The sequence below is a fragment of the Barbus barbus genome, assembly GCF_936440315.1.
Source record: "Barbus barbus genome assembly, chromosome: 20".
In the NCBI taxonomy this organism is placed as follows: Eukaryota; Metazoa; Chordata; class Actinopteri; order Cypriniformes; family Cyprinidae; genus Barbus; species Barbus barbus.
In genome coordinates, this window is record NC_136748.1 from 1,710,779 (window position 1) to 1,782,867 (window position 72,089).

Consider the following 72,089-nt stretch of genomic DNA (forward strand, 5'->3'; position numbering starts at 1 on the left):
CGACCAAAAAGTAGTATACAATTCGATCGAAATGCCATCTATGCCTGGGGATTTCCCTTTGTTCATAGATCGAATTGCTGACTCCAGCTCCTGAAGAGAGATCGGTTCAGCCAGGTATTCTGAATCTGAATCTGACAGCCGAGGTAAATCAAGGTTGGACAGAAAAGATGCAAAAGAGTCAGGGTCACCATCAGCAGAAGTATAGAGGTTACAGGAAAAAGAGTGAAAGGCAATATTAATGTATTTTGGGTCTGTTTTAATGAGCCCAGATTGGGATTTCACTGCTGAAATATTGAGGAGCGTCTCGCTGCAGCCCACAAGATCCAGGGGGCGTGGTTGGATCTAGATCCAACTCCTCCCACCTTACATAGACCTAAACCTACCCATCTCCACCCCCTGATCCCTGAACCCACCCCATCTCCACCCCTAAACCTACCAATATCCACCCCCTAGATGTGGATCCAACCACACCCCCTGGATCTTGTGAACTGCAGCGAGCCCTACTTGGAAATATTAGCAAACTTTTCACTGTTGCGTAATCTTAGGGCTAAACGGTGGCTTGGTCTACTCCGTTGAAAATAGTAATTCTGCCTGGATCTTTGGATCAGGAATTCTGCCCTGGACCTCAGTAATGAACTGAGTTCGGACCTAACTACCATGATTTTACCGAGTGTATTGTCTGACAAACAATGCTGGTTATCTCTAGTCAGATTCTGGAGCTGTGATTCCAGTTCAACTATCTTTTTGTGTCGGTTTTCCTGAAGGAAAGAGGCATATGAAATTGAGTTATTCCTTATAAAACCTTTAACTACATTCCAAAGTATTCGAGGATCATCCACTGAACCTTGGTTAATTTTAATAAACTCAGCAAATTTATTTCTGAATTGACTGTAAAATTTTTCATCCTGTAACAATTTAGGGTTAAATCGCCTTCTAGTGGCACGAGATGGCCGAGGGATCAAAGATAATCTGCACAAATTTCCATCATGATCCGACAAAGATAAGGAACAGATATCGGCATGACGGACAGCTGAAGATAAAGAAGTAGAAATTAAAATATAGTCAATTTGCGAATAGGATTTATGAGTAGCAGAAAAGAAAGTGAAAGACTTAGCAGAAGGGTTTAATAAACGCCAACTATCCACCAACGAGGATGAGGTTACACATTACTGAAGTTTGTAAGAACACAAAGCTTGAGAGTGGGACTCCTTTGGTCCAGATCTATCTAGGATATGAGACATTACAGAATTCGTATCTGCATCCAATACAATTTCAAAATCTGAAAACTTCAAGAGATAGATTGACAAAACAGAGAAAAAAGTAGGGTCAGGAGTACAAGGGGCATAAACTGAGAGAAATACAATATTCCTATTCTCCACTATTGTTAGTATATGTGTTATTCTACCATTTGTATCACAACCTTTATCTAAAATAGTAATATTTAAAGTCCTCCGGAACAATATTAGGACACCCTTGGTTTTAGTGTCCGAAGATGAGTGAGATACCACTTCATAAAACGTATTATTACACCTGTGAATATCCTCCTCTTTCAAATGGGATTCTTGAACTAACGCTATATCAATATTTCTTCTTCGTAAAAAATCCAGAAAACCTGTACGTTTGTGAGGGCCATTTAGCCCATTAATATTACAGCTCAGAATATAGCACCAACATTTAGCCCCATAGTGACATATTGACTAGGTAGTATTTCGATTAAAAAAAAATTAAAAAAAAGATAGAAAGAAAGAAAAGATAGATAAAGAATACAACTAAAACAAATGAAATATACTAACAGTAAGCGATACTGTATGCACAATGAACTATGAATTAAGAAGTGAACATTAAAGTGAACAGTGAAAGACACAGTCACCTAACCATTTAGAGCATCTCTTCTCTGATTAGACAGCAAATGTCCAGCTGGAGATCACTGAGAGTTGGTGGATGAAAGGGATCTGAGAAAATATCTTGCTTCTTCTGGGGAGTGTAGCATTTTAGGTTCACCTTGATTGAGAATGACCTTCAGCGTTGCAGGATAAAGGAGAAAATTCTGGATGCCAGCGTCTCTCATCTACGTCCTAATCGGCGCAAAAGCACTCCTTTTTGCGGTGCCCGGAGAAAAATCCACCTTCGTCGGAAGTTTTCACCGAGGCATGAAGTCTGGTGGCCCTCAGAATCAGCTCCCTGTCCGTGTACCGCAGCAATTTAAAGATGAAAACCCGTGGTTTAGCGTGATCTGAGGAGAGCCTTGTGTACACACGATGCGCTCGCTCCACTTCAATCTCTTTGCCCACCAGAGACGGGAGCCACGTCAGTAGCGATCTTTTCAAAAAGCCCATAGGGTCGTCCTTTTCGGAACCTTCAGGCAATCCAACCTCGAGCGCAGCTACTCGCCTATCGTGATCTGCAACAACTTTCTTTTGTTCTCTCATCTCCCCTGTAAGAAGATCCAGTTTAGAGCATAGCGACTGAACAACTGACATGTGAGAAGCGAACTCGTTCTGCATCGCCGTCAACTCGGTTCTCAGAATGTCCTCAAAGTGAAGTGAAGTGAAGTGAAGTGACATACTGCCAAGTATGGTGACCCATACTCTGAATTCGTGCTCTGCATTTAACCCATCCAACGTGCACACACACAGCAGTGAACACACACACACAGCAGTGAACACACACACACATACACACCGTGAACACACACACCCGGAGCAGTGGGCAGCATTTATGCTGCGGCGCCCGGGGAGCAGTTGGGGGTTCGGTGTCTTGCTCAAGGGCACCTCAGTCGTGGTATTGAGGGTGGAGAGAGCGCTGGACATTCACTCCCCCCACCTACAATCCCTGCCGGCCCGAGACTCGAACCCACAACCTTTGGATTACGAGACCGACTCTCTAACCATTAGGCCACGACTTTCCCTGTCGTGTGTAACAGTGTTCGCCATCTTGTCCATCATATCGCTTGAGTTTGGTGACTTGGATTTCTTCTTAATCGAAGAAGCCGACGGAGACAACTCCTGCTGTTTACAACTGCATGCCATCAGGTAAAGCACCGCCAATGAATAAAACTTAAAACAAAACCAAAAAAGTCAGCAAAAAGAGGCCAAACGTACAGAGCTCTACTCAAGTGCGACTAGGTTCATGAGCACGTCACGTGACTCTGTCTTAATTATGGCTTTTTTATCTCATTTTCAACTTTTAATTTCATAATTATGAATATGATAAAGATCAAAAGACAAATAACAAAACAGACGGTCCTGGAAGCTGACTGGTGATTTTCATTTAGTTATTTTAATTTGATTTGATCTCTGTTTATTACCCGTTTCATTTCTCAGTTCATTGTACAAAGTGATTGTATTGCTTCAGAGGACTATGAGTTGTTTGAATTTGTTATTTCTGGAGGTGGAAACTTTTGGAACCTGTTGATTATTATTATTATTTCATGAAAAAAAAAAACAACTGAATATTTTTCGACCATCTTTTGTGTTTTGCATGAGAAAGAAAACCATGCAAGGACATGAAGAGAAGTAAACGATGACAGAATTTTCAATCTTAGGTGATCAATCACTTTAAACTTGAGCTGCTGAGTTCTAGCATACAAGAAAAGCTAAAGCTTTCACACACTTTACCACATTCAACTACAGGAATAAGAGTACAGTATCTACTCACTGTGACTGGACGGCACAAGTTTGCATTGATGTGTAAATGTTCATCTGTGTGACAAAGTTGGAGCAGTTCAGAATGAGCAGTTTTTACAGGTTAGTTTCTATGAATGCTCTTTTTTTTTAGTTCTGAAAGGTACATTATGTTTCCATAATGAATGTCTGTATTATCTCTAAAGATCAAGGACAGTTGGATTCTTCATGATACGAGTCTCAGTGCATTAATGCCCCTGATGTATCTACACACATATGAAGTCATGTGCTTTCTTGTAGCCAAAGCCAGTGAGGAATCAAACAATACGGCCCCTGATAAGAGGTCGGGACCCAGGGCCCGGCACGCGGTCCGGCAGGTATAAGCGTGTGCTCATAACATCCCGTGACTTCCACGCTTGGTCACATCTGTCCGCACCCCTCACTCTCCCATATCTCTCAATCTGCACATTTTCTTACACTTTAATTACACGGCCGTATATTGCCCTGAGCCGTATGGTGGGCGATACTGAGAGCAGATAAGATGGAGGAGCTTCTGTCACCACCCAAACATATTAGATCGCCATCAAAGCCAATTATCTCCATTCTGAATGACAATTAAGCATCCGACTCTATCCAAATACATGAATCCAGACCCGTGGAGCTCCGGCAGCTTCACTTTTAGGGCCAGAGGGCATTTTTAATAAAAATGTATGACTTCCCCTGCTTTGTTTTACTAGCTATGAGAATGAGAGACAGAAGAAAAGACCTTCTTCCGATTAATAGGTCAAGAGTTTTCTTTTCTTCATCAAGTATGCATTAAATTAATCAGAAGTGACAGTAAAGACATGTATAATGTTACAAAAGATTTCTATTGCAAATAAATGCTGTTCTTTTGAACTTTCTATTCATCTGTGAATCCTGAAAAATAAAATGCATCACTGTATCCACAAAAATATTGTGCAGCAGAACTGTGTTCAACATTGATAATAATCAGAAATGTTTGTTGATCAGTAAATCAGTATATTAGAATGATTTCTGAAGATCATGTGACTCTGAAGACTGGAGTAATGATGCTGGAGTAATGATCACAGTACTAAATTACATTTTACAATATATTCACATAGAGAACAGCTGTTTGAAATAGTATTTTTGTTTTGGCATGAGTAGAAGTGTGAGTAGAAGAGACTTAAAATATTTTGACTACAAACCTTTGAACAGTGCTTGAAACAATCACTTTTTGACAAATTCTATCATCATATCATCACAATATTTCATAGAGCTTTTTGGGAGAAACAGACTAAAATGTATGTTTATCCTCACAGTCTGGCATTGCTCTCAAATCTCAATCATGTGTTTTTATAAAGTTGCAAGTTTGCATACATGTTTTTGTTGAGTATCATATTTGATCTATCAAGCTTTTATGGCTCATATAGTGAGAATATGGAGGAAAAAACAGCTCAATTTTATTCAGAGACTCAAACTGAGCAAACATGCAATTTGTTGCAGCTGCTGATAATTATATGATGAAAATGGGGAGGGGAAGTCGTGGCCTAATGGTTAGAGAGTCGGTCTCATAATCCAAAGGTTGTGGGTTCGAGTCTCGGGCCGGCAGGGATTGTAGGTGGGGGGAGTGAATGTCCAGCTCTCTCTCCACCCTCAATACCACGACTGAGGTGCCCTTGAGCAAGACACCGAACCCCCAACTGCTCCCCGGGCGCCGCAGCATAAATGCCCACTGCTCCGGGTGTGTGTTCACGGTGTGTGTGTTCACTGCTGTGTGTGTGCACGTTGGATAGGTTAAATGCAGAGCATGAATTCTGAGTATGGGTCACTATACTTGGCTGAATTACTTGTCACTTCACTTAGTGTTAAAATCTGATGTTTGTAAATCACTGAGATCTTTATAACAGTAGAGCAGATACTGACATAAAATGATCTAAATATCAGTCATCGCTCTATATCTTCAATAATATGTCTCAGTAAGATGAGATGTAAATGATCCAAACATATAATGCAATGCAGTCCGATGCTGATTGAGAGATGAAGAAATAAACGCTCCTCAGAAGATGTGAGATGAAGATCATTCCTCCGCTGAGGAACAGAGAAAGTAAAGCTTCTGGAAACAAACGCTCCTCAAAAGATCCTGATGATCAGATTTGAGACGCACTGATTTTTCTAGAAAATGATTGATGGAGAATCAAGTAAAGCTGAGCTGCTTCAGTCCAGTAAGAGTTCATCTGGAAATATGACTGCAGTTATTCTGACCTTTACTTGATCAAAATCAGTCAAGATTTGACAGAAAAAGACACTGAAGCAGCAGCTGAAGCTGGACGTCTGTACAATTACACTAAACGAGCTTTTACTGGATAAAACACTCTAAACTATCTATCAGAAGACATGGAGGAGATTGAGAGTGAAACAGGTTTAACAACAAAGTTTTGATCACGTTGAGGCCTTAGAAATTTGAGTATTAAATACGATACAGTAGCTTTCATAGGGTTAAAAGTCACACAGGTTTTGAACAACATGAGGGTAGTAACTGATGACAGAATGATCATATTTTGGTGCTGTATCTCTATAATAAGCCATAATCTTGAGGAGCGATACAGTGGAGCTGCACAGAAAGCAAGATGGAGAGAGATAAAACGACAGAGAGAGAGAGAGAGAGAGAGAGAGGTGACTTTGAGGAGCTGGACTCAGTCTCATGCCAAGCATCTCTCTCGCTGTCACCTAATCCTCAGTCCGACGGGTCGGTTATGGGAGCGTTTGGTTGAGGCGGGTCAGTTACCCGCTATCACAGGGCTTTAATCTGAGCGGCCGCCTCCTAAACTGGCTGTGAGAGCGGTGCCAGGCGCTGGCATCCCTGAGAGAGACAGCTAGAGGTTGTCTGTACATGGATGGGCACTTCACAGCTCGGCGGGGGGGGGAGGAAGGGGCATCGCGGCAGCTGCTCGGGGCATATGGGCAGAATTCATTAAAAGAGCCCAAAAAAGCTCATGTGAGGAGAGAGAGAGAGAGACAGAGAAACAAAGTACAGCAAGAGTGTGTTTCTGTATTCATGTACATCACAGGTTCTTGAGAAACGTCTTACATCACGCTTGAAAGTTGTGCTAGACCTTGAGCCAGTGTTAGTTTAGTATCGCTGATAGGTTACACTATTTTTATTTTACACTTTATTTGCAACTACATGTCTACTAACTCAGAGTAGACTGTTATAGGGTATAGGTTTAGGGTTAGTAGAATAAGTTGACATATACTTGTAAAGTTTCTCATAGTCAGTATATTGTATGTTGCGGACCCATCAAAATAAAGTGTTAATGTGTCTAATGACTGCTAGCTGACATGTAGTTGCAGAGTTACTTACTGTTAGTAGAGTGTCTAAAGTGGACTATCACAATAAAGTGTTACCCTTTGATATATTATTATAGCATATTTGGAAAAAGAGTTGAATTTTATACTTTGTTTACATTTTAATTAAAGTTTTAGCAATTTTGTAGTGTTTTGTCATTTAAGTATCTTTTCTATATTTGGTTTACTTGTTTTAGTATTTCAACTTTTAAAACAATGAGAGATGTTGCCTTGGTAACTCGCTCAAATAAGTTTGTGTTTTTCCCCCATAATGAGTTTAATGAGTTGATTAAACTATTCGTCATTATTAAAACATAAAAGATTTTAAAAAACATTAAAACTGTTCACATTGTGTTCATTTATAGTGAAAAATGTGTTATTTTAGTATTATTTATAAAGTATTTTAGTATTAAATTATCATAGTTATCAGTTTAAGTTTTAGCAATTGTATGTGCTTTTGCGTGTTTTCTGAATATTTCTATTTTGCTTTAATTTATATTTATCTCAGTTTCAGTGCGTTTCAGTTATTAAACATTTCTATTTTTATTTTATTCTACTTCAGCTATATTTAAGTTATTGAAAACCATTTTATTTGTTTTGTTTATCAATAAAGACACTGTAAAACATGCTATTTTTACGGTTTTATTTTCAATCTACTGGTCAAAATAATGGATCCTCTGTTAACCTTTTAAGCCATTTAAAAACAAATACATAATATACAAGATATATTCTGATCATCATAAAAAAAAAAAAAAAAAAAGAAACATTTCAGTTTTAACTGCTGATTATGAATGATTTCATGAGACGTACATTTTTCAAATAGAGACATTTAAATGCATATATTTGATATTCTGTTTTAAATGAAGCAGGTTATGCCGTTAATCCACACGGTGTGGTAGAAACGCAGGAATGAAGCTCATGAGAACAGGACGAGCTCAGATGGTCGATGGTGTGGTCAATAATGATAAGGCCGGCTTGTTCGGATGTGCAAAGTTCATTTTAACTCAATCAACTGGATTTTAGTTTCCCCACTCATTAACCTTGGATTTACGCTTTCTTCCAGATACTACAAACGGTGACAAATGTCTCCAGATTGATCCAGTTAAGAAAAGCAATGTTGCTGGGTTTGCAAGGTTAACCTTAATGAGAAACACACACAGAACGTAAGCAATGACACGACGCCATCGTCAAGAAACACATTCAATATTAACAGTATTGTCCTATCTGAACACATGACGTGTAAATCCATCCTCAGGCCACAGGAAGTGGAGACTGATCTTCCCGTTCTCCTTGATCCCATTCCGTCTGGAGTTCAGAGGAGACCTCGGTGAACAGATGATCCCAATCCCAGCCCACGTCCTCCTGCAAACCATCACATCGGCTTCAGAGAGAAAGAGGCCGGGGAGCAGGAGAAATACAGTGCATTTAAAGCAACATGACACTTCTGTCCTCTTTTACTTACACTCCTGTCGAGGAACACAAAAGGAGATTTTCTGACAAATATTTATTTCCATACAATGTGATATATAGGACAGTTCATAATTAGCATGTCCGTCAAGCTCCAAAATGATTGAAAAATGTAGGAATAAAGTAGATGTTATGACTCGTGTGCCATATTTCACTTCCTCACACTCAGAATATAGTATGCAAATCATTGTGCTTTTTCAAAAATATTCTGATTAATCATTTTGGTCTTAAATAATGTCACTGTATATAAGAGAGAGGGTTCTTCAAAATATCTCTGACATTCAAACTGATTTCAATTAATCTGATTCAAAACTATTAATTTGTCATCACTTAAAAGTATTGATTTACAGTGAAAAACAGTGTAAAGTGTTATTTTAGTATTTTATATATATATATTATACAAACACACACTATATAGTTTTTTGAATTTTTATTTTAGCTTTTATTACTGCTTTTATTTTTATTATTTTTATTTTATAAACACTATTTTAATTGTAGTTAAAGTTTTTGTATTTTTGTAATATGCTTTTGTAATTTTTGTCAATTATTTACTATTATTAAAAAAAAAATCAAATTTTTTCAGTAACAATAATTCAAGTTTTTCATTTAACATTTATATCTTGTTCTATTTCAACTATTTAAATGATGGGAAATGGCTTTTAATAGTTGCAGTTTTAGTTAAACATGCTGTTTTCACTGTTTTTATTTTGACTCTATTGGTTTCATCAATGATTTCTCATCTAAACATTTAAAATCCATTTAAAACAAATACATAACATACAAGACATACTAAATATCATCAAAAGGCTGAAAAATATATTGAGATTCTTTAGCACTAGACATGGCCATTAAAACACCACACAGACATTAAATAATTAATTACTTATTCATTATTTAATATCTGGATATGGATCATTTCACAAGAAATGTACTTTTTTTTATTAATCATGTTTGCATGAATCATATGCACTTTTATTATTATTTTGATGTTTTTGGTCCTCGTCATAATGGACTGTCATTCTATATAGAAGAGTGAAGGTTCTTCAAAATATCTTCTTTTGTGCTCCACAGAATAAAGTCATACAAGTTTGGAACGACATGAGGGCGAGTAAATGAAGACCGAGCGCTCATTTCTGGGTGAACTGTCCTGTAGCACATTGTGGGACAGTATAAGATGAAGAATGCTGCTGGTATATTTCATAAATCTGTTGGACTGACCCTCTTACACGGCCTAGAAAGAGCCGGACAGACACTATATTTACTGACAGAGCTCACCTCTCTCACCTCCTGCTCCGGGGCTAAAACCTTCGTGAGCAGCTTCAGGTCAATCTCTCCATCCTGAGAAACATGCAATACAGATAAAACATTAGCCAAAGCCATTACTGAAAATACTGAAGCATTGCAATATAATGCCAGGTCAGTCAAATTGTAGGACGTTGTAGGACGTGAAGGATGAATTAGGCAGTAGCTTTATGCTCCTTACAGCATCCTTGATTTACACAAAGCAGCAGTGTTTGTTGTTAAGGAATGATGGGTAATGATGGGTGAGTGACTCACCAGGGTCTGAAAAGCTGAGTACTTCATGAGATCGTTGTCCAGGTCTCTGTAGGTCATAACTCTGTTCACCTGGATACTGCAGACAAGAGAGATCATAAACACGTGTCTGTTTCAGCATCTCAAAGGCATCTAGAGACTATTTTATCCACCTTTTAAATTGCTGATAGACGACCAGATGAAATTCTAAGACGCTTCAGCTCCATCAATCCAATTAAGAATTAATTCAAACTTTGACAAAATATTATGACAAACCGACATGAACACTTATTGTTAAACCCATTATTCATGAGACACTTCAAAACGTTGCACATATCCAAGTGTTTTTGCATTTGTGTGCACAGGCTTGTATTAAGACATTAAACAAGTTTACTGCAAATATAAAGCAATAACTATTTAGTGTTGTATGTGGGTTGACATTTTGTGAAACAATATTCTCTGTAAAGCTGCTCTGGAATGATATTTATTGTGAAAAGCACTATACAAATCAATCTGAATGTAACTGTATTAAGTTAATAGAAGAGAAACATTTTTCAAAGTATTTTAGTCATTTGTTTCGGCTTCAGTACAGTGACAAAATAACACCAATTATTTTATTTGGGAAATTATAACTAAGATTTGTTGCTGCTTATTATGTTTACAAAGAGAATAAACGGGTCTGTAAACATGAAAATAAATAGCTGCCTTTATATTTTATGAAGGGGGTCCAAAACAAGGCGATTGTCATTTTTGGGGGTCATTGGCACCAAAAATCCCTACTACTATTCTTTAAAAAAATAAAATAAAATAAATGCAGCAATGTTAATGGAAAGAAAGTCTCTTTATTAAGTACCAGTGTCTTTTAAGCCAGAAGCATATAGACAGTTTAACTAACTTAACTAAGTTTCTCAGCTAGATCCAGCAGATCTTGAAGCATATGAGAGTTTGTTTTCTTTATGATGACTGTTGTTTGGACTGAAGGATACCTGGGTGGAGCAGCGATCTGCATGGTGAGGTCTTCCTCTTGAACCTCCTCCAGGTCTGGAATCACCGGGATGTCTAGAAAATGCAGGTAAAATGTGTTAATCTTAGCCGCTTTTCCACCGAAACGTTTTTTACCCCACACTTGCTGCTGTCTGCGTTTCCATTGCAGTCTAAAGTACCGTGAAGATTGGGCTAATAGTCTGGTGACGTAGGTCTGCGTTTCTCAATACCAAGTATGCAAATTTCAGACATGCATCCTTAGTAGTTCGGACTTCGCAAGTTCAACTCGGGAGTGTGAACTGCAGATGGGATGACGCTAGTCCGGTAATTCTGCAAACAGCAGCGCACTTGATAACGTCAGTCAGCTTGCCTCGGCTACTGCAATAATTTTCCTCACTGTATTTACAATGAGACGAAATATGATATCAAACACCACAGCCTCTTTTCGTTTACATTTAAACATAGTTCAGGGAACGTACATGCATTATCAAGCATATATCAAACAGTATTGCCTCTTTTCATTTTCATTTTAACATATTAATAGAATAAAGACCAAAGATTTACCCAAAACGAATCTGATGTCAAGTCACCTTTATTTATATAGCGCTTCTAACAATACAGATTGTGTTAAAGCAGCTTTACAGTTTTAAACTGGAAAATACTGAGTCGTTGCGATTGAACTGAAATATTTAAACGGTTGATTCATTCAGGAACAAAACACTTGTCATGTTGCTCAGAGACGCAAAACAGCACTGTGGCTGTGTTTGGGATGTTTTTTGTTGGTGAAATAGAGCAAAAACAGCCAATATGATGTCTAAAACGTAAGTCTCTTGATATTAACTTATTGTTTATTGAACTGTTGTATAAGATCAATATCACATTTGTAACCTGATTTTTTTAAAGAAAAAAATGGCACTCTTCATGTGATATTGATTAACTATATGAATGGATATAAATATATACAATTTCTGCCCCCTTATCTTGAATTATGTGATTATTTTGAATGCATATTATATAGTTTTCTGTATTTGGTTGCGTTGTGAGTATTTGCAGTGTTTTCTGTATTCGGTTGCGTTGTGAGTATTAGCAGCCTGTTCCTGTATTTGGTTGCGTTGTGAGTATTAGCAGCCTGTTCCTGTATTTGGTTGCGTTGTGAGTATTTGCAGTGTTTTCTGTATTCGGTTGCGTTGTGAGTATTAGCAGCCTGTTCCTGTATTTGGTTGCGTTGTGAGTATTAGCAGCCTGTTCCTGTATTTGGTTGCGTTGTGAGTATTAGCAGCCTGTTCCTGTATTTGGTTGCGTTGTGAGTATTTGCAGTGTTTTCTGTATTCGGTTGCGTTGTGAGTATTAGCAGGCTGTTCCTGTATTTGGTTGCGTTGTGAGTATTAGCAGCCTGTTCCTGTATTTGGTTGCGTTGTGAGTATTTGCAGTGTTTTCTGTATTCGGTTGCGTTGTGAGTATTAGCAGCCTGTTCCTGTATTTGGTTGCGTTGTGAGTATTAGCAGCCTGTTCCTGTATTTGGTTGCGTTGTGAGTATTTGCAGTGTTTTCTGTATTTGGTTGCGTTGTGAGTATTAGCAGCCTGTTCCTGTATTTGGTTGCGTTGTGAGTATTAGCAGCCTGTTGCTGTATTTGGTTGCGTTGTGAGTATTAGCAGCCTGTTCCTGTATTTGGTTGCGTTGTGAGTATTAGCAGCCTGTTCCTGTATTTGGTTTCGTTGTGAGTATTAGCAGCCTGTTGCTGTATTTGGTTGCGTTGTGAGTATTTGCAGTGTTTTCTGTATTTGGTTGCGTTGTGAGTATTAGCAGCCTGTTCCTGTATTTGGTTGCGTTGTGAGTATTTGCAGTGTTTTCTGTATTTGGTTGCGTTGTGAGTATTCGAAGTGTTTTCTGTATTTGGTTGCATTGTGAGTATTTGCAGAGTTTACTGTATTTGGTTGCGGTGTGAGTATTTGCAGAGTTCACTGTATTTGGTTGTGTTGTGAGTATTTGCAGCATTTACTGTATTAGTTTTTTGTGAGTATTTGCAGAGTTTTCTGTATTTGGTTGCGTTGCGAGTATTAGCAGCCTGTTCCTGTATTTGGTTGCGGTGTGAGTATTTGCAGCGTTTTCTGTATTTGGTTGCGTTGTGAGTATTTGCAGCACGTTTCAATATTTGATTGTTTAGATGTTTATGACTTTCTTCCGATAAACACAAAGGGCTTCATTCATGAAACGTGCGTAAATATATGAGTAAATTCAGAGTAATTTGCACGTAAAACAGACTTCCCGAAAACTCTCCTCTGGATTCACAAATGCTTCGTAAACTTCCGATTTGATAGTTAAACATGTGTATGTTAATGAATTCCAATCATTTGTAAATAGGGCACTCGTGCACGCTCATCCATGCCTATGAATTACAGTGTGTCCAGGAACGCAGTGGAATATTCTGGTCTATTTTCTCAGGTTTGGTTCCAGTATACTGCATAAATGCAAAAAAGACTAATAGACCATATGCCTAACAATAAATATTCAATAATGTGTGTCCACCAAAGAGTTTTTAGCCAGCTGAAAAAATGTCAGGTGCTCTTTTGAAAACGACCAGCTGGTGGCACTTGAAAACACTTTGGTGGCACAGAGTTTTTCCAGCTGAGACGCTTTGGTTGCTATGATTTGGAATATCCACAACAGCAACATATTACTAGTATCTCATTTTTAAGAATTTTACTAAATATAAAATAAGCAATAACCAGTAATATTGGTTTCTCCATTGTTGTAGGCAGTAGAATGGTTGGTCGCTATTTGTCCCACCCGTCCTCTATTTATGGCTGGGTAAATGGTGACAGTGACGAGCGCTTCGTTTTACAGTTATCAACTCAGCTGCAAAAAAAATTAATAAATAAATAAAAAATTCCTAAGAGGGCAAAGTAACCCTTTACACTGCGAGTAAATCACTTGCATATGCGACTAAATCTTCACTCTTTTCTTTGCACACAAAAAGTATTCTCGTAGCTTTGTAAAATTATGGTTGAACCACTGATGTCACATGGATTATTTTACCGATCTCCTTGCTATGTTTCTGAGCCTTGTTAGGATCCTTGCTGGCTATGGAGGGTCAGTGAGCTCTCAGAGTGCATCAACAATATCTTAATTTGTGTTCTGAAGATGAGCGAAGGTCTTACGGGTTTGGGACGACATGAGGGTGAGTAATTAATGACAATTAAAATTTTTGGGTGATCTATCCCTTTAACATCTGTGACATTTGTGACCCTGGAGCACAAAGCCAGTCTTAAGTCGCACGGGTATATTTGTAACAATAGCCAACAATACATTGTATGGGTCAAAATTATCGATTTTTCTTTTATGCCAAAAATCATTAGGATATTAAGTAAAGATCATATTCCATAAAGATATTTTGTAAATTTCCTACCGTAAATATATTAAAACTTAATTTTTGATTATTAATATGCATTGCCAAGAACTCCATTTGGGCAACTTTAAAAGTGATTTTCTAAATTTTCTGGTACCCTCAGATTCGAGATTTTCAAATAGTTGTATCTCGTCCAAATATTGCCCTATCCTAACAAATAATATATCAATGGAAATCGTATTTATTAAGCTTTCAAATGATGCATAAATCTCAATTTAAAAACTTGACCCTTATGACTGGTTTTGTGGTCCAGGGCAGAGTCCTGGACATAACGGGTGGAATAATATTAACGTGTCGGGTGCGGGTCGGACTGGTGACGGGCACGGTTGGGTTGCGGGTACAATTATAACCGAGACTATTTCGACTTAATCCAGTACACGCTGATAGGCAGCTCCTTTCAAATTGTCCCGTGTTTGTGTTCGCATGCTCTGTCTGAAGACCGGGCTTCTACAGCGGGATTTGCAAACACTGAGCACTGTAGCCAATCGACAGCTGTATTGACATTGATTGACAGCTGTAGGTCTAGTGATTATATTAAACGGAACGCTCTTTGCTCGCGTTTCTGTAGCCTAGTTAATCTATTCACAGTTTGAATAAAATATTTTTGTAGGTTATGAAGGAAAAGCCAAAAGCTATTTGGTTTATTAATCTAAGCCCTTTGACCTGTTTACAATAGATTGTTCACATGTACGCAATAGTTTTATATTGTTTACACGTTAAAAGTTTGCTTTCTCTCTGTTAACTTGTTGGGCTGCGTGTGTTAAATGTTATTATTAATTTTTAAACACATTAACTCAGAATGACTTGTTAACTGCTTGTTACATTAAAAATAAAATAAAGGTGTTTTGTCTGTCTTATGTAGATTTAATGCGGGTGCGGTTCGGGTCGCGGTTTTTATGTCAAACGGGTCGGGTTCGGAATTAAATTAGTGTTGCTGTCGGATAACGGGTCGGGTTTTCGGTTAAATACTGCGGGTGCGGGTTTATCAAACAGGACCCGTGCAGGACTCTGGTCCAGGGTCACATTTGTTCATATTAAGAAATAAAGTCGCACATTAATTCAAACATCTGGGACGACATGAGAATGAGTGAATTTTAATTTTTAGGTGGAGTATACCTTTAAATGATTCACAATGGTTCTGCGTGGAAACAAAGGTTCTTTTGTGCAACATGTAGCTAGTTAACAAAAAAAATATTTTTTTTGAAGTTGTAAATGAAACAAAGATTACTGAAGTACATTTTAAACACAAAAAAACTATTTAGTCTTTCAACTTCAAAATATTATGTTTAATTTAATGCGTTACTTGCAGTTTCTCTGTAATGATTTGAGAAAATTACTAGCAATTTATGAGTGAAAACTGTTTCCACATCCAATTTTTCATGCACAGCACACCAATGTTAAGCTTCAGGTGTCAATCATTCATTTGATGATTTACACTAGTTAATGTAACAGTTAGTTTACAAATACTGACTTGTTATAATTGACTTGCATATAATTGAATTACATGTTTATTACAGTCAGATTTATTTACTCGCCAAAGCCAGTTTTGTTGATCTTGGAGCCTGATTATGCATTTAAACTGACCACGCAAGCAGTATAAAGTTTTTCTCGAGACGCACTTGGCCATATGCTGCAGCTACTGCCGGGTGTTACAGCGAGTTGCAGCACTTCCCACAATCCCCGTAATCATCACAGATGCTGTCTGTCTCCTCGGCGCGGCTCTGTTTATATTGTGTGTGAACTGGCGTTTGATTTCCTCCCTCTCTGCGTTTCTCTCACTCTCGCGCTGACATCCTCTTCCGCGCTGCCCCCTGTCACGGCGACCAGGCGGCCATGAATATTCAGTGATCAAGACAGTATCTCTTCCCGCTGTGAGGCGGTGCTCCGGCCAGGGGCTCCCCAGAAAGCACCCCCCCACCCCGACACACACTTGTGCTCGTCCCGGCGCCGACCATTTGGGCCCTGTCAGCGGCGGCCACCCTCAGGACCCTTCAGGCCAGAGCGGCGACCTCCGTGTCCATTCGGGCCGGGCCGGGCTCCAGGCGCGCAGGCCTGCCTGCGAGCCCATCTGTGTGGGGTCGGAAGTCACGGCGCGCCCTGGCAGGAGCCGCGGTGCCAAGAGCCGCATGCCCGCTGCCCGGAACAGTGGGAACCCGCTTTAATTGGCAAAACTCGACAGGACAGAGTGTGGCAGCGCTCCCAAAGAAGGACAAACTTTCACAGCCCTTCTCCTCTTTTTGGACAGACTTTTGCTGGAGTGCGTTCAGGTGTGCCACGAGAGTGCACGTTTACACAATCACCGTCAAACACAGGCTGACAGTGCTAAGAAAGTAAAAGAAAAGCTTTGTTAATTAAACCAGAGGCTGATAAATAAAACATGAACAAAACTTTTGTCACATTGACCACTCAAAGCTGATCAGTTCAAAACCGACACGACAGAAACAACTACAAAAACAAACTTGCATTCACTTTACATTCAGTACGGGAAACACTTTTTAAATAATAACTTTATGACTTTTCAAGAATACAAAGTCATTAACAAACATCATTACATTATGTAAAGGAAGAGTTCACTTTTAATCGGAAAAGAGCAGCTCGGACATTCTGCTAAATGTTTATTTAATATATAAAATTGAATATATATATATATATATATATATATATCCAATGACATGTCTTAGTAAGATGAGATGTAAATGATCCAAACATATAAAGCAATGCTGATTGAGAGATGAAGAAATAAACGCTCCACGGAAGATGTGAGATGAATTACACTAAATTACACTAAAGCTTGGAATACAAGATTTTTGCCTCGATTTTCCTCCGATTTTCCAGTCTGAACAAGCTGACGCTAGTTGAGGAAAGTCAGAGCCAGTCTGCAGATTACAGCTGAGATTCCACAGAAAATCGCGTAGTGTATGATGGTCACAGTCTCCGATTTTTTAGCTTCAGACTTTGATTCTATCCTGTCGGAGGATATCAAACATGTTTGATATTTTCAGCCGATTTTAGAAGACACACTGTTTTCATTTGTCACGCGTCTCCTAGCAACAAGGGTCATGTTTCTGCGTCAGTTTCTTGTGATCGGAACGACTTGAAAGTCTGGCAGTGTATGATCTTCAGTCGTGTAGTGTATGATGCCCAGTTTTCCTTTGTCACTATTTACAAAGTCGGTAAGTGTATGATGCCTAGTGTTTTAGAAATCGGTTCAGATTTTAAAAGTCGTGTAGTGTATTCCAACCTTAAAAGAGCTTTTACTTGATAAAAAAAAAAAACTTTATCTATCAGATGACAGAAGACATGGAATAGATTGTGAGTGAAACAGGTTTAACAGCAAAGTTTTGATCACGTTGATTATTTGGAGCTTTAGAAACTTGCATAGCAACTATGATACAGTAGGCATTAAAGGGTTAAAAGTTATAAAAGTGCTTAAAACATTCCCTTTACATTCACAAAAACTTTACAAATTGAAGGAGGAACCCAAGACAAATTCAGACCAGCACATCACAGAAACATGAGGCCAGAAACGAAGCACCTAGCAACCGCTTTGAGTACCCTAGTGACAACAAAGCAACATGCTAGCAACTGTAAACCAATGGCAACCACAGCACAACGTTTTGCATGCATGAGCAAACCCCATTCACACTTTTCTTAAATGTAAAAATCTAGTTGTATAGCTTGTATAACTCTTAGGCTAGTTCATCCTGCACTGACTGAAAATGTTCAATCTGTTTATGGAGCGCAGAATGTCCGAACAGTGACTAAATCTGTTGATTGTCGGTACGGGCCAGGGTCTGTCAGTACAGTGTGAACCAGCCTTTGAAAAAAATCACTGTACATTCAAATAATTAGGAATGCATGTACTGTATGTCTAAATGCTTTCATATTTGGAGACCAAAAAATATTTAGCACTAATCATCACGTAATACAAAGTACGACTTTTTAAAAATAAATTGATCCTTTTTTTCATGCATGCATTAAATTGATCAAAACACAAAATACAAGATGCATCAGTTTTCAAGAAATAAAAACTACATCGGTAGCACAACTGTGTTCAACATTGATAATAATCAGAAATGTTTGTTGAGCAGTAAATCAGTATATTATTATGATTTCTGAAGATCATGTGACACTGAAGACTGGAGAAATGATGCTGAAAATACAGCTTTGATCACAGGAATAAATTATATTTTAACAGATATTCACATAGAAAACAGTTATTATTTGAAATTGAAGTATTTCACAATATTACTGTTTTACTGTATTTTTAATCAAATAAATGCAGCCTTGGTGAGCAGAAGAGACTTCTTTTAAAAAAAAACATTTTAACTTTTGAACAGTAGCATATATTGGGCAAAACAGTATTTTTTTCATTACAATGAACAATTATGAATAAATAGCTATTGTATTGAATATGGTATTATTTCACTGAGCTTGGCGTCATGCATTCTCGGATTGCACACATAGTACACACAAAGCTGCCTAAGTATCTTATGAAGCAGCCTGGATGCCTTAAAATGCTCCTCAAAGTCTCAAGGAGATAAACGTGGTCATTTTGAAGTAATTTTTAATTCTCTCTCAGACTTTCTGAATCCTGTCACAAAAGCCATGCAGGTTCAGTTCCATCTCCCTAAGCCTCGTAACAAGCCCCTACATTGATAACTTCTTCCTTTTCTCTCATTTTTAATTAAAGCTAATTAAAAATGCCAGCCTCGTTTAGTCACTGACAACATTCATCTGTGTTCCTGATATCCAAATAAATGCAGGCGCGCACGAGTGCTGCTTCATATTCATGAGCACGAGGTGACACCGTCTCCTCATTTCTAAAGCAGTGCGTTCAGCAGATTCGGGCCCCCGCGGACCCCCAGTCAAATTTAATGGTCTTAGTGCAATGACATCAAAAAGCCTCTATGTCCAGCCTTCACTAACGCTCTACTGGATCTCAACTTTTCCGAATAATGCACCATCGACACAAATGGGCCAGAGTTCAATGTGAAGCACGGCGAGGTAAAGCTCTCGGTATGCAAACGCCATGATTAAGCGGCGAGAGAAAACAACGGTTTTTAAATGAGGTCGCGATGCCACCTGTGACACCAGGTCGAGAGGGAACCGACAATGATGTGCACCAGAAACTGATGTTTGATGCTGATTCTATCAAAAAGTCATGTGTCACGGCTCTAGATGATGTTATTTTCTTATTTATTCATGAGTTTGAGCAGCTTTTCCATGAAAGAGGTTCATACTGAGTATATGAGCACATGATGTCAGTAAAACAGAACCTAAATAATCATTTGACCACACTAGAGTACAGAATATGCATAGTATGAATCTATTACTGACACTGATGATAATAATAACCATAATAAATCGCATTTCTGTTTGTCCCTCCTGATGTTTTCACATGGTGAATGATCAAATTCCACAGGCTTATATTAAAGGAAGGACCCAAGACCAAAGGAAGATCTGAGGCTTTTTGAGCAGTAAGAAACCACCTAGCAACTGCATCACAAAACCCTAGCAACCATCTACAATCACAAGCACTGCGGCAGTGAATTTGGCAAAAACACCAACTAAGTATGAATGCCATTCATTTGATATAGACTGTTATTTTATTATCATTCATGTATTATATATATATTAGAGCTTTAGTTCATATTTTGAATTAGACTTTTTAAAATATATTTTCTGTTTTCATTTTCAAAAGCTTTAGCAAATAAAGTTTTAGTAATGTTGTGTTTTTGTAATTTTTATATGTTCATTTTAAGTTATTATTAGCAAGTTTTAGTTTTAGTTATTTTAGTACGTAAATCAAAAATGATAAATATTGCCTTGGCATCTAGCTGAGATAAGTTATTTATACTTTATTTTATTTCAGTTGCTGTTTATTTTAGTTCAAGCAAAGGGTTTTTTTGGTATGTTTTAGTTATGAATAATAACCCTGGAATGTGTTTGTATGATGACGACACTAAAGGAGGTAAAGTATGTCTTCACATGTCAGTGCCGACCATCCAAACTGGTTCGGCGTAGTGATATTTCTGAAACTGACTCCCTATGTTTGCTGTTGTCACATTTCTCTTTCAGAGTGTCTTCAGAAACACAGATGGTGAAAGTGCAAAGGGGCCATTTCATATCACAATTCCCTTTTGTTTTTGGGAAGGTTTTTCAGCAGTATTTCTCTTTTCTGAATAGGTAAAGTGGTAATTCACCGCTTACAAGATGGAGTTTTAATCAAACTTCTGTGTATGCAGTAGAAATCACATTTTTTTAATCAGTGTTAAACGACTCGAGAAAACAGAGATGGGCTGTGGTGAAAAAATGCAGAAGAACTTCAACACCCACAATCTGTGAACGGTAATACAAAAATACAGAAGTACAATCTGTAGTTTTCACAAAAGCCCTGAAGCTGTCAAAAGTAAAATGCATCCTCTGCTGGACCTTTGCTGACAGTTAAACACACTGTTTAATTAATTATACTACTAACATTGATATTTGGACTTTAATTCCTAAAATTAACAATCAAACCATTTCTGTTATCTAATAGTCCTAGGTTGTTCTTGTTTGGATGCTCAATCAGTATAAATATATAGCTTGTATATTTAAACTGATGTTTTTTAATGTTATTCAATGAATATTCTGGCAACTGTCCCCGATACATTATTTCTGCATAATCTCTTGATTTTTATAATTGATTGTTTTTTTAATTCTTTTTGTTATTATTTGAGACTGTAAGTGAGAGCAGCATATGGCCTGAAGATCATGTTTCTGAGCCTCACACTATCAGGTCTTTTAAGCCTAGTGTACTGTAAGTGTGTTTGTATCTCATGAAATAACGTTTATGAATGTGTAGGCTTTATCAATCACAGCAGCTGGACTCTCACTGAATGAGCTGCTTTATCCAGCACCCTTCTGGAATGGCATACAATAAATGATCAGCCATTAGCATGAATTTTGTCTGAATTTCATAAACTGTGGCGCTGCTGTCTGTTAAACAGAGTAAAAGTGTTTGAAGTGAAACAGAGCTCGCGGGAATCATCTACTCACCACTTTCATTGTCAGAGCCCTCGGGGGTTTGTGGCCTCAGTCGCCGGCTTCAGATAGGGAACAGACAACATGTTAAACACAAGAGATCAGGGACAAATACTCCATCCAACACACACACACACACACTTCGGTCCAGCTTCTGAGCTCATACATTGAAATTCATGCATTTACTAATGGCTTATTTTTCAATCATAAGATCCATCATATTAACCAAACAACCATTGCAGCCAAACAGATTCACTGCAAGAGTTTAAGTGTTTAGACAATAATATGTAATGGCAGATGGGAGTGTTGAGGAAACCTGTGTGAGAATAATTATTATTTTGTATTTGGTTTGCAGCGTTTGGTCTTTGGTAGTGGTGCAGAAATTAAATACTTGACATTTAACACTTTGGTTACACTTTATAATAATGTTTCATTTGTTAACATTAGTTAATGCACTGAGAGTAAACATGAACAAATTACAGAAGCTTGTTTCCACCATGAGATGAAAAAACTGATGGAAACTTTTTGCAACTTTTTCATCTCACAATTCAGACTTTTTCAATGTAATTCTGAGGGAAAAAAATTGAATTGTGAGATATAAAGTCAGAATTGCAAGAAAAAAATTAAGATAAAAAGTCTCTTTTTTAGTAAGTTTTTTGAAAATTAAAATAGTTTATTTTTTAGTCTGTGGCAGGGGAAAAAAACTCAGAATGCAAGAATAACAGTCAGAATTTTGAGATGAAAAGTTGCAATTATCTTTTTATTCCATGGCAAAAACAAGCTTCCATAACAAATAATGAAGAATACTATTTTTATTAAACAAAGATTATTAATTGGATTAATCATTGATAGTTCATTTTCACAAATGCATTAACTATTGTTAATAAATGGAAAGTGTTAACAACATTTTTACACTTGCCAGTCACAAGACAAGGTGTAACTAGTTCCTAATAACTAGGAAAATTAATGGACAAATAAAATAATGTTCAACAAATCACTGTGAATATAATGTGAATATTGTGATATACGGTCCAGTCCTAGTGGTGACGGCGCTCGTGATCTAGTCCCTAACCGCAGGTCATATATGTAAACTCTTTTAATCAGAGTGATTGTTCTCGCATTAACCAAGGACAATTTCAGTACGATGGTAATTTCCTCCTTAAATCAAGAGCATAAACAAGCATTCCCGTTCCTAATCACTGCGTGTCAGACTGAAACAGTAAAGGTGGAAACTCACTCCTCCAGCTCTTCAGCGGCCGGCCGTCGTCCGGACCTGTGGAGGACATCACAAATCAACAATCACAGCTCATCTGCTCAGTCTGCATGTCTACTGTATCGTGCTCTCCCACCGAGTCCCTCATATACAACACACTGCATAATTTAACCAGCTGGAGTAACAGCATTCATTAATGTCTTTCATTTTAAAATAATCATTTTTACTCTTTAATGTGGTGAAAAATCATTTGCACACTGTGTTTAAACAGAGAGGAACCTTGGAAATAAAAATAGATGAGGCCCTTTATTGCAGGTATACAACATTAACCCTATAAAGGCCTACTGTACCATATTTTAATTTTTAAAGTCTTGAAATTATTAACATGGTCAAAACTTTGCTGTTAAACCTGTTTCACACTCAATCTCCTCCCTGTCTTCTGATAGATAGTTTAGAGTTTTATCTAATAAAAGCTCGTTTAGTGTAATTGTAGAAACGTCCAGCTTCAGCTGCTGCTTCAGTGTCTTTTTCTGTCAAATCTTGACTGATTTTGATCAAGTAAAGGTCAGAATAACTGCAGTCATATCTCCAGATGAACTCTTACTGGACTGAAGCAGCTCAGCTTTACTTGATTCTCCATCAATCATTTTCTAGAAAAATCAGTGCGTCTCAAATCTGATCATCAGGATCTTTTGAGGAGCGTTTGTTTCCAGAAGCTTTACTTTCACTGTTCCTCAGCGGAGGAATGATCTTCATCTCACATCTTCTGAGGAGCGTTTATTTCTTCATCTCTCAATCAGCATTGCATTGCATTATATGTTTGGATCATTTTAATCTCATCTTACTGAGACATATTATTGAAGATATAGAGCGATGACTGATATTTAGATCATTTTATGTCCGTATCTGCTCTACTCTTATAAAGATCTCAGTGATTTACTTTACAAGCAGCATAATATAATCATATAAATATCAGCATTTGCACCAAAAAGTTTTTTTTTGAGTTTGAGTCTAAATATGATTTATCAGATATTTCCTTCATATTCTCACTATATCAGACTATATGTGACCCAAGACCACAAAACCAGTCATAAGGGTAATTTTTTCGAATTTGAGGTTAGTAAATCATCTTTCCATTGATGTATGGTTTGTTATGATCGGACAATATTTGGTTGAGACACAACTATTTGAAAATCTGGAATCTGAGGGAGCAAAAAAATCTAAATATTGAGAAAATATCCTTTAAAGTTGTTCAAATGAAGTTCTTAGCAATGCATATTACTAATCAAAAATGATGTTTTGATATATTTATGGTAGGAAATTTACTAAATATCTTCATGGAACATGATCTTTACTTAATATCCTAATAATTCTTGGCATAAAAGAGAAATGTATAATTTTGACCCATACCATGTATTTGTTGGCTATTGCTTCAAATATACCCCAGCGACTTAAGACTGTTTTTGTGCTGCAGGGTCACATGTGAGCCATAAAAGCCTGATGGATCAACACAAAACACATTTAGATTTTTAGTCTAAAGGTTCAATAAATTGTTCCATTTCAAAGAATTATATTTTTCTTGTGTCAGGCTGTACAGGGTTAATGTGATATACAGGCTGGTTTTTGCTGGTGTTGAGCGCCACCTAATGGATCCTGACAACAATGTGCATCTCATAAAGCCTTTAACATAAAGCATTCAAGTCGAAGTTTTATGCTAACCCCAAGATAATAAACAATTAAAAGATCAAATCTAGTTTTATAATGAACTGATATCCTGAAGCTACTGTGTATTCAGAGATTGAGCTGTGTTCATTATACAATGCAACTGCTTCCCAAAAGCTTGGATACTGCATTTCTGTGTCAAATTGAGCTTTTGTAACCTTAGGAGCACTACAGGGTAATAAAGGAATGTGTAAACAGTAATGCAGATGCTGATAATCACGGGTGTTAGCGTGTCCGGCCCTTGACACGCGGCCCCGTCCTCTCTCGTGCTGTTTAAGACCCATTACACCACTCTCCATTAAGACCCGTGTAACGGCGCCATTAACACAGTAAAACTGTCTGGAAAAAGTTGTTCAGGATAAAATATATTGTGACAACTTGGCTTCAAAGCTTCATCAATAAACTGACAGATCATTTAGTGTCAATTAGGAGTGATAGATCTGCAAATCCCGGGATTTCTGCTGTGGGATTAGCGGGAACAGAGCGCCGGTGATTGAGCACGAGGGGTGACATTGAGATGAAGAAAAAGTCCTTGTCTTCTTCAGAGGGGACGATTACTTTGTTTCAGAAGGAGAATCAATGCGTCGAGAAGCCCTTTAACACCTCCCAGCCGAGAGAATCAAGATAAGTTTGGCAGACGCGCAGAAGAGACACTTTGACCTTTCCTTTGAGACGTGTAGAGTTTGCTTCATTCCCCACTAACTGAGCCAAAGGCCGTGTTAACATACTGACGTTTCTCCGGTGTACAGTATGTTTACTGTGCACAGTATGCACATTTACTGCACGCATAAATAGGTTTTTATTCACCATAAATTTAAAAAGATCAATCTGTAAAACAAATGTTGTTTCTTGTCTTGTACTTCTTTCTTTTAACCTTAAATTGACTAGCGTTTAAAAGTCTGAGGTCAAATTGTATTTATTTATTTTTTATTAGTAGTATTTTTTTAAAGAAATGAATGCACGTATAATGCATAATGTTATAAAATATTTCAAATAAATCTATTCATCTGTGAATCCTGAAAAATAAAATGTATGACAGTTTCCACAGAAATATTGTGCAGCACAACTGTTTTCAACATTGATAATAATCAGACATGTTTCCTGAGCAGATCAGCATATTAGAATGATTTCTGAAGATCATGTGTCACTGAAGACTGCAGTAATGACTGCTTCTGTCGGTTTTGTGAAATAAATGTAGCGCTCTTCTTTATACAGTTGATTCTGTGGTTTTCTCTGATAGGATTAACAGGACTTTTCAGTGTTATGGTATGGCTGCTCTCCACATGCACAGAAATTGTGTTCAGAATATATGAATGTTTGGTTGACTTCAGGGTGCATATACATTCAGAATTTGTAGCTGGATTTAATTCATTCAGAATGGTGCATATTTATCAAAAACGTTATATGGAAATATGGGTGCTTCTGAGTTCTGGTCGGTCCAGCAAAACTCATGTAACAGGAAATGACACCATCATGTGGCGACTGACCCTCACTGCAGCAGGGCCGGAGCTAATGGGATTCTAGGGGCCCACATCAAACCCTACAGCACTGACGCTGGATTCACTATAATTTGATTGACATGATAATGAATGAAAAAAAACCTTACTGCAAAAATCCAAACGCAGTTTACAAGCATTCGATTTCCTGCAGTTTATGTAATTCTAGCTGTTAAGTGCGATGAAAAACCCCAAATTAGATCAAATAGATGAGAGCAGAGACAAGAGGTTATTAACACTGATGAAAAGAACTAAAGCAAAGAACACGCATTCGACAAAAATATTAAGAAATACTCAGCTTGATAACACTACAACATTACAAACACAGCTCACACAATAATGTGCGCTGTCCAAAAGTTGTCCGATACATGAAATGTATAATAATTTATGGATTATCACTTAAAAATGCTGTGCCTGTGCGTGAGGGGTGTTTGTTTGTATGTGGGACAGAACAGTGTGGGCTTTTAGAAAGGCTGAATATTTATGCATCTCAGAAAGACAGAGAGAGGGAGACAGAAAACTAGAGGCGTCCACTCACTTGGCAGATCCGGTTCCTGTGCTCTCCTCCGCCCATCCTCCCTGCCGACGGGCCGGCTTCGGTGGAGGTCCCTGAGATCAAACACACATTCACAGCTGTGTGTCTTCACATCATTAACTCAGACAGGCAAACAGTTCAGGTATGACCAAAATCATAGTTTACTAATAAAGTGTCCTGAAACAACAGCTTTAAGATCAGCAAAAGACAGGTGTGTGCTACCAATCAGAGGTCTACTGATTTTTTATGATGACTATTTTCCATACGTTAAGCCCAAAGCACACTTCAGTTTTTATGCGTACACGAGGGTCTGTGTACAGTGCATTAGACGCAGATTTCGTCACCAGAGTAGCATGCGCGTACTGTACACGCACCGCCCGATTTTTGTAACAGCCCAGGTCGCACAGGCACATAAAATTGGTTTTGCACTAATTAGTTGTTCCACAAAGTGGCAACAGTGTCCCAGGCCATTGTTTGACAGTAAAAAATTAAACTTAAGAAACTGAAGAACAAAAAAATATCAGAGACTGCAACAACAGACAGCCGCATTGACAAACACTTGTGTCAGAGCTGCAATTTAATTAAAAGAGTACAACAACATTTTTATCAGTCACAACTTCTGGAGAAAAGGGCGAAGACACTGGATAAAGATGAAACTTTCTAGAGCGCATGTGTTAACCTCCTGTTTCGCACACGCTATCAGAGTATACTCGAAAGGCTTCCTGTTCAATACGCATAAAAAACAACAACAACAACAAAACCTGAAGTATTCTTTGAGCTTTACATGTAGTAATGGTATATATAATGTTCAGTTTCTTGCACAGCGCGATCGTTTTGCTTCATAAGACCACAATATAATCAGGAGCAACAATATATGTTGCCTGCATGCTTTTGTTGACTCACGTGCCGTTAGCCACTGACTTGTATTTTATATACTACCAAGGAGCATGGTTTCAGCTAAAAATCTTCTTTACTGTTCTACTGAAGTGATGTAGTTATTCCTCTAATGCTAAAACACAACACGGTGCAATGCATAATTCGAAATACAGCTAAAACACCTAGGAAAAATCCAGATGAAAAAGTCTGTCCTATTAACAGTACATTGCACCCTATTTTACATACTTTAATATCTTGTAATATCTTAATATCGCCACACGTTTTAGTAGCATTTAGCAGATTAGAGCTGAGCAATAATACAGTTAAATTTAGAGAAGATACATTTTGAACAATCAAGTAGTCAAGATTTGCTATACAGTATATGCAAATATACTGTATGTATGGGGAAAAGGGGTAGACATATACCCAACTTTATATAATAAACTGTAATACAATATAGGTAATATGATTAATATAGATAATGTAGTTAAATAAAACGAGTGCAGGACACTGGGAGAGCGCTGAAGGGGTCTGAGTGGTATGTAAGTGTGGGAACTGCTCTGGCCATACATGACCCAAAATAGCTTCACAGGGGAAAAAACCCACCCATCTCCCTCTCATTCTTTCATTCTGAAAATAGTCAATTGGGTTATGGCGGTGGTTCTGTGAGCTTTAAAATGACAGAATTCCTCGGGGCACAACAAGGGTGGGCAACCCACAAATGCACTTGAAAAAAGATGCATTTCTCATTACCAAATTGGGTCTGCAAAATAAGCCAGAGGCCTGCAGGAATTCAGTTACTTTCAACATTAAAAAACACAGAAGAGCACATAAAACTCCTTCAGCAGGGCCATTTGTAAATCCTGATGTCAGGGCTCAGAGACGGCTGCGGGGGGTTGGGACGCAGCGCATACCGCCTCAAATAAGATGCTATGAGTGAACAAGTCATTTCGTGCAACTCATGGAAAGCGGTTCACAGAGAGAACGAAGGAAGTGAATGATGACAAAAGAGTGTCCCATCATTTCACCTGAAAAAAAACCCCACATAAAAGTCTCCTGTACTTACGACAAATTGTAGTCCATTACTGATTACAGATTACATGATGAAAACTGTAGTTAGAAACGTAATCTGACTACTTTTAGATGACTTTTCATAAAACTTGTTTTAAACTTACCAATAATGTACCATGCACCAAATATACCATATTGATATAAAAAAGCAAAGAGAAAGAAAATGTATGCAATTAAATATAAGAACTACAGTGATTTTGTGAGTTGTGGCAAGACATGACGTTTTGTGTTTTTGACATAATAAGAATAAGAATGCATATGAAATAAAGAAAGCCGCAAGAATGACTGTGTCCGCCTTCTCATCACTAATGTTTCACTGTGTCTTTAGCAAAACCTGACAGTTGTTTTTTTTAATAATAATAATAATAATAATAATTCATATAGCGCTTTTCTGCTTTTCTAAGCACTCAAAGCGCTCTACATTGTGAGGGGTGGTGTCTCCTCGTCCACCACCAGTGTGCAGTATCCACCTGGATGATGTGACGGCAGCCATAGTGCGCCAGAACGCCCACCACACACCAGCTTACTGGTGGAGAGGAGACAGAGTGATGAAGCCAATCAGTGTAAGGGGATGATTAGGAGGCCATGATGGTCTGAGACCAATGGGGAAATTTGGCCAGGATGCCGAGGTCACACCTCTAATCTTTTCGAAAGACATCCTGGGATTTTTAATGACCACAGAGAGTCAGGACCTCGGTTTAACGTCTCATCCGAAAGACAGTGCTTTTTGACAGTATAGTGTCCCCGTCACTATACTGGGGCGTTAGGACCCGCACAGACCGCAGGGTGAGCACCCCCTGCTGGCCACACTAACACCTCTTCCAACAGCAACCTAGTTTTCCAGGAGGTCTCCCATCCAGGTACTGACCAGACTCAACCCTGCTTAGCTTCAGTGGGCAACCGGTCTTGGGCTGCAGGGTGATATGGCTGTGGCACAATGCTAAAAGGGATTTTGCGCTGCCACAAGCTGTGGCCCGTCCTGTCTTGTTATTAGGGGCCAAGCACCGATGGTGCAATGGCACCAATTGTATTCATTAGTTTCACTCATGTTTATAATAATAACTTTTGAACCATAAGGGCTAGAAATAAAATAGTGTTTTTCTCTGATTCCTGAAGTCACGAGCAGAGTACCACCTAGTGGTCAGGAGATATGAAAAATGGCCATTTTTGCTCATAATTTGGTCTATATATAGTCAAAGCAGCACACCGAATGAACGCTACCCAATTTTCCCATGTCAGCCATTTTGGGCATCTGCCATTTTGAATTTGGTCAAAAAATTGCATATTTTATGAACACACTGACCGATCGACACAAAACTCAGCTCCATGCCCTAAAGGTACTCAAAAAGTTTGGGTCAAGTGCCACCTTGTGGTCAAAAATTATAATGTAATATAAAAAAATGCTAACAGCTTTTGATGATCTTTGGCTGGTCATAGATTCCTTGGATCATGCCGAGAACATAGATATCAATTTTCCTATAATCAGCCGTCCGGCCCATCCTCCATTTTATTTAACTTTTCGAACTCCTCTTAGATCTTTGGTCTGATTTTCACCAAATTTAATCAGATCATCTGACTATGAGACATCAGAATATCAGACTATGCTGACAAAAAGTTATCAAAAGCTTTTCGATAGACCAAACCATTTTCGAATAACTCAGCAATGAAATTGCTGGCTGTCAAACTTGTGTTTTGTCTGGTGTCTTGTTCCCCATGTGCTCCATGCCCATATTTGGTCCTCCCTGTTTCCAGTTCCTGTCTTCGTTATTAGTTCATTAGTCTCCGTCTGTGTTTAATTACTCCTCACCTGTTTGAGTTCTTCCTCGTTTGATTTCCTAGTGTTCTGAAGTCTTGTGTTTCCCTGTCTCCCACGTCCGGTAGGGGTGGGACAATAAATCGCTATGCCGATTTATCGCGATATTTCCAGCCACAGACGTTATCGATACTCTGGCACCAAGTATCGATATTTTTTTAAACATACTAAAGATCTAAATTCATACCTACACTGTGGCTGTTTACCACTTTGGTTTACCGGAGCGGTAGTACCTCCAGAGTTCTTGTGGTGGCGCTTCCCAGATTGCGCGGATGGTCAGATTAACGGAAAATGTAATTCACAGCGAAGAAGAAATACCAATAACAATGGCAGACCAACAACAAATTAGAAATGCACCGGCTTCTTATAAATCAAAAGTTTGGGCGCATTTTGGATTTTGTAGTGCTCACCAAAGCTCACCAAAAAAGACTATGTAATCTGCAAGAACTGTCTCACAAAAATTAAATACAATGGCAACAAGACCAACTTGCATCCCCACCTCGTGCGGTATCATCCTGATTTGTGTGAGACAACAACGGTGAATCAGCCTACACTGGATGAGATTTGTAAGGCAAAGCTTCCTTTTTCATCGCCAAGGGCAATTAGCATTACAAATTCCATTGCCACGTTTATTTGTAAGGACCTTCGGCCTTACAATGTGATGGAAAATGAAGGTTTTCGGTGAATGCTGAAAATACTGGAACCAAGATATGAAATCCCAAGTCGAAAATATTTCACCGAAACGTCAATTCCAGCTATGTACACACAGACCAGAGAAAAGGTGAAGAGTGCACTGGAATCTGCGGCGAGAGTTGCCCTCACCTGCGACTCGTGGACGTCCAGGACCACGGAGTCCTATGTGACAATTACGGTTCATTTTATTCATGACAGGTGGGAAATGAATGCTTACGTTCTCCAAATGTGCTGCCGGGGGCCACAGAGGAATGGAGACTAACAGAAAAAGATCCTGCAGTTGTTACAGATAATGCATCCAACATGTCTTTGGCTGTCGAGCTGACAGGATTCCTGCACATACGATGTTTTGTACACGTACTGAACCTCGTGTCACAGCGTGCCTTAAAGCTACCTGCTGTAGCTCGACTGCTAGCGAAGATTCTGAGGATTTCTGTGTTCTTCCATAGGAGCACCACAGCAGCGGGAGCACTGAAGAGGAACCAGACAATTTTGGACCTTCCACATCACAAGTTGATAACAGATGTTGCTGTACGCTGGAACAGTGCATATGAGACGCTCTCCCGTTTTCTCGAGCAGCAACCTGCTATCGGTGCTGCCCTCTTATCTGAGGTAAGCTGTTTATTGTAAATTTCATTACTTTTACTACTAAAGTGCCTTAACAAGATTAAATTCCTTGTTAATTTTATTGATTTCATTTCTTTCTTTCTTTTTTGGATGTGTTAAGTTTTATGTACTGCTATTCAAGGTTTAAGAAAAGTTTATCTTATATTCAACTGAATGATTAAATTCATCTTTTAATTAATGTTGCACTCTGCTGTTTTTTTAAAGGTGAGAAAGAGTGTCTCTGACATCTGCACCTTGACTGAGATGGAAATCTCAAATGCCGAAGAGGTCGTACAAGCCCTCTAGCCTCATGTGTGAGGACAAGACCCCAACAGATTCTATCATTGCTCCACTTCACACCCAGCTGTTGAGTGACATGAGCAGCACTGCGAAGGACTCCCCTCTTATCAAAGCGTTAAAGAATGCCATCTACCAAGACCTCTCAAAGAGATATCATTCTTCAGAGGAGAAAAGCGACCTCTACATCTCTTAGACCCTAGGTGTAAATCTCTGCTCTTCCTATCACCAGATGAGATGCATGAGACATTTATCAAAGTGGTGTCAAAGGCAGATGCTCTTAAGGTAAATTCAATTATTAATCAGAGAAGGTCCTCTAAATGTTCAGTTCAAATTTTATACTTTAAAACCATTAAATTACTGCTAAAATAAAAATATACATGTATTTTATCTAGTAAATAAGCCATTTAAATTTAAAACTGTATCATTTTATTTGACAGCTAAGCATTTTTTTTAAATAATAATGCAACAGTGTCCCACTGTTTTCTTCCAGGAGGCTGCAGACTTAATGGACAACAGATTTCAGAGCACTCCTCCTGACCAGGAAGGAAGCACCACTGTACACAGCCCAAAGAGAAGGAAATCTGCGCTTGCTGATCTCCTTGGACAGACATTCAACAGCAGTAGTGCCAGAACATCCACACCTTCACCTGCCTCCATACAGAACAAGAGATGAAACGATAACAAGATGCTCCAGCTTTACCACTGACAGGTGATCCATTAGAATGGTGGAAATCTCAGGCACATGGGTACCCTCTCCTGTCCAAGCTGGCACAAAGGTATTTGTGTGTCCCAGGGACTAGTGTATCAGCAGAACAAATATTCTCAACTGCTGGGGACATCATCAGTGCTCAGAGGAGTCTGCTCACCTCTGAGCATGTTCATCAGTTGCTGTTCTTGAAGAGAAACATGCATATCTGATTCTCACCTTACTCTACTGGGAATGCATGATTTTGCATTAAAGATAAACCAGGTCTAAACACTGAAATGTTTCCATATTTAATTAAAAAAACATCACGTTAGAACTAGTTATGAAGGAACATTGAGTTGCTTCATTGAAAGTATCACTGTATTAAAAGCTCACTGAATTATGTACAGTAGAGCAGATTATTATGAGAGAGTGCTATTCATATAATAACATTTAGATTTTTAAAGAATTTCAGTCAAACACTGTTGACACAGCCACTTGTGTCATTTTGAAGTAACACCACATACTTCATATCGCAAGTTACTATAGACTCTGTGGTGTTACCAGAAAAGACAATAACACCACAGACAAATCGGCCTAAATCCAGACTTTTCTCAAATGGAGGCTGCCATCATGATGATTTCAAGATCAGGGGACATGACATGATACATACAAGTATGTATTTATTAATTTTTATTAAAATATGTCAAATCTGCAAGTTATCAACATAACACCACAGACATTAATAAAGCGCGGCACATGAAATTGTCAAATTTAGCTAAACTTAAGAAAATTAATAAGAAAGAATGTACTCCCCATGCACCCCTCAGATCAACCAGCACCTGCAGTGACCTTTACACACAGGAAGTAGTCCAAATAGATTTCGTCCTTTTCCTAAAGGGGCAAAACACATTGTTGTAACACCACAGAAAACAGCAGTTAGCTTGCAGTTTAGCGATCTCACCTTCAATATTCTATTCTCAAAAGTATAATTCATGCAGTATTTATTTATGAGAGTGAGAGGCTATGTATGTATGAATTACCATCGTATTAACAGCGAAGCTGTGGCTTTAATTCCTTTAGATACAATGACGTTATCAGCTCCTTGTTGAGAAAGATAATGTAGCTCTTGAGCAATTAAGATATTTTATTGATAAAATTGCAGGGCAGCGCTAAAAAGTTTGTTGCTGAATGTCTTTGTGTAAAATAAATTTATTAGAACCAAAACATTATTATTTATGGGCTTAAAAACAAGATGCAAGCAATCAGAATATTGCATCTGCCTGGTGGAGAGTGCCCAGTGTAAACATGAAACATATGACATTACCTATATTGTACTGTGGTACAGTTATGAAGGCCCTTCATAATGCAGAGGTCAACTGCCTGCTCTGCCAATAGCTAGCAACGGCCCTATAGTATGCAGTGTTTAACAAACAGCTGTTTTACTAAATTCTTCTGGGGTGAAATTCAGTGCAATCCCGTGGCCTCTGTATTGTGATACGTATCGTATCGTGACTTTGCTGGTGATACACAGCCCTAATGTCCACCGAGGAAAGCGGTCATACTATGGTGGCTGAGGGAGCCCAACGCACTGCAAATGAAAAAGCACCAGCAAATTACAACATCACCAGTTTGACTCTCGGCCACCATAGTTAAGGGATTTCCCATAATAATGCTGTTCAATGCATTTGTTGGCCGCATCTTACAAGATGTTATTGAATAGAAAAAGTATGTCCTTGTTTCGGCCCTTTTTAACATAAAAGTCTTGGCAACTGACTCATAATAACAGTCTCTTGACCCCATCTAATGGTGGAACAATGTAACTAAAATAACCATCACTAACACACACACAGCTTCTCAATACCAAATACTATTGTCAAATGTTAATTAAATACTAGTATTATTCATTTAAGATATTATTCAGTGAACAATAATATTTAATAAACAACAATAGCCATTATCAAAGTTGATAGGCAATTCAAAGTACAAAGAAGGCACTCAGATATACAACATTAAAGTTAGGCTGTATAAAATATAACTTGATGAGATTTTGCTCTTTGAAAACTCTTTGCTCTGGAACAAATAATAGATTATTGAGACCAAAGACTGGCCATTAGATTTACCCAAAACGAATGATATCTCATGTTAAACCACTAAAGAGCCATCAGAGTCAGCGGTAAATTCCAGAAGATCCAGAAGGAGCTCACATCTCCAAAAACCTCAAAATAAATGTTCAAATAGACATGATCTTTATTAACAAACCACATATTTCACATTCAAGGACCAGAAAGAACTGCTGTGTATATGTTATTTAAAATCAATGATCGGTGATCAAAGAGTGAATAGTCCCAGTATTTAGCATGAGGATCAATGTTGTGAAAATGTCTGGATGCTCAGATGTGTCCGCTTTAAGAACGTAAAACATACATATTTAAAGAAGGAGCCAAATGAAACACTGACCATCAAGACATGGAAAACAGGCCTGTCACTCTTCATGCCAGACAAATGTATTTCATGTAGATGCGAGGTCACAGGGGACTTGAGAATCCTGGTTTTACATCAGAAAACACAGCCTAATTTGGAAAGTTTACAGAAAAAAAAAAAACATAGCAAGAATTCCGAGCAGAATTCATGTACGGCTCTCAGCGCTCCTGGGGACAAACCAAAGATGGCATGCCATGGATGCCGATGCCCTGCAGTAACGCTGCAAGACCTCAGCAAATATGCCTCAAACAATCCTTAGTTAATGTGTAAGGGAGAGAGTTGACTGAGTGAAAGCTCCTTAAAATAGCACACACCAGAATAAACCAGCGCTCACGACCTTAATACTGCCTTACTCGCCTTCAGAACAGGCTTTTCACTGCACGCACGCTTAATTAGACATGTATTAAGACATTCAAAATTCACAATATACATATATATGGAAAATTTGGCAAAAATATCATATCAGTTTTTTTTCAGGTACGCATTATGATATTTTTCAATGTTGGATTTAAGCTTATTTTGCATGTTATTGAGCAGTACAACAAAACTGATTTCCCTATTTTAAAAAATACAGCCCTGCATGGTAACAAAATATAAACGAAAAAAGAATGACAAACCATCGTGTTCAATACACTCAAGTCATGATTCGCCTTTATACACTGATCTTACAATACCATACTCTAAACAAAGAGAGTTCATATGGTCAGGTTTTTTATATTGTTACTTGTAAGTCATGTGATAAACATTTAACAAATGTATAGTTCATTAACCAGAATAGAAATATTCATTATTCTGTTTAACTAAATATGTTTAACCAGAATTATGTTACACAAATATGCTTGCACTCTGTCCCTGACTACATACATTTAACTAGTTATAAATGTTATATTTTATTAATATACATGGAAGCTCAAATGTGTGAGCTTCTGGATTTACAATATGCAATGTGCTCTTTGTGTTTGTGTGTTAATCATGGTTTATATGTGTGAGCCTGGAGCACAAAAGCAGTCATCAGTAGCACAGGTATGTTTGTAGAAATAGACAACAATACATTGTACGGCTCAAAAATTATAGATTTTTCTTTTACGCCAAAAATCATTAGGATATTAAGTAAAGATCATGTTCCATGAAGATATTTAGTAAATTTCTTACCATAAATATATTAAAATTTCATTTTTGATTAGTAATATGCATTGCTAGAACTTCATTTGAACAACTTTAAAGGTGATTTTCTCAATATTTAGATTTTTTTGCTCCCTCAGATTCCAGATTTTCAAATAGTTGCATCTCAGCCAAATATTGTCCTATCCTAACAAACCATACATCAATGGAAAGATTATTTATTCAGCTTTCAGATTATGTAAAAATCTCAATTTTGTAAAACTGACCCTTATGACTGGTTTTGTGCTCCAGGGTCATATATGTGAATAAAATCATAAATGAAATGTCCAAACTATCCATGATACATATTTTTGAATTTTGTATTGTAAAATATTGTGATGCAATATATTATTCCATCCCCAGTATTCATACACGCATTGGAGCACATTTATTATTATTTATCATAAACACGTCTCATGTGATAATCTGCTGTATAAGCGACTTCTTACTGCATGCACTGGTAAAGCAGACGAGTATCAAAGCTGTTCATATTCTGTCATTCACCACATTCGTACGGTCACAGATGGTGTTTAGAAATACAGGGGTCTGTTTAAACGACAGGAGCATGTTCTTCAGTTCAGATGCATACTGACCTCTGCTGCGTTACTGACCGATGAAGATGATTTCCTCTGACGAGAGTCTTCTTCAGCACTCATCATCTCAGCAGCCTGACGAGCTCTTCTGCCTGATCTGGCAACCTAACCAGCATCATATCATCAGTGAACACCTGGCAACATACGCTGATCATACTCCCATCCCAAACTAATCAGACATGAAGCTCGTTTTAGAACAACCACCAGATGTCAGGAGCACTGCCACATTTATCAGAAGCAGAATGAGCTTTACTGCAGGTATGTTTACGAGGAAGTAGTTTTAGTGATAGAAGCGCAAGTAAATAAGGAATAACAATATAGAAATAGACAGTTGTATGTACAGGTATATTATGTGTAAGTTACATCACTGTAATGCAAAACAAGTGTGATTTATTATTTTAAACGCAAAGTATTGACACATAATGGTAGTATTTGCTGTACTGCCTTTATTTCTGAGGTAAACATGTGCATATATTAATAATTAGCGTTGGCTTTGAATGTTTATTAGCGTGGTCCATGACTGTTGCTATGGCAACACGAGCGCGGGACAAACACAGAACAGCACTAGATAGTGTTATTTCTGTTTATTATAGTCGAGTGATCTGCAGGACATGTCTGACTGATTTACGGTGATGCACGAATCTCGAAAACAGTTTAATAGGTATTCAACTCACATTTTTAGTAAATCCACCGTCTGCCAGCCGAAGACTGTCGTCCATTTCTAACGGAACCGCGTCCCGGAAGTGACGTCACGCCGCCGCCGACCCTCGTCACATCCAGGGCGAATTCCATCAGTCGCACCCAAACATTTATAATGTTGACTTTCAAAGCATTAAATAATTAAATTAAACGAGATTTTCTTGCTTTCTCATGTAGCCTATTTGATATGTTACCCAGAGTTTGTGTTGGTTATTCTATAGGCTATAATAAAAGAGAAAATACATGTACAAAACTAGAAATAATAAGATTCAGTTAAAAAAAGCTGATAAACAGCAAAAAGAACGATGTACAATTTTTGTACATGATATCATGGATACATACCCACTGGTCTATAATAGAGAATTATATTGATCAGTGGTTATACACTGTTTTAGGCCTGTGCCATGATAATAAACTATTATTTAAAGCACACTGAATTATCATAAATATCATATTATATGAATATGACAAGAATTTAGTGTCATAATATATTTAAGAGCCATGGTATTAGCATCCTTGTACCACGATATCACCACATGTTTTCAGAGAATAACAATAATCAAGAGTTTTACCTGATCTAATATATGTACTTTGATGACTTTAGGTGACATCCATACACAGACACAAAAGAGAGTATTAATAATGCTTTTTAAGATGCATGCAGTCTTCCAGCAATAAACCGTGTATGGACACAGTTCGAGAGATGGATGAAATATGGGGGACTTTACGAATTTTGTCACCTAGAATGATAAGAAATAATGCTCTAAATCATCTTTATTGTGCCTGTTTTCTTTACATTTAGCCTACTTGGTGTTCAGTGGTTAAATTTGGTCAGACTTTGTCTGTTTGGACTTGTCCCCCACTTACCCAGATCTATAACACATGTACAAGTAGGCTACTTAGAGTACGAAAAAACTAAAAAGCCCAAAAAAGTCAGATTTTTTTATATTAATTTTCTTTGAAGCTTGAAGAATTGTCTTTCTTTCTTTCTTTCTTTCTTTCTTTCTTTCTTTCTTTCTTTCTTTCTTTCTTTCTTTCTTTCTTTCTTTCAACACTTCAAGTAGTCCTGAAGTTTATTTTATTTACTCAAGGTCATATACGCATCCTATAGCAATATAAGTATAAATGGAAAGCAAAAGCACAGCTCAGATGTAATGTGATGTAATGTGTGTGTTTTCTGTGCTCGTCCGTGGGACAGGAACGGTCATTGAGGCCTCTGACATCCACTCGTATTTTTGTTTTTTAAGGGATAGTTGGTTGTGTGCCAGTAATCTGGGGGTCTTATATTGTTTAGGACATTGCCTGTGCATGTTGATTTAAGCCACTTGGATCTTGCCATATATAGAAATGTTGATATGCACGTTCCCACTGTAATGTGACATCGGTTACTTCATGCAAACTGAAATATGTCATGGACAGTGAATTCTGAATGAAGACCAGATCTTACAAGGAGAAAAAGTGTCTTTGCTCAGTTGCATTTGAAACGGTAAACTGATGGTTACAATGCTCAAAATAAAGATCTGCTTAATATCGAAACTATGCTCTTTACATGAATATTTACATAAATTATTTTCAAATGAAGTCTTGCATTTCTCTAGAAACGCCATTGAGTGTACAAATATGATTATAATGAAGACACTGACTGTCCTTCACATCTCAGCGAGTAAGGAGAGAGCAGGGTGATATGAGCCTGCGGGGAAGTTGAGCCACCTTTTTTCTAGACATTCTCAAACAAAATTATTGATATGACCACACACATATTTGAAGATTTAACCATTTTACTCCCCCTGTGATGAAGAAAGGCCTATGAAATCCTTGGTGACTATTTAGGTTTTTTGCCGTTCAAAGTGATTTATTCATGTTCAAGGACTCGTGCTTCTTGTGTCTGAACAATTACAGACAGATCTGAAGAAATATCACGCATGTGTTTGTGCTTTAGGAGGTTATAATATGATGCTTGCTCTAAACATGTTTGTTAAGATGCTAGGAGTGGGGTAATTTGAGCCAAAGGTCCCGGGCCAGTGGCTCACCCCTTCTTATGATTGTAAAGTATTATTTTACTGTTGTTGTATATTATATTTCATTAATTTTAGACCAAACATGATTTTGACTTTGTTTTTTGTTTTGAACTTGATTTTGTTCAATACATTTTAAATAAATTTTTATGAAATCGTATTTCCCTGCAACATTTATAAGTGGGATGTTGATTACTATTAGCCCATTTCTGTAAGGTCAGCTTTTTTCTTTCTTTTTCTTTTTGTTTTAAATCTTCAATTTGAACTTTTTGTTTTGAAATGTTTAAATAATTTAAAAAACACTATCAGGTTTGTGAACTGTATCTCAAGTCAAGTTCAAGTCTGCTTTATTGTCAATTCTTCCACATGTACAGCACATACATACAGAGAATTGAAATTGCATTACTCTCAGACCCTTGGTGCATACAGTTAACCTTAAACACGTTCAGATACAGATAAATACAGTTTAAACATATGTACATACAACTATACAAATATACAAATGAGGATATTGTAGAAAAAAATAAGAATTAGATCGATAAAGTGGCATAAGGCGCATGGCAGATAGAGTGCAAAACCAGTTAAATAAAAACAACACTGTGTAGATATATTTGTAGTGCAAAAGAGCTTATCGGTCTGAGGACATTGTAGAAAATAAAAAAACGAGAGATAGATAAAGTGCATAAGGCACATGGCAGAATAGATGGAGTGCAAACCAGTTGAATGTACAAAAAAAAAACTGTGCAGATTTGTTTTTGTTTTGTTTTGTTATGAGTGTAGTGCAAGATCAGCATAATCAGTGGCACAGTATATCTTTACATCCATCCATTCTATTATCCAAACCTATTCGGTTCGTGGGGAGCTGGCTCCTAACCCAGTGTCTTGAGCCATTTTTTATTGAATTTCTCTTCCTTTGACATAGCATGAGGTGAAAATGTTCAGTTTTACTTCAGCATAATCAGTGGCACAGTATAACTCTACAGTCATGGCCGAAAATATCGGCACCCTTGGTAAATATGATCAAAGAAGGCTGTGAAAATGAATCTGCATTGTTAATCCTTTTGATCTTTTATTTAAAATATTCACAAAAATCTAACCTTTCATTGGATAATAAGAATTTAAAATGGGGGAAAATATTATGAAATAAATATTTTTCTCTAATACACATTGGCCACAATTAACGGCACCCTTTTATTCAATACTTTTTGAAACCTCCATTTGTCAGTTTAACAGCTCTAAATCTTCTCCTATAATGCCTGAAGAGGTTAGAGAACACCTGACAAGAGATCAGAGACCATTCCTTCATCCAGAATCACTCCAGAACCTTTAGATTCACAGCTCCATGACGGTGCTTCTTCTCTTCAGTTCACCTCACTCATTTTCTACAGGGTTCAGGTCAGAGGACTGGAATGGCCAGCAGAAGCTTGGTTTTGTGCTCAGTAACCCATTTTTGTGTTGTTTTTGAGGTTTGTGTTTGGATTATTGTCCGGTTGGAAGATCCAAACATGGCCCATTATAAGATTTATAACAGAGTCAGTCACTTATTGACTTCTATCTGTTGGTATTTGATAGAATCCATGATGCCATGTGTCTAAACAAGATGTCCAGGACCTCCAGCAGAAATATAGGCCCACAACATCAAAAATACAGCAGTATATTTCATTCTACACATGAGGTACTTTTTATTCTTGTGTTCACCAAACCCATCTTGAGTGTTTGCTGCTAAAAAGCTCATTTTTTAGTTTCATCTGACCACAGAAGTCAGTCCCATTTGAAGTGCCAGTCCTGTCTGATAACTGAATATGCTGGAGTTTGTTTTTGGATGAGCTAGGAGAATTTTTCTTGAAACCCTCCCAAACAACATGTGGTGATGTAGGGGCTGTTTGACCATTTTTTTTAAGGTTTTCTGACCCCGAGACTCAACTATTTTCTGCAATTCTCCAGCTGTGGTCCTTGGAGAGTCTTTAGCCACTCAAACTCTCCTTCTCACCATGCATTTGGACGATATAGACACACATCCTCTTCCAGGGAGTTTCCTAACATTTTCTGTTGATTGGAAATTCTTAATTATTGCCCTGATGGTGGAAATGGGGATTTTCACTGCTCTAGCTCTTTTCTTAAAGCCACTTCACTAATTTGTGAAGCTCAATTATCTTTTGCTGCACATCAGAAATATATTCTTTGGTTTTTCTCATTGTGATTGACGATTAAGGGAATTTGGGCTTTGTTTTCCCTCCTATTTATATTTCTGTGAAACAGGAAGCCATGGCTGGATAATTTCATGTTCATAATCACCCTGGAGTGCTCAAAATTGTGAATATGAATGGGAATATACTTCAGAAATAGTTTACTCTTAAGAATTTCTAGGGGTGCTGTTACGACCTGAGTTCTTTGTAGTTGCTGTGTGTGTGTGTGTGTGTGTTGTTGTTGTTTTCTCCCTTTCCCTCTCTTGCTCTGTCTGATCTCTGATAGGATGCCCACTGATTGGGGTGTACGATCGCCATTGGGGGGTTGTATGAGACGTGGTCTTTATAAGGACGCCGCCGGCATTCGTCGGGGAGCTCATTGTTGGTTCGGACACGTTTGGGTTGAGAGCTCCTGGATCCCTCCTCCGGCCGATGATCAAACTTGTTTCTTACTGTAGATCATGTTAATTCATTTTAACGTTGTATTCTAAGAACATGGAGCAAAGGGGTGTCCTGCCGTTTTGTTTTTGCTATTTGGTTTGGGTTCTGTTTATGTTAGGCAGTTAGGGAAGTAAAAATTTATTTTTACTTTTCATGTTCGATTAGGTTATTTATATATCTTTGCTAGATTTGTTTTGTTTGTTATTTTGGCCTTCGGGACACCTTGAAGAGATGCTCCTGATTCCACTTGTTTGTATTAAATAAATGTAATAATTTTTTCCAGCATTGTGTATTCGTTTGATTATCGACCGGAGTGTGTTGTGCTTGGGGATTTCATAACCACAACCCAGCTTTGTTATGCCCTGTTTAGAGACAATTTTTATTACCCCCAGACACGGGGCGTAACAGGTGCCAATAATTGTGTCCAACGTGTATTTGAGAAAAACATTTATTTCATAATGAGATTTACCCCCATTTTCAATTCTTATTATCCAATTAAAGGTTAGATTTTTTTGAATTTTTATAATAAAAGATCAAATGGATTAACAATGCAGATTAATTTTCACAGCCTTCTTTAATCATATTTACCAAGGGTGCCGATATTTTTGGCCATGACAGTATGTGGCTCAACTTACCCTCTCTCTCTAGGCTCAGTTTACCCCTCACTGGGGGCGAGTTGGGACAAGAAAGCACAATTATTTATTTATTTATTTAATTTTGAATTTTAAAATTAGCCTACATATTTAAGTTAGTCATTAGTCATTTAGCAGACGCTTTTATCCAAAGCGACTTACAAACGAGGACAACAGAAGGAATCAATTGTAGCATTAAAACAACTAAAAACTGATCCAAAACTGAAAGCTAACACTTTATAAATACTATATATATATATATATATATATATATATATATATATATATATACACACATTTAAAAAATAAATTCAATAAAAATGACAATTGCATACAACAAAATTTAAAAAATTAAAATTGAACTGAAAACAAAAAATAAAGCTAAAAACAATTCAAAATATTAAAGAACAAAAGGTATAAGAGTATAATAATGATTCTAACATAACACTAAGACAAACACCAAAAAACAACTACATATGTGTATGTACAACCACACACACACACACACATACACACACACACACACACACACACACACACATACATATACACATATATACACTCACTGGCCACTTTATTAGGTACACCTTGCTAGTACCGGGTTGGACCCCCTTTTGCCTTCAGAACTGCTTTAATTCTTCGTGGCATAGATTCAACAAGGTGTTGGAAACATTCCTCAGAGATTTTGGTCCATATTGACATGATAGCATCACGCAGTTGCTGCAGATTTGTCGGCTGCACATCCATGATGAGAATCTCCCGTTCCACCACATCCCAAAGGTGCTCTATTGGATTGAGATCTGGTGACTGTGGAGGCCATTTGAGTAAAGTGAACTCATTGTCATGTTCAAGAAACCAGTCTGAGATGATTTGAGCTTTGTGACATGGTGCATTATCCTGCTGGAAGTATCCATCAGAAGATGGGTACACTGTATTCATAAAGGGATGGACATGGTCAGCAACAATACTCAGGTAGGCTGTGGTGTTTAAACGATGCTCAATTGGTACTAAGGGGCCCAAAGTGTGCCAAGAAAATATGCCCCACACCATTACACCACCACCACCACCAGCCTGAACCGTTGAGACAAGGCAGGATGGATCCATGCTTTTATGTTCTTTACGCCAAATTCTGACTCTACCATCTGAATGTTGCAGCAGAAATCGAGACTCATCAGACCAGGAAACGTGTTTCCAATCTTCTATTGTCCAATTTTGGTGAGCCTGTGTGAATTGTAGCCTCTGTTTCCTGTTCTTAGCTGACAGGAGCGGCACCCGGTGTGGTCTTTTGCTGCTGTAGCCCATCTGCTTCAGGGTTCGACGTGTTGTGCGTTCAGAGATGGTATTCTGCATACCTTGGTTGTAACGAGTGGTTATTTGAGTTACCGTTGCCTTTCTATCATCTCTAACCAGTCTGCCCATTCTCCTCTGACCTCTGACATCAACAAGGCATTTTCATCCACACAACTGCCGCTCACTGGATATTTTCTCTTCTTCGGACCATTCTCTGTAAACCCTAGAGATGGTTGTGTGTGAAAATCCCAGTAGATCAGCAGTTTTTGAAATATTCAGACCAGCCCGTCTGGCACCAACAACCATTCCACCTTCAAAGTCACTTAAATCCCCTTTCTTCCCCATTCTGATGCTCGGTTTGAACTTCAGAACTTTCCCTGCATAAAATGAAGATTTCAATGAACAGTGCGTCTAACACAGAATGATCTCCGCGGCTGGTATAAAGCGTGTGATGATGTCATCTTCCAGCAGGAGGCGCACACACTTCACAAACCCAGCGGTCAGAGCGAGCGTCTGTGTGCTACTCAGAAGGACCTTTGGCGTTTGGATAATTAGGATTGCACAGTCATTTCTAAAATATTCTACTCGTTTCCATCGCTTTGGGTTACGTAATGTGCAATTACATTTTCTATGCGTTAGTTATTATATAAAGCGATAGCATGAATGGGAAAGTGGCGGAGAGCTCCGCCCACCGCATACGTCACTCCGGCTCGGCCTATAAACGCGCAGCGCGAGCGAAATAAGCCTGGCAGCCCAGCGCGAGCAGAGAGACTGTGAGTCTGACAGCAAGGTCCTCCACAGAAAAGTCCTTCACAGCGCTCGGTTTAGGGAGAAATGCGGCTGGGGAACGCTATGCTGAAATCTGGCTTCTTGTAAGTGCCAATGATGGATGTTTAAGGATGTTATGGGATTACTGTGCAGTGCTGATATGGAATAAGGTTGCAGCATGGAATCTCATGGAGAAAACAGGCTCAGCACTTGAACTCCAGCCCATAGAGAGGACAACCTGGAATTCAGTCTCATTATCCTTTTAAACCTATTCAACTGAACTGGAACTGAGTTTACTAGAGTGACAAGTGCACAGAATAAACCATGCATTTGGGCAGAGGACTGCTGTTTTTCCTTCTCTTAAACAGTGTGACCATGAGTTTCTCTCTATCAACCTGCACCACGGTGGACATCGACCACATCAAGAAGAAGAGGGTGGAGGCCATCCGGGGTCAGATCCTCAGCAAGCTGAGGCTGACCAGCCCGCCACAGACCCTGGGCCCTAGTCAGGTGCCCTATCAAGTGCTGGCCCTCTATAACAGCACTAGGGAACTGCTGGAGGAGTTAGGGAGAGACAGACATCAGAGCTGCGGCCAGGACAACACCGAGACCGAATACTACGCTAAAGAGATACACAAATTCAACATGATCCAGGGCTCCCCTGAAAACAGTAAGTCCACGACGAGGCGGTCTCACACCGGAGACAGGGCTTTCCTTCTGTGTTTATAATAACACTTTAAAATAACCATAGAAATAGATCAGGAGGTCAAATGCAAAAACAAAACAAAAGAATTGATTTAGTTCTGTAATGGCCAATGCTGATATCTAGAGAGAAGGGTGCAATATAAACAATGCAGTTCAAAGCATTTCTGAGCATTTGTTTATTTCACTGAATTCACCAAGAAATATTTAAATACTGAAAATTGACGAGCAGTTCCCTTTGTTAAGAGTTCTATAATGTAATTGTGTTATAAATTGCTACAGGCAGGTGATAATAGTGCAGCTGTGACTCACGTTACGCCGTTCACATGATGAGATTTACCAAACAGGTTTTAATCAGTTTGTTCATAAATGGAAAAACTTGACATCTGAAAAGCATTCGCATGGTTTGTCTGGTCTGTTCGTTCATCGGAGGGTCAGTGCAAAACGATCCCCACCAATTTCCCATGTGTGTCTGGGTCCTGTCCAAGTCCAGACGGGCCCCAGATTATTTGAGGACACAGTCAGTTGTGTGAATGTCTTCCTAGTTTAGCACACTTGATTGCACAGAGAAGCTGTTCAATAACACAAGAGATTGTGGAGAGCTGATGGGATTCAGTGATATCAGAACCAGACTGATGTTTACTATAGTACAACTTGCTGAATGAAATAAGCTATTTTCAAGATCTCTTGTGCGTGGTTACACTCATAAAAATAAAGGTTTCTAAAGGGGTTTTTGCAGTGATGCCATAGAACCATTCTGGGTGAAAAAAATAGTTTCCTTAAAGAACAATTTTTCTTAGTGTGAAGAGCATTTTAATGATCTGAACAACCTTTTCCCACTATTAAGAACCTTTTATGGAATGGAAAGATTCCTTGGATGTTATGGAGCCATCAATGCCAACGAAGAACCTGTATTTTTAAGAGTGTACTGGAGGAAGCCGAAGATCTCGCAGGAACTTATGAGTTCCATTTTGGAACGTTCCTCAGTAAAAGAGTTTCTCCAGAGTCTCAAATATCCTTTTTATTTCTAGAATGTAACACTTTTAAAAGCCCCACTTGACATGCATAGTCTTCTTTGTGAACGGTGATTTGCTGCTTGTTGTTGGTGGCAGGTGGTATTAGGAGGAGGGGCTTTCTTATTCTAGAGAGCATCTGATTGGACAAAATATTGTGAGTGTAAGACAAGGAGTCAACCTTTTTTTTTCTCGGAAAGGAACACTTGATGAATTTTGAAAGCTTATACATGCAAATTAATTAATCAACTTTTAGGATTGGAATGGAGTTAATGCCCATTTTGATTTCGTTATTTTTTTTTTTACACCCTTCTTTATATTTTCAGAAATGGGATGGCAGCAAGTGATTGCGACTCATAAATGTATATATTAAGAGCTTCATATTAAATGATTATCTCCCCACACCACTATGGCAAACGCTCAGCGTGCTATTTTTAGATAAAGTCCTGCTGGAGCCTTCATCCCGCAGCACAAACAAAAGAATTTTAGCACTCAAGCGGGAAGACTCAAGCGCATCCACACCGGACTGGCGACAGGATCTCTTTTCTTTCCATTAAGCAGTGTTCAGTTTCAGCAAGCACAGTATGGGAGAACGTGGCAGGGATGGAGTAATGTATATTCACGTTCCATTCACATCAGCTAAACTAATGGCTTTTTCATGCGCTGTGTTTTGGAAGCTCGCGCCGTGTGGAATCATTTACGCGTCGCGCTTTTCCAAGCGTCCCAGGCAGTATTCATGGCTCTGAGTGCATCAACAGGTTACGCTTTCTTATCGGCGCATCCAAAAATGACTGCGTGACATCATTGGAAAGCATTTTTGCCATTCCAGACCTGTTTATCCATTAACCAGGAGCAGAGCGAGATAAAGCCACGCACCTGCGTTCCAGCACTCAAAACCCCTTGAACTGCCAGTCAACTTTCCAGAAAATGTTCTCTGTTGACGGAGGAACACCCAGTTAGCAGATGGTGACAGTCTCCCGGTTAACAGTATCTGGCTTTTGGAAATCACAGCCGCGGGCGCCAGAGAAGATCAGAGCTGCAGAAAGCGGCCCTTCTGATATGTTTAATAGTAAGAAGGTGATGTAATTTCCAAGCAAAACAGAGATGGCATTTGCAGGCCAAAACACTCAAACACGCACGTTTTTCCTTCTCCTCTTCTCTCGTTTCTCGTCACGTGAGCGCTGGAGTCAGCAGCAGGCTTTTGCACATTATCTCATCTCACAGTCTGTGGCCTTTCAGCCGTCGTGTCATTTATTTGAGGGATTCCACATTCACTCAAAGATACTTCGAATTTTTTTCACATTTTTCAAGTACAATCTGCACTAATTTGTAGAAGGTTACGGAAGGATAAATGAGTGGGACTTACATACCATTTGTCTTTGTCTTTAGTATCCTTTTACTCACTTATACACTTTACTGCACTGCACAGCACAGCACACGGACACTTTATCACTGACATACACTTTACTTTTTATAGAATCTATATAGAATCATATTCTATTTTTTATTCTCATATCTATTTGTTATTTTATTTTATTGCTAGTTTATTCTGTATATATGGTTACTGTACTTTTTCTATTTGTATTTTTGTAAACTTGAGGTTTTTCTAATTTTGTTGGACAATTTGTTGGACAGTCGTACAATACATTTCACTACATGTCGTACTACGTATGTATATGTATGTGACAAATAAAATTTGAATTTGAATAACCGAGTCAAACAGTCAGATGGGTCACAGCCTATTATACAGCGCTTGATAAATGCACTCAGAATATTTACCGCATGACCTCATTTCACTTCGGACTTGCCATTTGGAAGCAGAAAAAAGACAGCGCAGGACCTGAAAGAAAACACACGATGTTCTTCAAAGATAGTGTGTCTTGATCGGCCTTTACAAGTTGCTTTGATTTGCGTTCAAACTGCTGGTTGGAAATGATTTAACCCTTACAGTTCTGGACTTTATAGACTGTTGCATATAATAGGCTGATTCTTCAGTGAGGGAAACTTTTGAAAAATGAAATGCTTCTTGGATTAGATATTTAATCAGCTTTCCAGTGGATTTTAGTATATTGTAGGGAGGTGTGATGGTAATGATATTTCTCTGCCTCTGGAGAAAACATACTGGAAACCATTGGATTATTGCAGAAGTAAGCTCTGCATGTGACTAAAAGAAGTTTATGCTTCTTACACATTTTGTTCATTATGATAATCTTCACAAGTGAACGCAACTTTCATAAGACCTAATACAATCACCAGAAGTAAAAAGCTAAATGGACGATTTAAACAAACTAAAGCAGTCACATGATTTCAGCCTCATCAACATTAAGCTTTGACGACTCTTTAGGGTTTTATTTTAAAACGTTTTGTGGTGAAAGATTATAATTTGTTAAGGAAGAGATGGTTCTTTAAAGAACCTTTGACTGAATGGTTCTTTGTGGAACCAAAAATGGTTCTTCTATGGTGTCGCTTGAAGAACCTTTTAAGCACCTTTATTTTTGAGAGTGTACCCCTTAAAGATCATTATAAAGTGCATTTCAGCACTTAAAGATGATGCAAGTAATTTAAGACAAATGTTTAAAACTATTAAAGTGTATAATTGTCTGTAATAGAAGTAACCATACAGGTATAAGTTATGCAAGAGGCTGAGATTGTTTCATTATATAAGACTTACTAAGGGGCAGCGTTCAGCGAGGAGCATATTTGTGCAGCTCCTCCTCTCCTCTGACCTCAGCGCTGGCCTGATTACACCCACCGCTCTCTCTGGAGCTCTGGATCATGTCACCTGGCAGGAGAGGAAGGACATCCCAGACACAGGATGCTTATATCTGAGCCGGGAGACGCCTCCTAGTCTCTCTGTAGGGTCCGTGTTTAGAGTCCAACCAACGAGAGGACCTCAGAAATCAGACTTAACCGTTTCTGAGAGCATGTTAGAAAGGGAAATTGAATAAGATGGACTGGCGAAAGCACATCGGTGAAACAATGCACTCAAACATGTTGCAGTTTAACAGGGTTATTATCATTAATGAAAACTATTAAAACATTATTATCAATTGAAATAAAGCTTAGATTAATTAGCTTAATTAGAAGAAAAACAGCTGCCAAAGCAACATTTCTAATTTCCATTTAGTTCAAATTGAAGTACAAAAATGACTATAGTGGAAATGAGTTAAATAAGTAAATAAATAAAAACGAAATTATTAAAATAAATTAAAATGAAATCTGAACGTGTGTATATATATATATATATATTTACAAAAGTATATAAATAATACTGTAACACTTTCAAATAAGATTAAATTATTTACGTTAACTAAGGCATTAAGTAATATTAACTCAAATGAGCATTATATTTGTTACAGTATTTAATAAAAATACTGTTTGTAGTTAGTTCATGTTATCTCAGGTCCATTAAATAATATATAATAACAGATACAGCTTTTAACTTTAATAGTTTATTAGTAAAAGTAAATATTTCATAAACAAATATTTCAGAAGTCAGTTTCATTCTTATTTCATACTGCAGTTAACTAGTATTAAAAACCAGAACCTTACTGTAAACTGCTACCACAATCTAAAATAACACTAGTTTGCAACAACTAACTAGTATTGCTGATAAAGCAGTCTGTTTTCTTTCCAGTTTGTAAATCCTGGAGGTGTTTGGGCAAACGTGCGATCGCTGTGACGTCACTCTCTGGCCGTTTGACCCACATCTGATGACTGCAAACTAATCTTTGTATTTGACTTCATTTATAGCAACAATCCCTGCACTTCCATTCATGGAACAAATGAGCACTGGAGCCCTGGCGAAAATCAGCCATAATGTGAAATCCACCTAAAACACCGCAGTAGGAAAAATGAGATCATCTAGAAGGAAACCGAAGAGTTGATTAGAATTTCAAATCTCAAAGTGGGGCTTTCCACCTTAAAGAAGGAGAGCAGCGTGAGAAGCTTACGGAGAGACGATTGGATCAACCTGTATATATATATGAAACCAGTATACCACAAATATACAAAATCACACCATCTTTCCATATGGTGCACAACATGCACCAAAATCAAAAAAGAAAGCAGTGCAAAAGAGCAAATGGAAAGATGGTGTGACTTTGTACACTTTTGCATTTTGTGCACCAAAATCAAGAAAGAGGCTTGCATAAGCATGCGGTTTGCATGAGGTACAGTATGCACAGAGCGTCTAGCTAGATCTGGACTGCAGCAGCCAAGCTGGCATAATCTGTTCATATTACATAAATATTCCACATCTGACTCGCCAGCCAGCCAGTCAGGAATTTAGTGGGTCGCTAATGGATTGTGGTCTGTCATCAGTAGCGTTAGACCTTAGACAAAGCAGAAGAAATGCTATTATTTAACGTTATTATTCTGTTTATTCTTAAAAGAGTTGAATAAAATACTAAATTAAAAGGTTTAGTCAACTGGGACAGAATCTGGAAGGCAAGCCAGATAATCACATATTTGTATGAATGCACATTAATGCACACAACCTGCATGTGAAATTACAATAAGTTCTTGCTTAAGTTTATTCAAAGTTTGGGTGCAACATGAAATGCACCAAAATGTTTATTTATATAATATTATCAGTGGACGGACTCTACAGTAAATCTTAAGTATTTAGTAACCAGAAACAGTTCTCAACATGGGATGGGTCATTATAAAATAGTGGATCATGTGTAAACTATAATTAAAAAGTTTGCAAGTCATTCATGCTTTCATTTATCAAGTATGCATTAAATTGATCAGAAGTGACAGAAGACATTTATAGTATTATAAAATATTTCTGTTTCAAATAAATGCTGTTCTTTTGAACTTTCTATTCATCTGTGAATCCTGAAAAATAAAATGAATCATGGTTTCCACAAAAATATTGTGCAGCACAACTGTTTTCAACATTGATAATAATAATCAGAAATGTTTGTTGATCAGTAAATCAGTATATTATTATGATTTCTGAAGATCATGTGACACTGAAGACTGGAGTAATGATGCTGAAAATACAGCTATGATCACAGAAATAAATGACATCTGAACATAGAAAACACATAGAAAACAGCTGTTTTAAATTCTGTTAATATTTCACAATTTTTACTGTATTTTGTATCAAATAAATGGTTAGCAGAAGAGGCTTCAGACAGCGTAGGGTTTGCTGGGCAGGAGTTTGTGTGGAAATACCTTCAATAGAGATGGGTTGGCTTGGTGTTTGGAAGTATTTTATGCTACTGACCAACTTCAAGAACTTGTTTCTACAAGTTTCTTAATAATCTAGATTCATCAACATTAGAAGGAGGGACAGATCAGTTGAAAGTGTTTTACACGCCTTTTTGAATGAGAATGTGTTCTGTTGTTAGTGAATGATGTCCACTTTCTGATCCTGCAGAAAGCAGACAGTAAAAACAACTCAAAGACATATATATATATATATATATATATATATATATATATATATATATATATATATATATATATATGACCCTGGACCACAAAACCAGTCATAAGGGTAAATTTTTCAAAATTGAGATTTATACATCATCTAAATAATCTTTCCATTGATGTATGGTTTGTTATGATAGGACAATATTTGGCTGAGATACAGCTATTTGAAAATCTGGAATCTGAGGGAGCAAAAAAATCTAAATATTGAGAAAATCTCCTTTAAAGTTGTTCAAATGAAGTTCTTAGCAATGCATATTACTAATCACAAATTAAGTTTTGATATTTACTGTAAGAAATGTACTAAATATCTTCATGGAACATGATCTTAATATCCTAATGATTTTTGTCATAAAAGAGAAATGTATAATTTTTGACCCATACTATGAATTGTTGGTTATTACTACAAATATACCTGTGTTACTCATGACTGCTTTTGTGCTCCAGAGACACACATGTATTCTACAGAACTATGGCAGGAGATGATTGAGAAGAGTAGCAAAACAACATACTGTGTGTGTCAATAAATTATGCAATTAACAGATAAAGTGTTTTAATTGTAATGTTTTTTTGCATCTTTCTTTACAATTAATGTCACCTGCTGTGTCTAATGAACAATATTAAGACATTTAGACTTATGTGTGGCTTAAAATGAGATGAGTAAATAATGACAAACTCTTTATTTTTGGTTTAATTTGGTGTTTGTTTGTTTTTTACTCAGAAACTACTAGTACACTTTCAAAATAATTACAGAGAAATGGCAAGTAACACACTGAATTAAACATGACATTTTAAAGTAGAAAGAGTGTAATAGTGTTTTCGGTAACACTTTATTTTAAGGTGTCCATAATACAGAGTAATTACCTAATTAAGTACTTAGTACTAGTCGTTTTACTTACATGTATTCAAATGTACTTACCAGGTAACTAAGTTATGGAACAGCCTGTAATTACAGTTTGTAATTATATAGATGTAATAGACAGCTACTGTTACACATATGTTACAGACCGAGTCTGTTACACAGCTACTGGTGTAACCAAAAGATTGTTACATATGTGTTGCAGACTTTATACAACGTAATTATAAATGTAAGTACACAGACATAAGCTACTTAAAATAAAGTGCATCAAGATTGTACTTAAGTGTACTAGTAGCTGTGTAACAGACTCGGCCTGTAACATATGTGTAACAGTAGCTATTACATCTATATAATTACAAACTATAATTACAGGCTGTTCCATAACTTAGCTACATGGTAAGTACATTTTGTTTCATGTAAGTACAACAGCTACTACTAAGTACTTAATTAGGTAATTAATCTGTATTATGACATCTTAAAATAAAGTGTTACCATGTTTTCTTGTAAAATGTGCTCCAGTAATCTTTAATGATGTTTAATCTCCAAGTTTACAGTGTTGAAGCTCCCATGTACTTCAGAGCAGTTAATGTGAAATGAAATATGATATGACATTTATTCATGTAAACTGAGGGCTTTGTTGTACCTGTTTTGCAGTAACACTGAGTTCAGTCTTTCACACATTTGGCTTTCATTTCAGCATTTCTGAACTTCTGACTCTCGTGGCACAAAGCATAAACAGATGGACGACAGGTGAATGTGTGATCAGATCAGATCAGAGGAAACTGATGCTGTTCTCTGACCTCTCCCATTGCAGATGACCTTCCCTACTGCCCCAAGGGAATAACGTCCAAAGTTTTCCGCTTCAACGTCTCCAGCATGGAGAAGAACGCAACCAACCTGTTCCGGGCAGAATTCCGTGCGCTGCGGGTGCCGAACTCCAGCGCCAAGAGAAACGAGCAGCGCATCGAGCTCTACCAGGTGCCAGCCAGCTGCTCTCATTGAGTCACATTCAACCTGTACAGCCTGACATATCAAATCATAGTCAGAACAATCTAATTATTCCAAAAGGAACCAGTTATTGAAACCTTAGACAAAATATTACACATTTACATATGTGGTTGGTTTTTGTTGATAATCATATTTCATCCATGGCTCATTTAGTGGTGAGAATATGGAGGAAAAACTGCTCAATTTGAATTATGCTGCAGATGCTGATATTTACAGTATGTGATGAAATTCTGATGCATGTAATATAAATCATTGAGATCTTTATAACAGTAGAGCAGATACTGATATAAAATTATCGAAATATCAGCGGTCACTCTATATCTTCAATAATATGTCTGTATTATTGTACAAGATGTAAATGATCCAAACATATAATGCAATGCTGATTGAGAGACGAAGAAATAAACGCTCCTCAGAAGATGTGAGATGAAGATCATTCCTCCGCTGAGGAACAGAGAAAGTAAAGCTTCTGGAAACAAACGCTCCTCAAAAGATCCTGATGATCAGATTTGAGACGCACTGATTTTTCTAGAAAATGATTGATGGAGAATCAAGTAAAGCTGAGCTGCTTCAGTCCAGTAAGAGTTCATCTGGAGATATGACTGCAGTTATTCTGACGTTTAAGATTTGACAGAAAAAGACACTGAAGCAGCAGCTGGAAGTACTAAATAGTGTTACTATATGATACTTAAAGAGCTTTTACTGGAGCTTTAGAGTTAAAAAAGTCTAAACTATCGATCAGAGACAGAAAGCATGCAGCAGATTGAGTGTGAAACAGCTTTAACAGCAAAGTTTTGATCATGTTGATCATTTAGAGGCCTTCAAACATGATACAGTAGGCTTTATAGGGTTAATACTTTATTTTTCCAAGAAGATTTAGAGGATTTATGAGCAGGCCCAGGTGGGATCTCTGGATGTTTTTGCATTTTCTCTTCTATTTTAAAAGGGAAAATGTGCAGATTTCTGTGAAACTGAGCTGAGCGTATGAGTCTTACTGATAGCTGAAAGCATTAAGCCAAAACTATTTCATAAACTAACACAAAGGCTGAGTTACAGCGCTTTCTGCAGATCCATGTAAAGCAAAGCCGTGACTCCACACTGGAGGAAATGCATTTATCATGCTTTAAAATCAGAGGTGGGTACTTACTTCGTTACATTTACTTGAGTGCATTTTTTGGGTAACTAATACTTTTAGAGTATATTTAAAAATAGGTACTTTTACTCTTACTCAAGTACATTTTTTGTGAAAAAAACGTTTAGTTCGTTACTGTGGGCGATGCTCCTCTTGTTACTTTATCTTAATGCAATACAAGGATTTAATTCCAGGAGGAATGCCTTTGCCTAGACACAACTAATATTGATATTTTCACAATATTTATGCTTGCAGAAATATAGGCTACATTTGTACATTTTGCAGAACAGAAGATCCGTCAATGTGCATGTGTTTCGTTATGTTCAGATGTTCGTTAGCGGTCATGTGAGGAGTTTTCACACTTCTCCGTGTCAGAGGTTATATACATACAGACATATATAATACATAATTAATATACTTTGAAATATAATTGAATTCAGTGATGCAAATCAGAATTTTCATCAGCTGTTACTGTCAGCTGTTTTCAGAGTCATATGATCCTTCAGAAATCATTCTAATATATTGATTTATTACCAGTGTTGGAAGCAGTTTTGCTGCTTAATATTTTTTGGAACCTGTGACATTTTGTTCAGGATTCTTTGATGAATGGAAAGCTAAAAAGAGCAGCACTGATAATAAATCAACATGATTTCTGAAGGATTATGTGACTCTGAAGACTGGCGTAAAGGCTGAAGAAAATTCTGATTTGCACTGAAATAAATTACATTAAAAAAACATTACAAATCTTTTGAACGGCAGTGTGTGTGTGTATTACACACATTACATAAATTGTATCTATATATCTAAATAAAAATAGACTATAGATATACAGTATATGATCCAAAGTAACTAGTAACTAAGTACTTGAGTAGTTTTTTTATCCGATACTTTTTTACTCTTACTCAAGTAACTATTCAGACTATTACTTTTACTTTTACTTGAGTAAATATTTCTAGAAGTACTTTTACTTGAGTACAGTTTTTGGATACTCTACCCACCTCTGTTTAAAATAAAGGATTATTAGGAGATTTTTTCACTGGAAAAAAACTTCTCAACAAGATGACATGCATCATTTAATGAAGTTTACAACAGTCATTCACCCTTGAGCAGAGAAACTCAGTCTTTACAGCAAAGAGACAAAAACCAAACTCGACTGAGGACTATGGGCCAAGAGTAAATGTTACATTGTATTATATTCTTTATATCCATATTCTTTACATTTTAATGTAAAAGTAAAACGATCTAAAGAAAATTTAGACATAAAAATATGCTTAAATGGCATGCTTTTCCTATTACCCTCACTGCACATATAGCTCATTCCAAAATGAATATTTTATGCCAACCTTTCGGTTCATTTGTTGTGTGAAAACCCTGATAAAACCCTGATGCATTTCTGTGTGTAGCTCTTCATATGAGAGGTGCTGCCATCTCTGTGTTTGTACTGTATTAATGTGATAAACTGTGACAACTACCCGAGTAAAAAAGTAATATATTTCAAATACGTTTATTTCATACTAAGTATAGTTCAAATCAGGAACAGGTCTTACTTGGCAAAATCATGGCAGTCGTGTGTGTGTGTGTGTGTGTGTGTACGTTTGGCTACTTGTGCGGTTATACATGACCAATAAGCACCCTTTTGTATCTGAACAAACCCATGATCTTTCCTGTAGAAGCACCAGTTGTACAACTACTGTGTGCTATTTTCTGTATTTGGCCCTTCAGTGTTACACAGCCTGTTAGTTAATCCTCTGTCCACTTACTTAAAAATACTGCCATAATTGCATGCAAGTTACAACATTTGTCTTCATACTTTTATTTAATAGCATATATATTGTGACGAGTCGGCTGCCTCCCCCCTGTCCATCATCACCACCCCGTCCCTTATTCGCCGCCCTTCACCAGGCTACCGACGGGAGTGGGTGTGTGTGAGAGAGGAGGGGCGCTGAAACAGGCAGGGCTAGCGGCGTGTGATGAGGCACACCTGATGAGAATAGAGCCTCATAAACGCCGCTGTTTAAACACCGAGCGCGCCTCTCCTCGGGAGACCGGTCTCTTCCCCGTGCATGCACGCTGGTGTCCTCGTGGGTCCAGGAAAGGGAGCGTAGAGGGAACTACCCGCCGCCGCCCGAGACGCGAGCCGCCGGACCCGCAGTCCGGTCGGTACCGCACCCGTGATATGGCCGTCGGGCCAGGATGCCGGGCCGTGAAATCCCGTCGAGCACCCGGGGATTAAGGAGTTGGACGAAGCCGCCACAGAAGCCGGCGTCACCCGCGCCCCGGGACCTCCAGACGGGAGCGCATGCGGCCGCCGGACTCCGCCCCTTACCTGGACCCTTCCCTCCTGAACACTGCCCTCCTTCACAAGCCCCCGCAGCACAACGAGGACACCAGATCCCTGTTTATTTTGGACACTTTTCCCCCTTTGGACACTTTATTTTAATATTTTGTTTAATAAAAACCTCTCCGAGGCTTGACGCCACGCCCACTGTGTCTGTCGTTGGCTCCTCCCGCCACAATATACAGTATATATATATATATATATATATTGCAAGCTATTGACTGCAGTAGGACTTTATAGCCAGTGTTGGGGAAAGTTACTTTTAAAAGTAATGCATTACAATATTGCGTTACTCCCTAAAAAAGTAACTAATTACGCACGCTGTCACGGAGTTGATCGGGATAGTATTTTCAGGTTTAACAGCTTAAATTATGCCCTGCTCCTCGCACTAAACTATTATATTCCGTCAGAGAGGACCGCGACTGCAGACCATCGTTATTTGGACTGCTGTATTGTGGTACTGCTTTTTGACATTTCTGCAGTAAATTCTTATGATTACACCTGTCCGTCTCTTACACTGTACCTTATACACTCACTGATTTTTGTTTCTTTATAAAAATAAAACATTTTTAATGCAATACATTTTTTATTGCACGGTTACATGATTTGTGGATTTTAAGGCTGATTTTCTATTCTATATAAAATTACAGAGTTTGAATGTAAAAATAAAAAAACAATAAGATTTAATTTAAAATTGCAAAAAAGAACATTAAAGAATAAAATGGACATAAACCTTTAATATAATGAACTATGTACATTTTTTAATTGCAGATTATTGTAATTTTACGTAAATTTGTACATAATTTAAGAAAACTGAAAAAATACTGTATAAATAATACAATATTTGTTTTGTATAAAAATGAGAATTACTGTAATTTGTCATTAATGGACTAATACTTAAAATAACAGTCAAGTTGTTAATTTACACATATTGTTTGTAATTTTACAGAGTTTTGAACATAATTTCAAATAACACAAAAAATACTGTAAAAATAATACAGTAATTTCTGTATAAAAAAGAAAAAAATACTGTAATTTGTCTTTAATTATATAGTACCTAAAATAACAGTCAAGTTGTTAATTTACAGATATTGTTTGTAATTATAATAAGTTTTGAATAATTTGAAATAACAAAACTATTGTAAAAATTGAGTTATTTTCTGTAAAATTATATTTTTTTTACAGTGTATCTTTAGTTGGCCTTCAGCACTACTTCAGCGTATTTAAAGTGCATTAAGCACGAAATTAGTCGTTCCAATTTAGTAGACTTTAAGAATACAAGTTTAGTATACTAAAAGTACAATTGCAAGGTATTTTTATTAAGCATATAAATATGTATTTGTAGTATACTTTGCATGAAATAAATGCATTTCAAATACATTTTAGTATATTTCTTTTTCACTAGGGTGTAATGACACAAATGTGTAAATACAGTGAACCTGGAGCATTGTGTGTTCAGAACGCACACGATCTCAGAAACACAGGTACACAAACAGACGTGAACGTTTGGCCATCAGAGATGAAGTTATCATCCTGGAATACATTTTTAGTATAAACCTTTCAAAACTGACTGCTCATGAGCTCTTGAGGTTGTTCTGTGACCATACAGTTCAATTATAGGCGATGCTTTAGTTCATCCAGACACAGTCTTTTACCTTTGGCATTTTTTGCAGGTTTTTAAACACATCCTTCACATCTAAACCTCAAATACTAGAGTTTCCACACACAGAACAAACACAGACACGAGAGATAGAGCGCGAGTCTTTTACAGGCCTGATCTGTATTCCAGGTGCTGATGGATTATACAGAAGAACATTTGCACAATTGCAAGCGAACAAAGGAAGCATTCTGAGAAACTCAGAGCTTTACTTTCACATGCCGATGCCTCTGACCGCAATATAAAACCCTGCGGCTCGCAGGCCTGAGAGCCGTTATATAACAGATTCATTCCACGAGGATATGTTCTAAAGGTGTATTTTCAGTGTGGATTTTCGCTCTGTTTCCTGACCGATCTCCCGTGAGAGCCTGAGAGCCCTGATGGTGTTCCAGCATATCCTGTAAAGGACCCGCTGGTCTCGGGCCTCCCGTCAGAAGCTGCTTTGCCCTGCAGGAGAGAGCGCTGTGGCTCTTGCGTGGGCTGCTCAAGTGCTGTCCACGGACCTCCGCCCCCAGCCGCGCTCTCAGGATGTTAGATTAGCTCCTCGCAGAGCGCCAGAACCTACTTATCCTAGCCTGCTTTTCATGGGCCAAGCAGTGGTGGGACCTCCGTGCTCCGGAGCAGCGCCGGATGCTGATTTTATCTGGCAGACTAAAGCGTCAGACAGCGAGGGGCCGCATTCTTACAGCTACTTTCAAGGGTCTTCTGATTTTCTACTGAAATTTCTGTGCAGTTGATGGTTGGGATAGCTTTGTAAGAAATTAAATGACTCTGCACAGTTAACAAATTTGTAATTTGCACCTTCTGATCAATGACAAACAATAACTTTACAATTACGGGCTGATACTTAGCAGACACTTTTATCCAAAAAAGTTAGAGGGTCAAATAAAGATGGAAGAGATGTGTTTTTTTAGCTGATTCTTGAAGATGGCTAAGGACTCAGCTGCTGGGATTGAGTTGCGCAGGTCATTCCACCAGGAGGGAACAGTTAATGTAAAAGTCTGTGAAAGTGATTTAGTGCCTCTTTGGGATGAACAATAAAGCAACGTTCATCATACTTGACCCCTTAAATTAATTTCCTATGGAGTCTTTTACCTTTATAAAGGCAGTTTTCTCTAACCTTATTAAATGTACACACACACACAAAATACAATTTCAAGTAAATTTCATAAACAATTACCAGAAGTGGCAAGTAACACTGAATTAAACATGAAATTTTGAAGTAGAAAAATTTTACTTTCTTGTATAATTTTCTCAGTTATTGTTTGTTTTATTCAGAATTTATTTAAATATATATATATATATATGAACCATTAAATCAATAAATAAGACACACCAGGTTGTTACCATTCAAATACAATCAGTATCAACAGAAACCATCTTTCAACTGCAGAAGCGGCACAGAAGCTGCATCTGAAGTGGCATTTATATGTATTTACTCTGTTTAATGCAGCTGACATTAATGTTTTAAAAATTAAAGGTGCTGCATGCATTGTTTTTTTATTTTTTGAGTGCACTAAAGCATAAAAATTAAATTTTTGCAGATATTTAGCAAACACACTAAGTTCACATACTTGTTTCTCTGAAAAACAATGCTGCAGCAGTTATTCTGCTTTGAAATGAGCATTCCGTGTCGGAATGTCTGTTTTTGTTTTGGTCTGTGTGACTCCGCCCACTGCTAGTTTACCCAATAGGATTTCGACACCCTGGGTTGCCAGTTGGTGGGAAACTAGTATTGCAGCCATGGAAACCAGTAAACGAACTGGGTCAGAGATCACAGATTCTACCCAACCTAAAAACCCATGAGCTCTATGACCAGAGGCATATTAAACACGAATAAATCAACTCATCAACTTACAGTGTAAGACTTGTTGTTTCCATTGTCAATTACACTCATTCCTGCTGTGTGTCCTCAATCTGGCAACCCATGTGAGCGTCGAGTCTGAGGAGGAGGGATGGGAGAAACAATATCTCGAATTTGGACCACAGTACCCATTTCAACCACTAGCTGTCAATATTACATACAGCACCTTTAACTTTTGAAAATAGAACTATGAAATGATGGGGAAAAAATGTCAATTCTACTTTTAAAGATGACACTAAAACTGCCAGGTGGCAGCAAGTTACAGTCTTAATGATTGATTCAGTCGATTCATTCAAAAAATGCTGATTTATTCAGCAGTGAAACACATCTGTGTGCAAACAGTGATTTGTTTGAAAATATTTTCAATGCCTAAATATATTTTCAGTCGCACATACTTATTTTTGGTTTCAAATGCGACTGAAACGGTTGCAGTGTAGAGCCCCGCTCTCTGTAGTCAATTTTATGTTTTGAATTTTTTACTTCAGAACGGTACTGAACTTGGTGACTTTTGTGGCATATGCCATATAAACACAGAAAAAAAATCTTTGACATGATTAGAAAAGGCTAAATGGTCTTAGTCACACTTGTGATCTTCACAGTTAAAAATGAATCTGCTTCCTCAATAATCACGGTAATGATTGTTTGAGCTCATGTTGGCATTTGAACACCTCAGTGATTACACTGCTTGAAGTCTCTGGAGCCACACAGTAACAGCTCTTGGTTCATTTTGAGTTGGACATAACAACAGTAATGACTTCAGTCAGTGATTCAGTCATTAAACTGATCAAACCGATAGTTCATGCATTTGAGACTGAGACTGACTGATGAGTGTTTTTTACAGATTCATTAAAAGCAACCATATGACTCATTCATCTGTGAATCACACATCCTGTGTGGATATTACCTTTCTGTTATTTTGTGCATATTTGATTCAGACTGCAAACTCTCAGCTAAAACATCATTTTCATGCCGTGGTGCTGTATATTCAATAGCAGTGCAGCACAATGCAGGAAACATTAGCTGCGTCACAATTTTGCACTATTCTATGCCATTTTGTTGTATAAATAGCCTAGTGCAAGTACTAGTGTGTTCACACTGAAAACTCCAACAAGAAGTGCACGTTAAATACCTGGGGATGCACTTATTTAACTGAAAAACTGGAGTGTGGAGTGTTGAACATGCACTGTTGAGCACACAGTTCATCCACTAAACACTGGAGTGAATAATGCATAGTATTCATCATGGAGACGGCAATCCCAGAATGCATTGTGAAGAGATTAGTGAAAAAATATATCCAAAGGGAGAGAAATGTCTATTCTAAGTGAGGGATAATGTACATCCGGATGGTTGTTGTTGCAAAATAAACCTTGACAGGGTGATCTCCGTGAAGGGGTTTATCCTGCTTATTACACTGCTGCCCTCCACATAACTAAATAATTGAACACAAAATATTGATATGAGTTTAAATGTTTCATTAGCTCACTAAATGCAAAGCTCCTGTGAAGAAAAACGGTTCTTAGAAAGTGGCTTTTAGCCAAGTTGAACAAACAAGTTCAAACAAGACAGAAATTTAAGGGATAAGGTACAGTCATACTACTTATTATAGTAAATAAACCTCATAAATAATTATGTGGACATGAAATACTGATTTGAGATGAAGCTTACCTGTTTATTATCCTATAATCCATTAGTATATAATCATTCTGGCAAGAAAATGAACACTACGATAAACATGCACTGTTAATAATACTGAAGTCCTCAGATTTCATTAATCAGTCTATAAAGACAAACTATGAATGCTATTTTAGTCAGGTTAGACACCAAACTGAATTGAACACAAATTAAAAGAGATAGATCTATTTATGACTAGAGTATAGTTGTCCTATATCATGTCATTTTCACAACTCACTACTTTCAAATCTGTTTTATGGAGGTTTTGTTTACTGAAATGTTTATCAGAAAGACGTTTCGTCAGAACAGTCGTTATGTTGTTAATCAACAGTACAATCCAGTCTACACGCTGTACTTCAACCCCTCACAGCCTCACTTTCATTCCTGTTATAATGCTGGTAATGTTGCGACTGACCAATCAGAATCAAGCAGAGCACCTCGTAATAAATGTAATAAATTCAGTATTGAAAAGTATCAATGCAAAGTTATGTGTGTGATGATGAGTTGCAAAAAATACTTTCTAAATTGTTCCCTTATGCGTTTCTGTCTAGGATGCTGTCTATGTAGACAGAGTGGAAATGAGCTGATGTCTGCCAGAGTATTTTAGCTCCGAACAGTCAACAACATCATGGAAATGATTCAGTCCCAGTATTTAAAAACAATGGAACTGGTTCTGAATGCAGTCAAATGTAGCTGTCAATCAGAGGCGTGAACGAGGAAGTTCAGCGTGTGTTGACTGAGTTCGGGCCATTGGTTTGCAGGCGTTGACGTGCTGTATTATGGTCTATCAGACTCCAAGACTCACTTTTTCCATGAGTGAAAGAGCAGAAGCGTTTGGCCTCGGGCAGCTCCGGTGTCTGGATTAATCTCTCTTTCTGTAGTGTGCGGAGAGAGTTTGTGTTCTCCTCAAGCTCACGTGCATCAATATTTTCCATGTTAACATACTTTGCTCGTATCTCAGTTCAGTGTTCAGAAGAGTGAAACACTGTGACTGTGACACGCTTTTAGAAACTGGTGCGTTCAAGTCCCCTTGGAAAGTTGAACGTAGTTGCGTTGGGAAATCGAAATTACGACGTCAGGTGCCTTCAAATCACTTTGGTCAGAGAAAGATGGCGATGAGAGATTCAAAATCGATTTTTGCCAAGGAAAACTGAGCTTTCCAAAGTGGATAAATTTGAAAGCGCTGTTTACATGATGTAGTGTGGACTGTGAAAAGCAGGCTTTTGAAAATGACGACGCATGTTTAGTCATGCGACACGTATTGTACCAATAGACTTCTGTTTATACTGGTGTTGTGCCTGTGCTATTCACTTTAACACTATTGATACAGATGTGTTACTTTGTACACTCTTCATATCACAGTCCTGCAAAGATGACAGAAAATGTACTGTTTTAACAACTGATTGGTGTTTTTGGCAAAACATGAGTATGCGTTTTACATCAGACACACAATCTTGAGTGAAAACGAGGGCAAAGCTGCTTTAAAACACAAAGGATGATCGCACCAAATATTGATTTAATTGAGTTAATAGAAGTTAATTGATAAAGAAAATATACTTATGGCATTATTTTTGACAGCAACCTCATTTTACAGCATTTTTACACAAGTGTATAAAACTTTTAACAGCACTGTAGCTTTGCAGGAGGTTTCTTGAAGCAGAGACACAGTTCTTCTGGATTGAGTCTCTCTCAGTTTGTTCTGTTTCTTCATGTCATTCCAGACAGACTGGATGATGATCAGATCACATCTCAAACATCTCACTGGATTATTACAATTAATAGTTAAATGAATGTTTTTAAAGGTAAACTGATATTTCCTGCTGACACACTACAGCAAAAGATAGAAATAACTGACGTATTTTGGCAAACACCACACAAATCTGAATGGCTGTTTAAATCATTTAAACACCTTCCAGAAACAGAAAATAATGCAGCAGCTTTGTTTCCTGCATTTCTGCTGTTCAGCGCCACCTGCTGTCAGAGAGTGGATGTGCTTTCGTTCAGAGGTCCGCCATGCGCTTCACATCCGTGCTCGTACACATCCGTGTGCACATGGTCTTTGATGCAGCATGTTGTGCATTGTGACCAGTTGATAGGAAAAGTATTCTTAAAATGAATCCAACAATCTGAATAATTTATAATAAATAATTAATCTCTGTATTTTGAAGTGCCCACGATAACAATATCGTACAGATTCATTATCGTGATATATCGCATTACCGAATACGGGCACATGTCTAGTTCCCAGACCCAGAAACGTAGTAAGCACATCAATAAAACAGTCCATGTGACATCAGTGGCTCTCAATATTGCGAAGCTGCGAGAATACTTTTTGTGCTCAAAAAACTAAACAAAAATAACAATTTATTCAACAATTCTTCTCCCAGCGTTAATGTCTTACACCATTATGGAGAGTACTCCTGAACGTAATCAACGCTGATAATGTTTCATCGATGTCCTTGCTACATTTCTGGGTCTGGGAACATTTCGGTTGTGTTGCTGTCTATAGGGTCAGAGAGCTCTCGGATTTCATTAGAAATATCGTAATTTGTGTTCCAAAGATGAACGAAGGTTTTATGGGTTTGGAACGACATGAGGGTGTGTAATTACTGACAGAATTTAAATTTTTGGTTGAGCTATCCCTTTAAAGTTGTTTGCTAATGCTGATGGCATATAATGTCAGTTTTAAACTCACGTACTGCGTGTCTGTTGGTAGATTCTTCGTCCCGATGAGCACATTGCTAAACAGCGATACATCGGCGGCAAGAACGTTCTGATTAAAGGAACGCCGGAGTGGGTTTCCTTTGACGTCACTGAGACCGTGCGGGAGTGGCTCATGTACAGAGGTAAGTCAACCTTTATCAAACGCTATTACACATTACATAAAGGTACAGGCCTGTTAATATATGAACTAATGTATGCAGACAATGAATCACATACATGTGCTTTATGTCCTGTAAACGTAACACATTTTGATTTGCATCAGGTGCTTTAGATTGTTGTTGGAAATTGTGTTGTTGATATGTCAGCTGTGCTAAAAAAAACAATGGTGTAGGCTTTGCTTAGAAACAGTTTTCACTCAGAAATTAGTAAATTTCACAAATAGGTACAAAAAAAAGACTAAAATAATGCTTGTAAAAATGACTCCAGTAATACTTTTTTTAACACTGAAGATGAAGTAGTATATCTGAATGACATACACTGTCCATTAAAATGTTTTTCACTGTATGTGGTCTTCCAGCAAAAGCATGTGTATGAATTTACAGCTGTCGCTATAATTAGTGAGAATATTGGCAGTGTAAGTACAAATGTGAAAAAATCCCAGAGTTGAGTTGTGATGAGTGATTCTGACCACACAGAGACAGCTCCATGTGTTGTAATGAGATAAACTGCACCAAACACTCTACTACTGCTATGCACTGCCATATATAAAAGGAAGAATCATTGGAAAATCTTATCATTGAATCACTAGAGTCACCAAAGATTCAATCTGTGTAGGAATCACTGGAGTTACCTGGAAATGTATGCAATGAATGAGCAAAGATGAGTTTGCATGTATTATGAAACATTATGACAATTTAAAAATTTCAGAAACCTACAGAAAAATAATTGGCCTGGGAATTGCACAGTTCCAGCTCCTTATGAAGAGCCCAAATCTTGCAGATTACCATTACTTTAACCCTGTTTAGTGATGCAGAAGTAGTTTTTATTCAAATAATTTGGCCAGTGTCTCATGTGGGCTAAAATACTGTGAGTAGCATTTGCTCAACGATGCTGTGAAGGCTGTGAATATCCAAACACACACAGAAACTGGAATGAGATGTTTGTGGAGAAACCGTATCCCAAATCCGTGTTGTTCCAATGCTCAGAGACCAACCTCGGCCTGGAGGTCAGCGTTCACTGCCCGTGCCACACGTTCAGCCCCAACGGAGACATCGTTGAGCACATCAATGAGGTGTTGGAGGTCAAATTCAAAGGTGAGTGAAGAAAACCAATGCTGAAACCAAACATATCCAACATGCAACATCTAATAGATTTTTTTTCTACTAGAATCCTATTTTGTCCTTTTACAAAACCTCAATTCAGTTTTTGAGGTGTACTAGAATGTTTTCATGCTTGATTGTTCCAAAAAAAGCATTGTTTTTCACATAATTGCTGCAACTCTCTTCCCAGTCGGTGTCAAAAAAACGGTTAATTCCTGTATCGATGAAGCCCCTCCTTCTGAAATACAAAATGTGTTCTGATTGGTTAGCTGCCCCAGTGTGTTGTGATTGGTGAACCGCTTAGAGCGCGTTTCGGAAATGAACTTTCTTCTCTTGCGTCCTGGTCTTCATGCGATCCAGAACGGCAGGACAGCTGAAAGGTTTGTTTGAGCTGCGCTCTCCACTGTACAGACGTGAATGTACATTTCCTTCAGCCTGAGGTGTTTTCATTTTACTTTTGGTGTAAAAGGTCTTTCACATTTGCCAAAAATACAACTTTTTTATTTTAAAAACACACGAGCAAGCCCAGCCCAGGTGAGAAAAAGCTATGCAAAAATAATTAACACATTACTTTCCATAAAAAGTAACTATGCAACGCAATTAGTTACATTTATAGGGAGTAACGCAATATTGTAATGCATTACTTTTAAAAGTAACTTTCCTCAACACTGAGGAATAGAGAATATATCGAGTGTAGACCAGGGGTAGGCAACGTCGGTCCTGGAGTGCCGCTGTCCTGTAGAGTTTAGCTCCAACCCTAATCAAACACACCTGAGCAAGCTAATCAAGGTCTTCAGAATTACTAGGCTACAAGCAGGTGAGGTTTTTTCAGCGTTGGAGCTAAACTCTGCAGGATATCAGCAACCCAGAACCAATGTTGTCTACCCCTGGCGTAGACTTTGAGCTTTGTAACCTTGCAGATTTTTTTTTTTTATGCTCAAACAGTAACATATCTTTTTTTAATGCTTAAACAGTAAGATTACATGCTAACTACAGTTTAAAAAGTAAAAAAGGTCATCTGCTATAATTATAACAACTGGATGAGGGATACATTAAGGTGACAATTAGAGCTGATTGTGGTACTGCAGACTTTCCTTACTGTTTATTACTAAGATGTAATACACTGAAAAAAAAAACATAATTGTAAACAAATAATTCCAAAGAAACTGCAAGTAACACATTGAATTAAACATGACATTTTGAAGTAGAAAGACTGAAATAGTATTATCTTGTAACACATATTCCAATAATCTTTTTACAGCGTGCAGTCTCAGGTTTCTTCCCTGAGCTCTTGTGATGTGCCTTCAGCTTCACCACACACACGTTCTGCTGAGATAAAGGCCTCAGCGCTCTGTCCAGCAGCGGTCGGACGCTGCGATCATGGGAATGCTCTGGCGTATGGAATCTCACTTAGTTCTGGGGGCCTCGGGGGTGTCTGGGGTTTTGGGAATGCGTTGGCTGGAATGCGCCGCCACTGCGGGCACTCAGACTCTTGGCCCTCATTGAAAGAGGGGTGTCCGTATCTATGGGCAACGCCTCTCCTGGGACCCGAGCTGCTTTTGCTATCACAAACAGATTGAATACGCATATGTTCGAGGAGACGGAGAGCTGGAGCTGCTGTCTGTGCCGGGCTTCAGGAACGCTTCCACTTCTCTACAGGAGCAAGTGCTGCTGAAGCTGAATCCAGACGGTCAGCGTGAACTCTGGTCCACTTTGCAGCGAGACAGTTCTGGCTTGTTTCAGGGTGGTTTTATTTGAAACCAATGATACTGCAATAATAGCACATAACAAAGTGGTAAACTAATGCTGCAGAATCTCAGAAAACAGCTGAGTGGAAAACGTGTGTAGATCCCAGAATTTCCATCTATTATTTTGCGAGCAATACTTTTCAGGCAAGGCAGACTGTATGGTTGTGGGAAATTTGTCAACTCCGGTGACTGGTTGTTTCTCAGAAGAGCTCGCTGTATCATGATTAGGAACCTGAGCGCAGAAATTGCGTAAAGATCGGTTTTGTTTTGCGAAAGCTCTTTCTGTTTCATGTGTGCAGTACACATCAGACGATCTGTGAAATGAGTGCTTGAGTGCTTTGAAGTAAGCATGATGATGCCACATCATTTAATTATTAGAGACTATGTTGTTTCAATAATGTCTCTTTTTGCGGCCAGGCCAATCTGTTTATAAATATGCATTCTGCATAAATAAAAGTGCATTTCATACAAACGGACGTTAAAGTTATAGTTCACCCAAAAATTTAAATGTGATGTTTATCTTCTTACCACCAGGGCATCCAAGATGTAGGTGACTTTGTTTCTTCAGTAGATTTTTAACTCAAACGTCTCGTTTTTTTACCTCTGATCCACCGCCCGGTCCAACGGTCCTGAGCTCATTCACACAACAGCTGGCGCGTGATGTGTCTTCTTCTTCTTCTTCTTCTTGCTTTACGGAGGATCGCAGACTTATATGTGCATAAGTGCATTACAGCCACCTATCTCTCTAATGGACCATTGACACTCTATCTACAATCTCAATTAGCAGTGTCAATGGTCCATTAGAGAGATAGGTGGCGGTAATGCACTTATAAGTCTGCGATCCGCCGTAAAGCAAGAAGAAGAAGAGGACGTGCCGGCTGTTGTGTGAATGAGCTCAGGACAGTTAGACTAGGCGGTGGATTAGAGGTAAAAAACTATATAAATACTGTTCAGTTTCTTGCACAGACTGATCGTTTTGTGTCTTTAGACCTCAAAGGATCGTCACGAGCCGCAGGGTTTAATTTGGTTTTGTCTGTGTATGTTTTTTCTCTCTCAAAGCCATGGGTCCCATTGACTGACATTATATGACTGACAGACTGCAACGGTTTGAGTTAAAAATCTTTGTTTGTGTTCTACTGAAGAAACAAAGTCACCTACATCTTGGATGCCCTTGGAGTAAGCAGATAAACATCACATTTTCATTTTTGGGTGAACTATCCCTTTAAAATTCCATTTGAGATTGTCCTGAGATTGCAAAGATAAAACGTCTCATTAAAATACTTCTGTACCTCAACCAGGCAAAAAAGCAACAAACTCATGGTCCAAATCAAAAGTCAGTGTGGCTTCACCAACGTGAAGGGCATTTTATGCAAGTTATGCAACAAGAAAACATAGAACTTGAAATTACATCACAAAGACGACACCTGTCACTGATTGTTTATTAAAATAAAAAAAAGGAAGTTTCGTATTCCTCATCTGGCAGCTGTCACGTTGGAATTGAGCAGAACTGAATTGGACGTCTTTCCAACAGTGTTCAACAGTCTGATGAACATCAGATTGTATTAGGGTGAAAACGGTCTCCTAATTATTATTCCTGAGTCAGCTTTAAGGTTTCTAATGTGAGCCTGTCTGACTGTGCTTCTGCTGTGTCCTCAGGGATGGACAGTGAGTACGAGGAGCAGAACCGCTGGGATTTGGGTCGACTAAAGAAGCAGAAGGAGCAGCTTCTCCCTCATCTGATCCTGATGATGCTGCCGCCACACCGGCTGGACGTGCTGCCCACCTCTAGACGACGCAAACGCGCGCTGGACACCAACTACTGCTTCTCGTAAGCATTTCTTCAACATACTAATAAAAATTAAGCTGACTGAAACTGCAACTGTAGCCCTATTCCAAAACTTACTGAGCTGCCTACCTAGACAATTAAATGCATCACATGGGCTTATTGTTTGTTTGCGTATTTATTTGATGGGGACAATGCATGTAAAGGAAAATTCGTGTAAAATACAGAATGTAAACAAGCCAGATTACAGCAACGTTGCTAATTTACATCCAGTCCCTAGGCAGGTGCACACAAAAACAAATATACATGCAAACGTCACATAGAAAACAAAATACCCCAAACACATTATTAAGTAAAATGGTTACACAATTAATTTGTCATAAGCCACTTTCTTAAGTGATTTTTAAAAGTATAAGTGGAACATTGTCTTCCTACGTTAACTCTTTATCAATTTAAAGCTTCTCCCCTCTCAGGAATACATTTAAATGTGTCATCTCTACGGTTTGTTTTGCAAACATCATGCAAACAGTTTTTTTGTGTTCAATAGTGAACATGATTGGGTAAGCCAATGCTAAACATTTGTCATAGCAGAAGTCTAGGTAATAGACACTTCCTCACAATTATTTGCATGGGTAAAAATTACTACATCATCTGCATACATCTGAAGATTTACATTTTTACAAACTCCAAGTAAAACATTAATATAAAGTGAAAATAAAATAGGTCCCAAGATAGAGCCTTGTGGAACCCCCTTGGGGCGATCAAGGTAAGATAATTTCGTATCATCAATATACACACATTGTTGACTATTTGAAAGATATGATTTCATCCAAACCATTGTTAATTTAGCTAAAAATAATCTGGTGGTCAACTGTGTCAAATACCTTCTAAGAAGACAGCACCAACCATAGACTGTATAAAAAACATGGACGTAGTGTCCGTGACACCACCCATAGGATTCTGAAGAGCATTTTTTAAAGCCCAATGTGCCATCAAAGCTAAACAAGGCCTTCAGGATTCCTAGAAAGTTACAGGCAGGTGAGTTTGATCAAGGTTGGAGTAAATGTAGGATTTAGATGATTAGTCAGAAGCTTAGCTACCCTGACATGAAGGTTGTTACAAAAGCTAGATAACTTACTTATGATGCCTTCAGACCTCATTTTGGATCAATTTCACACAGAATAGAGCGCAGCAGGGATGATGCATTTTTGTAAGACAAACCAGAAACATTTTAGCAGTTTTGTTCCATAGTTTTGAAGTCAATGGGTTTTTGGTTAAATGTCTGAAAAAAGTGATGAACCCAAGCTAAAGATATGAAAGCTTTTGCTTGTCTTGAAAAAGACAGATGCTAATAAGTGTTTAAATGAGACTACAGTGGGATGCTGGTGGTATCACTTGAACAGGTAATCTCATCTAATCTGTAGTCGCTTTCACAGCCAATACGTTTATAATCTCGCTCTTGCAAACCATTCTAACTCAGGAATTTGTTTTTTAAATAAAGACTGAAGAGTATTGGTGGTGACGCAAAGTCATGTGACCGACCCATGGAGTAGTTTATTTATAGCCTATGTTTATCTTTTTACTTCTGGTATTATTGGGGCTTCGAAATTCAAATGTTCAAATTCTTAAAAGTGGTTAGTCTGAGTTTATTTTCTGCAATAATCCAAAAGCCAATGGAAAAATCCTCTTGGGTTTTTGTGGAGGGAACCAGGTTGATGCCAATTTATGGGTTGGCCTGCAAAAATACCCACTAAATGAATCACTGCAGCACATTGTACATTGTGAAAAAATCAAAACATAATTTATGAAGAAATGTGTGTACTGATCCAGTCATTGTGAATCTGAAGCTCTGGTCGTTGGTTTGATTCCCAGGGAACGCATGCATTGATAAACTATGAAAAGCGTTATTTGGATAAAAGCATCTGCCAAATGCATTAACGTATATGTTAATCTGTAGGTAGGAATGCAAGGTGAATTTGATCTGCTTTCTTCTCAAAGATGGCAGGACCTTTGAAATCCGTATTCTCATCCCTGCTTCACGTTGCAGTAAGCAGCAGCGTACCTCATGTGTCTAGAGAGATTTTCTCCTTAAGAATGAACTTTTTAATTGGCACCTGACGGCTCGAAGCGTCTGGGAGGTTCTGCAAGAGCATGCAAGTTCAGATTTGTCCCAGTATGCTATGTAGTGCACTGGCTCCTTAGTGTGTGGCTCTCTGTTAGCA

At 38.0% G+C, this 72,089-nt stretch overlaps 2 protein-coding genes across 7 annotated transcripts in view; one reads left to right on the plus strand and one right to left on the minus strand.

The window, feature by feature from the left end:
* Positions 1-7,607: 7,607 nt before the first annotated feature.
* LOC306886318 (intraflagellar transport protein 43 homolog A-like) lies at positions 7,608-37,418 on the minus strand. 6 transcript variants are annotated; one of them, XM_079443327.1, is made up of 9 exons: positions 37,311-37,418; positions 36,637-36,741; positions 26,358-26,428; positions 22,626-22,661; positions 21,404-21,450; positions 10,958-11,030; positions 9,996-10,071; positions 9,723-9,776; positions 7,608-8,333 (listed from the first exon to the last, which is right to left on the minus strand). In XM_079443327.1, exons 1-9 carry the CDS (start codon positions 37,353-37,355, stop codon positions 8,223-8,225), a joined length of 618 nt encoding a protein of 205 aa, XP_079299453.1. In that variant the 5' UTR covers positions 37,356-37,418; the 3' UTR covers positions 7,608-8,222. The 6 variants fall into 6 exon arrangements, with proteins under 6 accessions (XP_079299453.1, XP_079299452.1, XP_079299456.1 ...); XM_079443326.1 differs by having other exon boundaries at positions 9,714-9,776; XM_079443330.1 differs by having other exon boundaries at positions 7,608-8,352; positions 9,714-9,776.
* A 6,983-nt stretch (positions 37,419-44,401) lies between these two features.
* Positions 44,402-72,089, plus strand: part of LOC306886317 (transforming growth factor beta-3 proprotein-like) — a 31,879-nt gene continuing 4,191 nt past the window's right edge. Inside the window, exons 1-5 of the mRNA XM_079443325.1 lie at positions 44,402-45,337; positions 53,498-53,661; positions 65,070-65,199; positions 66,223-66,330; positions 69,741-69,912. Of these exons, the coding sequence (XP_079299451.1) occupies positions 44,992-45,337; positions 53,498-53,661; positions 65,070-65,199; positions 66,223-66,330; positions 69,741-69,912 (920 nt within the window). The 5' untranslated portion in view covers positions 44,402-44,991. The remainder of the gene's footprint in view (positions 45,338-53,497; positions 53,662-65,069; positions 65,200-66,222; positions 66,331-69,740; positions 69,913-72,089) is intronic.

What these genes read in the sequence shown, in the direction of transcription:
- LOC306886318 (XM_079443326.1), bottom strand. Translation starts at nt 37,355, where the DNA reads ATGGACGACAGTCTTCGGCTGGCAGACGGTGGATTTACTAAAAAT. An exon ending in CAGATCGCTGCTCCACCCAG is followed by an intron (nt 10,072 to 10,957) that starts GTATCCTTCAGT and finishes TCTTGTCTGCAG; the next exon opens with TATCCAGGTGAACAGAGTTA. An exon ending in CGGAGCAGGAGGTGAGAGAG is followed by an intron (nt 8,334 to 9,713) that starts GTGAGCTCTGTC and finishes GATGGTTTGCAG; the next exon opens with GAGGACGTGGGCTGGGATTG.